Consider the following 70,504-nt stretch of genomic DNA (forward strand, 5'->3'; position numbering starts at 1 on the left):
GGTTGGAAAAAACCTGGGATAAGGGAAAGGTGTTCCCTGTCCAGGGAAGAATTTTTGGAATGTGGAATTGGGATTTGTTGGAGGTCCTTTCCCACCTGAATCATTCCATGAGGAAATAGGAGAAAACTCAGCATTGCCATGATAATAAAGCAGAGAAAAAAAATCAGCATTTCCATGGATTTCTGGGATTAAGGATCCTCCTCCCCCTGGACTCCTGGCACTGCCCCAACCCAGTCAATAATTAATAAATTGAATTATTTGCTTTACCCTGCTGCTGCTCCCCTCATTCCATTGCAATTCCTTTCCCTTCAGGGAGTGACTGAGGCAATCAACAGGGATCATTCCAATTTTTATTTTATTTTATTTTATTTTATTTTATTTTATTTTCTCTGAGTAAAAGAAGAAATAAAACTCCAAAATGACTCCTTTAAATTTAAATTTAAGTACACCAGAACCTTATGAGTCAAAGTTTCAGAGAAGCCTTGCCAGGAAGCAGGTCCTCACCACGGTGACATCATGGGCTTGGCTTGTCACCACCCAAAAAAAAAAAAGTCGTGAGGCACCAAAAAGGGACAGAGAAACTTTAAAAATAAAATCCACTTAAAAATTGGAGTTTGTCTCCTCAGCAAAATTCACAAAATAATTAAGTTTGGGAAAGATTTTTAGGATGATCCAGCCCAACCATTGGAAATGCTGGTGACAAAAATTCCTTTGAATTCTTTGCTTTTCGAAGCCTTGAAAAAGGAGAAATTCAACATTTCCTCACCAGAAGGAGCTCCCAACACTAAAATACTTGGATTTCATGGGGGCAGTGACTGAATGATCCCACAGGAGGTGGAAACTTGGATGTTCTGACTCTTGAGATGTCCCAAGAATCTCCTCACATCCCTTAGGTCGAGGCATTGTTGATTTTCCCCCATTAAAGAGCAACCAGGAACTTTTCTCTCTCAGCAAGAATTCCAGATTTTTATCTGCTAGAGGAGCTAGAAAAACCCAATAATCTGGCAAATTTGCTATGAAATTTGCTAAAAACAACTAAGTTATTTGCGATAAACAAATAAGTTACGTGCTAAAAACAACTAAATTATTTGCTATAAACAAATGTATTAAAAAATGGTGCCCTGCCCTCCAAAAAAATCACTTTTTCTTCCTCCCAACTTCATTTTCTTCACTGGGCAGCAGCACTTTGCACTAAGCAAATCCTTAGGACGGGTGAAATATCCATAAGGGCACGTTCCTGACTTATTCGGGTAATAAGTGACTCATAAATGAATTGTCCCTGTTGTCATTCCTTTCCTTTTTGGATTTGTTTGCCAAACCTTTCCTGCAGAGCTTAAACCAGAGCATTGAGACATCTCATCAATGATCAAGAATCAACCTCTCCATAAATTTATTATGGATGCAGTTTGTTGCCAAAAGAACCTGGAATTCCAAGTGGAATCCTTCCCATTGCTCAGCCAAAAGCAACCTTTGCCCCGGAGTTCAGGACAGGGTGTTCCTACAGCTTCTTGTGTAAGAGGTTGGGCAAGCCCAGATCTCCCTGTTCCCTGCCCCAGAGCCCATTGCATCATTTTGCTGTTTGAGGAGGTTTTTGGTGTTTCTGCTGAGCCTGGTGAAAGCTTAGAAACGGTCATTTGGTTTTTTGTAGCGTGTAGGGTTTGGTGTTGGGATGAGGCAACTCAGAGACATCAAAAGGGACTTTAGTGAGTCCCTTTATTGATCTCCTCAGGGACTTTCCCCTTCCTCCCAAAATTGAGCCTTCCCTCAATTCCCACAAATTTTTTCCCTGATCTCCTCAGCTTCTTTCTTTGGTTCTTCCCTCAGGGCCTTTCCTCATCATTTTTTTATCTCTTCTGGCCCAGTGTTTTTCATCAGTTTGTCATTTTGGATCTTCTCATTCCTTCTTTCCCTCACCCCTCACATCATTCCCTGAGTCCTTTCCTTCACCTCATCCTTGCTCCTTCGTGTTTTTCCTCAGCTTCTCATTTTGGATCTTCCCTCAGGGCCTTTCACTATCATTTTTTTATGTGTTTTGGCCCAGTGTTTTCCATCAGTTTCTCATTTTGGATCTTCCCTCAGCCCCTTTCTCATTCCTTCTTTCCCTCACCCCCCACATCATTCCCTGAGTCCCTTCCTTCACCTCAGTCCTTGTCCCTCCATGTTTTTCCTCAGCTTCTCATTTTGGATCTTCCTCAGGGCCTTTTCCCATCATTTTTTATCTGTTCTGGCCCAGTGTTTTTCATCAGTTTGTCATTTTGGATCTTCTCATTCCTTCTTTCCCTCACCCCCCACATCATTCCCTGAGTCCTTTCCTTCACCTCATCCTTGCTCCTTCGTGTTTTTCCTCAGCTTCTCATTTTGGATCTTCCCTCAGGGCCTTTCCTCATCATTTTTTATCTCTTCTAGCCCAGTGTTTTTCATCAGTTTCTCATTTTGGATCTTCCCTCAGCCCCTTTCTCATTCCTTCTTTCCCTCATCCCTCACATCATTCCCTGAGTCCCTTCCTTCACCTCAGTCCTTGTCCCTCCATGTTTTTCCTCAGCTTCTCATTTTGGATCTTCCTCAGGGCCTTTCCCCATCATTTTTTATCTGTTCTGGCCCAGTGTTTTTCATCAGTTTCTCATTTTGGCTCTTCCCTCATCCCCTTCCCTCAGTGCCTTTCTTCTATAATTTTTCATCTGTTTTGGCCTAGTGTTTTTCCTCAGTTTCTCATTTTGCATCTTCCCTCAATCCCCTTTCCCTCCTTCCTTCCTTCTTTCCCTCATCCCTCACATCATTCCCTCAGTTCCTTCCTCCACCTCAGTCCTTGTCCCTCAGAGCCTTCCCTCAATCTCCCCAAAATCCCTTCTCTGATCCCCTCAGGCCCTTTCTCCCATATTTTTTAATCCATTCTGTCCTCTTCCCTCACATCTTTACCCCATTATTGTGTCCCTCACCTCAGCGCTTCCCTTCAATCCTCTTTTCCCATTGTCCCCCATGGATTGGGATATCCCCAAAGTCTCTCACGGGGTCACATAAATACACAGAAATTGATGTTTAAGCAGGAGAAAAAAAAAAAAAAAAAAAAAAAAAAAAAAAAAAAAAAAAAAAAAAAAAAAAAGATAAATAATCCATTTTTTTTCTGTACCACATGGAATCTGCCCAGATCAGCAGAGAGTTTGTCCTTGAGTAGTTGTGGGAAGAGCTGGAGTCATTTATGGGGGTCAGGAAGGGGATTGAGATAAAATACTGACAGGGAAGGACTGAAATGAGGGAAAGGACTCTGGTCATGACGAGAAGTGTGAGGGGATAAGGAATTTTGGGACTGAGGAAAAGCCCAAAACAAGGAGCTGAGGGGAAAACATTGAGGGGGAAAGTCTGAAGTGAGGAAAAGGGGCTCAAGGAATGATGTGAGGGGTGAGGAAATGGGATTATGGGACTGTGGGAAGATCCAAAACAAGGAGCTGAGAGAAAACACTAAGGGGGGAAAAAATGAGGTGAAAAAAGGAGCTTTGGCCATGATGTGAGGGGACAAAGGAAGGAGTTTGGGGACTGAGGGAAAGCCCAAAACACGGCTCTGGGAAAGGCACTCAGTGAGAGCTCAGAGGAGGAGAATGAGTGAAGGGCCAGAAATCACCAAGACGATCATGGAGGGAATTCAGAGACTGAGAGAACACCCAAAAGATGGAAAACACTGAGGGGGAAGGACTGAGGAGAGAAATGGGCTCTCTCCCCACGATGTGAGTTCAGAGAGACTGAGGGAACACCCCAAAGATGGAAAACACTGAGGGGAAGGACTGAGGAGAGAAAAGGGGCTCTTTCCCCACGATGTGAGGGGATAAGGGAAGAGCTGAAGTCAGACATGGAGGAGCTGAGGCGATGGAGGAGAAAACCAGGGCAAGGCAGCGGAAATATCCCCACCAAAGGCAAACAACCACTGGCCGAGGCCATGAGGGACGTTCCCCATGAGGGACACGCCACGGAAGAGGAAAAGCCTCCAAGGCGCAGCCAAAGTGACCGCGGGAAGAGGAAAACCCGCGGGCGGCCCCTCGCTCTCTTTCCGGTTCAATTTTCACTTTCTGTTTTTTTCCCCCTCCTCTCCCCGCCTCGTCCCCTCCTTCCTTCCTTTCCCTCCCCTCCTTCTTCTTCTCCTCTCTCCTCCTCCACATCCCCCGCCCAGAGGCTCCGTCTCCCTTTCCACTTCCTGGGGCCGGGCGGATGGCGGCGGCCGCCCCGCTGAGCGCCCCATGCCGCCGGCCCGGGGAGCGGCGCCGTGCCGGCCCGGCCCTGAGGGCGGCCTGAGGGGACGGCCCCGAGCCTGCCCGCCCCGGCCATGGGCGAGAGACGGCCCGGAGAGAGCGGAGAGACGGGTACGGGTGAGAGGGGGACGGGTATAGTGAGCGGGGGCCGGGTGTGGGGTGAGGGCGGGCGGCTCCATCGCGCCCCTTCGCTGCGCTTTGGGCGGTGGTTACCGCCTCCATCCTGCCTCTGCCTTGAGGCAGGGAAGGGCTCAGTCTCGCTCTTATTTGGGAGAGGGGAAGGTGAACGGCTCAATCCCTCTTTTCTTTGGGAGAGGGGAAGGTGAACGGCTTCATCTGGGGCAGGGAGGGATTCCTGGCTCCGTCCCGCTCCTCTTTTGGAGAAAGGAAAGGCGAGCTGCTCCATGCCGCCTCTCCTTAAGGAGAAAAGGCTTTCCCGGCTCCATCCAGCTTTTCCTTAAGGAGAAAAGGTTTTCCCGGCTCCATCCAGCTTTGCCTTAAGGAGAAAAGGTTTATCCCGGCTCCATCCAGCTTTTCCTTAAGGAGAAAAGGCTTTCTCGGCTCCACGAAGCCCTTCCTTAAAGGAGAAGAAGCTTTCCCGGCTCCATCCAGCTTTTCCTTAAGGAGAAAAGGTTTATCCCGGCTCCATCCCGCTTTTCCTTAAGGAGAAGAGCTTTTCCCGGCTCCATCCAGCTTTTCCTTAAGGAGAAAAGGTTTATCCCGGCTCCATCCCGCTTTTCCTTAAGGAGAAGAGCTTTTCCCGGCTCCATCCAGCTTTTTCCTTAAGGAGAAGAGGTTTTCCCGACTCCATTAAGCCCTTCCTTAAAGGAGAAGAAGCTTTCCCCGCTCCATGCAGCTTTTCCTTAAGGAGAAAAGGCTTTCCCGGCTCCATGCTGCCTTTCCTTAAGGAGAAAAGGTTTATCCCGGCTCCATCCAGCTTTTCCTTAAGGAGAAGAGGTTTTCCATCCCGCCCTGCCCTTGGAGAAGTGTGGGCGGTTTTGGGGGAGGATTTACCGGCTCCATCCCGCCTTTCTCTGGGGAACGAAGGGCTCCATCCCTGGAGAAAAAAAAAAAAATCCGATTTACCTTCTCCATCTCGCCCTTGGCGTGGGTAAAAGAGAGTTCCCGGCTCCATGTGCCTTTCCCTGTTTTTTTTTTTCCCTATTTTCCCATTCCCATCACTGTGATGGAATCCTGGACCCCCAAGCTCCTGGAACCAGCTGGGTTTGAAATTTTCCTGCCTCACTAAGAGACTACGTTGGCTTTTAGAAGTTGGTTGATCTCCAAAAGGGCCTGAACAGCTGGAAAAATCACGGTGCTTTTATTTTATTTTATTTTATTTTATTTTATTTTATTTTATTTTATTTTTATTTTTGGAGCCAGTGCCTTTCAGGAGTGGGATCAAACCAGTGTGGATTGGTGCTGATCTCGTCCTCTTGGTCCCTTTTTATGAGCAGCTGCAGAGCTGAAATTTGGCCTTATAAAGGGAGAAAAAAAAACCAAAAACAACAACCATGTTTGTGCTCTGCTTTTGTGCAATTGGAATCCCAGATTATCCTCAAATTATCCCACCAAGGTTTGGATTTGGAGCAGAGCTTTGCCCAGCTCTAGGTCTGCACTCCTAATCCGAGACAAAATAAGCCAAAGCAGGAGGTTGGATGGCACAAAAAGAATCATAAATCACAATCTTTGCTCCGTGGAAACAAAGAGGTTTTTTAATTTAAAAATGTGCATGTTGTGCATGGAGTGCCTGTGATGTTCCAGAATGATCCAGAAGGATGAGGGAGGTGCTTTTGCTTTTTTTGGGCTAGTCGAGTCAGAACATAAAATTAAAGTGGTAAAAATGGATATTTCTTCATGTTGTTTTTTAGAAAAGTCAGGTGGGTTTGCTGTGGTCCAGCTTGGAAATTCCTGCTCTGCTCTAGAAGGGATTTTTTTTTTTTTTTTTTCTGTAAGTTCTGATGTAAATGAAGTGTCTGATTTCACAGGAATTGTTGTTTTCCGGCCAAAAAAAATATTCCTTATCAGAACATTTCAGGAACTCCTTTTCCTCTGATAAGAATTGTGACTAATTACAATTAATTTCCTCGGACCAGAGGCTGGTAGGTGGCTCTGAAATTGGTTTTATGTATAATTTGTTTTATTTATTTTTATTGTTCCTCTTAAACCTGCAGAGGCAGCTTGAATATTCCCCCATCCCCAGATTTTCACCCTCAATATTCCTTAAAATCCCACCTTGGAGTTGGCACTTCCCAAAGTGACCAATTCTTTGTTTTTTGCTTTGAATCATTCTGAGATCAGAAAGTGAAAATGTTGATTTTTAGGGGGATAAATTCTGATTTTTCTCAATATGGAATTTTTTTTGATGGTGAGATTCCACTAATTCTGATTGAAACTTTGGATTGGAGTGCTTGGCTTTGCCTGTTTTTTTTATTGAGAATTTTCAGGGTGTGATTTCCCCAGCCAGAGGATCTACAGGGAATTTGTTTGGAGGGATTCGTTTTGATTTTTTTTTTCCCCTTTTCCCAAAGGGAATTCATTCTCTGCCTCAGGGAGGTTATTTCTAACACTGCTGCTCTCTCAGATAATCTCATCTCAGTGGAAAATCACTGAACTGGCTGATTTAACAAACAAAATATTGCGCTTTTTTTGTTGTCCAAATCCCAAAATTCCTGTGCTGGTGGCTTGGGATGAGCCAGGTGCCACCTGAGCAAACCCAGAGCCCTGAGTGAGGTGAAAAAATTGAGATTTGGGGATAAAAACTCCTGAGCTAAAAGGCAGCAAGAGCTGATTTTTATGAATTAACATATAAAAACCACATTTTGAGATTTGTCAGCAGCAGGAAGGAGCAGGAAGGAGGTTGTAAAACCCCAGAAATGGCTCTTGGAAGGATTTTAGCTGGAGGATTCCCACCCTGAGGAGATTTTTTCCATCAGACTGAGGCAGATGTGGCTTTGCCCAGGCAGGGACCGAGGGAAAATTCCAATTTCTCGTCCAGCCTGAACCTCTCAAGGAAGTTTTTATTTTTTCCCCTTTATTTTTTCCATCTGCTGGTGCAGCAAGAGAGGCTCCTTTCATTTTTCCATCAGGCTGGGTGAAACATTTCCTCTGGAATTCTTTGGAATTTGGGAACAGCTGGGATTTGCTGCAATTTCTGATGACACAAAGAGGTTGGTTTGGATTTGTGGTTTGTTTTTTGTTTTGTTTTTTTTTTTTAAACCTAATGCAGGAACTTCACCTCCTTTTCCCATGAGGAAACTGATAAAATTCCCTAATTTTTCCTGCCCCATCCAATGGGATTTGGATTTTACTGTGAGATCAACTCCAAGCTTTTTTTTTTTTTGAAGGTTTGCAGAGTGCCCTGAAAAGGTGCCAGGAATTCCCTGCAGCACCTCAAAAACCAAATAAAATCCAAAATAAATCCTGGCAGCCTCCACATCCTCATTCCCAGGTTTTGTGATGCCAAAAGGGAAATGAAAATCCAATCCAGCCTCTGGGTTTGCTGAGGAAAAAAAAAAAAAAAATTAAATCCAGCAAAAGAAAATGATCCCACCCCAAAGCAAGAGATGATTTCCCAAAAGGATGAATTTAGAAACGTGGAGCTGCATCCTGAAAACTTCCTGGCAACTCCATTTCCTGAGGAAAAGGTTTGCATTTGTGGATTTTATTTTATTTTATTTTTTTTAAATTCCTCATCTGCAGCATCCTGAGGGCAAGACCTGCAGGAAACAAGTGACTCAGTTAATTCCAGAGGTTTTGTTCAGCTCCAAAATTCATCCCATTCCCAATTTTTTTTGCCTGGAAAAATCCCACTCAGGGTGAGGTTGGAGCTGTTATCCCGTGGCAGATTCAACCACCAACAAATCCAGGGTTAAAATAATTCCCTGTGTCCTGGGGTAGGGAAAACCAGGCAGGAAAAACAAAATTTCTGGATCTCAGATAGAGAAGGAAAAAAAAAAAAATCTCTGGATTTCAGATGGAGAAGGGAAAAATCTCTGGATTTCAGGTGGAGAAGGAAAAAATCTCTGGATCTCGTTTGGAGAAAGGGAAAAATCTCTGGATTTCAGGTGGAGAAGGAAAAAATCTCTGGATTTCAGTTGGAGAAGGAAAAAATCTCTGGATCTCAGATGGAGAAAGGAAAAAAAATCTCTGGATTTCAGATGGAGAAAAAAAAAACTCTGGATCTCCATTCAGAAGGAAAAAAATCTCTGGATTTCAGGTGGAGAAGGAAAAATCTGGATTTCAGTTGGAGAAGGAAAAATTTCTGGATCTTAGATGGAGAAAGGGAAAAAATTTCTGGATCTCAGATGGAAAAGGGAAGAATCTCTGGATCTCAGATGGAGAAAGGAAAAAAAATCTCTGGATTTCAGGTGGAACAAGGAAAAAAATCTCTGGATTTCAGATGGAGAAGAAAAAAAACCTCTGGGTCTCCATTCAGAAGGAAAAAAATCTCTGGATTTTAGGTGGAGAAAGGGAAAAATTTCTGGATTTCAGGTGGAGAAGGAAAAATTTCTGGATTTCAGGTGGAGAAAAGAAAAAATCTCTGGATTTCAGGTGGAGAAGGAAAAATTTCTGGATTTCAGGTGGAGAAGGGAAAAATCTCTGGATCTCAGTTGGAGAAGGAAAAAATCTCTGGATTTCAGGTGGAGAAAAGAAAAAATCTGGATCTCAGATGGAGAAAATAAAAACCTCTGGATCTCCATTCAGAAGGAAAAAATCTCTGGATTTCAGGTGGGGAAGGAAAAATCTGGATTTCAGTTGGAGAAGGAAAAATTTCTGGATCTCAGATGGAGAAAGGGAAAAAATTTCTGGATCTCAGATGGAAAAGGGAAGAATCTCTGGATCTCAGATGGAGAAAGGAAAAAAAATCTCTGGATTTCAGGTGGAGAAAGGAAAAAATCTCTGGATTTCAGTTGGAGAAGGAAAAAATCTCTGGATCTCAGTTGGAGAAGGGAAAAATCTCTGGATCTCAGATGGAGAAAGGAAAAAAAATCTCTGGATCTCAGGTGGAAAAAGGGAAAAATCTCTGGATCTCAGATGGAGAGTGGAAAAATCTCTGGATCTCAGATGGAGAGTGGAAAAATCTCTGGATCTCAGATGGAGAAAGGAGGAAAAATCTGAATCTCAGCTGGAGAATGAAAAATCTGGATCTCAGGTGGAGAAAGGAAAAATCTCTGGATCATCCAGGAGGAAATTCTGATTTTTTTCTGGGAGATCTCCCAAAGGGAAAAAAAAAAGAAATCAGGATAATAGGAGGATTTGGACTCCAAAAGAATTTGGGAAAGATGATCCTGAGGGAACCTCTGGAAAAACACAAACTGGGTTGTTTTTTTTTTTTTTTTTTTTTTTGTGATGCTCAAATCAGGATAAAAACCTCCTTGATTTACCCCAAAATGTTTGGGGTAAATCCTCAGTGGGACGTGATGGTGCCAGAGCTGATCCTGTTGGTAATTCCCAATTTTCCAGCTCATTCCAACCTTGGGATCAAGGCAGGAAAATTGCTGGATCGTGGAATTCTGAGCATTTGCCAACATCCAAATGGCTGCAGTGAATCCTACTCAAATTTTAAGGTTAAAAAATAATTTTAAAAAAGCAAATTCTGAGTTTCCAAATCCTGGAATTCTCCTCCTGGGCTGGGAAAACTCCCTTGGAAGCTGCTGAGAGTCCATTCAGAGATCCCAGAAAAATAAAAAAAAAAAAGGGATGAGCTGAAGGAAAATCCTGAATTTTGGAAGTTTGCGGCCTCAGCTGAGCCAGGAGAGCTTTGGTTTGGATTTTAGGGAATATTTCTCCATGGAAAAGGTTGGGCAGGGGTGGAGTCCCCTCATTCCTGGAGGGATTTCCCTGTGGAGGTGGCCTTGGATTCCATCCTGGAAAAGCTTTTTCCAAACAAAACCATTCCCTGGCTCCAATAATCCAATCCAGGAAAAGGAGGAATCAGAATTCCAGGGAATTCCAGCATTCCTTGGCTTGGGAACTGATCTGGGGGAGCTGCAGAAGTGCCTGGCTGAATTCCATGTGAAAATTCCATGTGGGAAGGGTGGGAATTCCCAAGGATTTCAGGGCAGGGATAAAAATCCCCTCTGGATTTTCTGATCCCATTCCTGGAGTTTGTCCCTTGGATCTGGAGCCATTCCCAAGTTCCTCATTCCTGGAGTTTCCCAATGGATCCAGTGCCATTCCCAAATTTCTCAATTTTCCTGGAGTTTCCCAATGTTTCTGGTCCCATTCCCAAGTTTCTCCCTGACTTTTCCCCATGGATCCGATGCCATTCCCAAGTTTTGCCCCACGGATCCAGTGCCATTCCCAAGCTTCTCAATTTCCCTGAGTGCCATTCCCAAGTTTCCTAATTTCCTGGAGTTTTCCCCATGGATCCAGAGCCATTCCCAAGTTTCCCATTCCCTGAATTTCCCAATGGATCTGATGCCATTCCTAAGTTTTTTCAATTTTCCTGAATTTCCCAATGGATCTGGAGCCATTCCCAAGTTTCCCATTCCCTGAATGTCCCAATGGATCTGGAGCCATTCCCAACTTTTGCCCCATAGATCCAGTGCCACTCCCAAGTTTCTCATTCCCAGGGAGCCATTCCCAAGTTTCTTGTTCCCTGAATTTTTTTTTCTGATGCCATTCCCAACTTTCTGATTCCTGGAGTTTTTCCCATGGATCCAGAGCCATTCCCAAGTTTCTCCTTCCCTGAGTTTCCCAATGGATCTGATGCCATTCCCAAGTTTCTCCCTGACTTTTCCCCATGGATCCGATGCCATTCCCAAGTTTTGCCCCACGGATCCAGTGCCATTCCCAAGCTTCTCAATTTCCCCGAATGCCATTCCCAAATTTCCTAATTTCCTGGAGTTTTCCCCATGGATCCAGAGCCATTCCCAAGTTTCCCATTCCCTGAATTTCCCAATGGATCTGATGCCATTCCTAAGTTTTTTCAATTTTCCTGAATTTCCCAATGGATCTGGAGCCATTCCCAAGTTTCCCATTCCCTGAATGTCCCAATGGATCTGGAGCCATTCCCAACTTTTGCCCCATAGATCCAGTGCCACTCCCAAGTTTCTCATTCCCAGGGAGCCATTCCCAAGTTTCTTGTTCCCTGAATTTTTTTCTGATGCCATTCCCAACTTTCTGATTCCTGGAGTTTTTCCCATGGATCCAGAGCCATTCCCAAGTTTCTCAGTTTTCCTGAGTTTGCCCCACAGATCCAGTTCCATTCCCGAGTTTCCCATTTCCAAATTTTGCCCCACAGACCTGGTGCCATTCCCAAGCTTCTCATTCCCTGAATTTTTCCCAATGCCATTCCCAAGTTTCTCAGTTTCCCTGAGTGCCATTCCCAGGTTTCTCCTTCCCAGAGTTTTCCCATGGATCCAGCTCCATTCCCAAGTTTCTCATTCCTGGAGTTTTTCCCTTGGATCCAGTGCCATTCCCAAGTTGGCCAATCCCAAGCTTCTCATTCCCAAATTTCTCATTCCTGTTTCCCATTCCCAAGTTTTCCATTCCCAAGTTTCCCATTCCCAAATTCCTCATTCCTGGAGTTTGCCGCACAGATCCAGTTCCATTCCCAACTTTATCATTCCCAAGTCTCCTATTCCCAAGTTTCCCCCACAGATCCAGTTCCATTCCCAAGTTTCCCATTCCCAAATTTCCCATTCCCAAATTCCTCATTCTCAATTTTCCCATTCCCAAATTTTCCCCCACAGATCCAGTTCCATTCCCAAGTTTCCCATTCCCAAGTTTCTCATTCCCAAATTTCCCCACAGATCCAGTTCCATTCCCAAGTTTCCCATTCCCAAATTTCTCATTCCCAAATTCCTCATTCTCAATTTTTCCATTCCCAAATTTTCACAGATCCAGTTCCATTCCCAAGTTTCCCATTCCCAAATTCCTCATTCCCAAGTTTCCCATTCCCAAATTTTCCTCACAGACCCAATTCCATTCCCAAGTTTCCCATTCTCAAATTTCTCATTCCCAAATTCCTCATTCTCAATTTTCCCATTCCCAAATTTTCCCCCACAGACCCAATTCCATTCCCAAGTTTCCCATTCCCAAATTTCCCATTCCCAAATTCCTCATTCTCAATTTTCCCATTCCCAAATTTTCCCCCACAGATCCAGTTCCATTCCCAAGTTTCCCATTCCCAAATTTCCCCCCCAGCCCCGTTTCCATCCCCAAATTCTTCACTTTCACTTTTCCTCCTGCCTCGGCCACTTTCACTTTCACCTTCCCCTCCTGCCCTGCCACGTGCCAAGATTTGGGAATTTTTCTTTTTTCCTGGGAATTTTTTTTCCCTTCCCTAAATCCAGGAGGGAATTGAGGAGCTGCAGCCACTTGGGCTCACTTTCCTCTCATTAATTAGATTAATTATTAATTATTTTTATTATTTCCCCCCCCCCCCTTTTTTTTTTTTTATTTTGAGGCTGAGTGGAGAAAAAAAAATATTGGAAAAATCACCTACGAAATTCCCAGATTTTTTTGTCGTATTCCCAAAGTTTTATTTTAACTTTTCTCCCTGAAAATATCTGTTATTTTCCAGAAAAAAAAAAATCTGGAAAAATTCTCCGGCAAAAAATTAAAAATAAATAAATAAAAGAGGGAGTTGTGTTTGATCCTTTGAGCTGAGCTGGGATTTAAAAATTCCAGGATTTTCCATGGGAAAAAAAAAAAAATCTGGATGATTCCTTAAAGATGCAGGAAGAAAAAAATGCAAAAAAAAAAAAAAGCAAAATTAACTTTTTTTCTCCTCATTGAGCCCAAAGAGCTGATGCTGAAAAAAACCTGGAAAATCCCTTTATTTCCATTTTTTTCTGCTCTTCAAAAGTTTTTTTTTTTTTTAACTTTTCCTTAAAAATAAAGATCAAACCCTCACTTTGGGATTTGGAACCTCATGAATAAAGTTAATTTATAATTAAGAATTTTTTTCCCCTTGATATTCCAAAGGTTTCCTAAAACCAGGGATTGTAAAAAGTGAATATTAAAAGGTTTAAAGCAGAAAAATATTCTTGTTTTTCTCGGATCATTTGGAGATTCTTGGATCATTTTTTTGCCTCCCTCCACATTTTTTTTCCTTTTCATCTGAATTATTTTTCCCCTTGCTCAACCTCAAAAAAAATGGAGCTAAATAACTTGAAACCAGCAAATTTTAATTTATTTTTATTATTTCTTCAGTTAATCATTTTAATTTTTTTCCTCTTGGAATAATTTAGGAATAAAAATTGACACAAGGAATGATTTGGTCTTTTCCTCTTTAATTAAATGAAAGAAAAGACAAAAATTATTCAAATTTACCTTTTAAAAAAAAAAGGAATCAAACCCTCAGTTTGGGAATATTTTTTTCCCTCCTGGAATAATTTAGGAATAAAAATCAACCCAAGGAATTATTTGAATTTTTTTCTTCTTTTTAATTAAAGGAAGGAAAAGACAAAAATCCTTCAGATTAAAAACAGGGATCAAAGGCTCAGTTTGGGATTTGGAATCTCATGCAGAAAGTTAATTTAGAAATTAAAAATGTATAAATTATTTTATTTCTGGGGCAGTTGATGTGGATTTTTTTTTTCCCTTTTCAGTTGGAAAACTGGGATGAACAGGGAGTTCGGATCCCTCTTCCCAAAGGATGTTTTAACTCCCAAAAATTTGGGATTTGATGGCAGCAAACCACACTCTCCCCCCATCCAATCCTGGATCTGGGAATTCCCAAATGGAAAATTCCCTTTTTTTTCCTCTCCAGGTTTTCCACCACCGCATCCTGGATCTGGGAATTCCCAAATGGAAAATTCCCTTTTTTTTCCTTCTCCAGGTTTTCCGCCGCCGCATCCTGGATCTGGGAATTCCCAAATGGAAAATTCCCTATTTTTTCCCTCCAGCTTTTCCTGTGGAATTCAAGGAGCCAAATTCCCTCTTGCAGAGGATGGTGTTGTTTTAACTCCCAAAAATTTGGGATTTGATGGCAGCAAACCACACTCTCCCACCATCCAATCCTGAATTTGGGAATTCCCAAATGGAATTTTCCTTATTTTTCCACTCCAGCTTTTCTCATGGACTCCCAAGGAGCCAAATTCCCTTTTACAGAGGGTGGTGTCATTTTAACTCCAGAAATTTGGGATTTGGATGGCAGTGAGCCACACTCTCCCCCCACCCCATCCTGAATTTGGGAATTCCCAAATGGAAAATTCTCTATTTTTTCCACTCCAGCTTTTCCCATTGAATCCAAAGAGCCGAATTCTCTTTTACAGAAGACGGTGTCGTTTTATGGTAACAAACCACACTGTCCCATCATCCAATCCTGAATTTGGGAATTCCCAACTGGAATTTTCCCTGTTTTTCCCTCTCCAGGTTTTCCCCTGGAGCCCGAGGAGCCGAGTTCCCTTTTGTAATGGATCTGGTGGTGTCACTTTAACTCAAAAAAAATTTGGGATTTGATGGTAACAAACCACATTCTCTCCCCACCCCATCCTGAATCTGAAATTTGGGATTTGGATGGCAGTGAGCCACACTCTCCCACCACATTATCCTAAATCTGGGAATTCCCAAATGGAATTTTCCTTATTTTTCCACTCCAGCTTTTCCTGTGGAATCCAAGGAGCCAAATTCCCTTTTACAGAGGGCGGTGTCGTTTTAATTCCCAGAAATTTGGGATTTGGATGGCAACGAGCCCCACTCCCTCCATCCAGTCCTGAATTTCAGAATTCCCAACTGGAATTTTCCCTGTTTTTCCCTCTCCAAGTTTTCCCCTGGAGGCTGAGGAGCCAAATTCCCTTTTACAGAGGGCGGTGTCATTTTAACTCCAAAAAATTTGGGATTTGATGGTAACAAACCACTCTCCCTCCATCTACTCCTGAATCTGGGAATTCCCAACTGGAGTTTTCCCTATTTTTTCCACTCCAGCTTTTCCCATGGAATCCAAAGAGCTGAATTCCCTTTTACAGAGGGTGGTGTCATTTTAACTCCAGAAATCTGGGATTTGGATGGCAGTGAGCCACACTCTCCCCCCATCCAATCCTGAATTTGGGAATTCCCAACTGGAAAATTCTCTATTTTTTCCACTCCAGCTTTTCCCATGGAATCCGAAGAGCCGAATTCCCTTTTACAGAAGGCGATGTCATTTTAACTCCCAAAATTTTGGCATTTTGATGGTAACAAACCACTCTCTCCCCATCCACTCCTCACTCTGGGAATTCCCAACTGGAGTTTTCCCTATTTTTTCCACTCCAGCTTTTCCCATGGAATCCAAAGAGCCGAATTCCCTTTTACAGAGGGCGGTGTCATTTTAACTCCAGAAATTTGGGATTTTGATGACAACAAACCACTCTCCCACTACCTACTCCTGAATTTGGGAATTCCCAGCTGGAATTTTCCCTGTTTTTCCCTGCAGGTGTTCCCCTGGAGCCCGAGGAGCCGGGCTCGCTGCTGCAGCGGGCGGTGTCGGTGCTGCAGAGCTCCTCCCTGGACTCCAGCTCCCAGCTGGGCCTCCAGTTCAGCAAAGCCATCCTGGTGGAAAATGATCTTTTCCTGAGCGAGGTGAGCTCTGGGGATCCCAGGAAATGTTTTGGGTTTTTTTTGGGAGCTGAAGAGATCTGGGAATGCTGATTTGTTGTTGGCTTTGCTTTGTAGAGCTCCTCTTGCTGTTCCTGATTTATTTTTCTCCTTTCCTTGGACTTCCATCCTAGTCAGGAGTAAAAAGATCCATGCAGCTCAAAATTCCTGGAGCCTTTGGAATTCCTAAATTCCTTTGGAATTGGGGGAATTTCCTTCCATGGGTTGCATTTGTGCTGAGTGACCTCAGGGCAGATTTTTGGGTTTCTCTCCCTTCACCTTTTTTTTTTTTTTTCTCCTTTTAAACCCTTTTTTTCCAGCTGCCCGGACTATTTTCAAAATCCTTTCATTCCCATTTTAAAAACCCCACATTCCCACTTTTAAAATCTCTTCATTCCAACTTTCAAATTATCTTCATTCCCACCTTTAAAATTCCCAAATTCCCACTTTTATAATCCTCACATTCCCATTTTCAAATTCCCTTCATTCCCACTTTCAAAATCCCTTCATTCCCACATTTCTATTTTAAAAATCCCTTCATTTCCACTTTTAAAATCCCCACATCCCCACTTTTCAAATCTCTTAATTCCCATTTTCAAATTCTCATCATTCCCACTTCTAAAGTACCTTCATCCCCCCCATTCCCACTTTTCAAATCCTTTCATTCCCACTTTTAAAATCCCCACATTCCCACTTTTAAAATCTCTTAATCCCCACATTCCCACTTCTAAAATCCCTTCGTTCCCACTTTTCCAATCCTGGGTAATCCCAATGGGAGCTGGATAAAAAATGGGAAATCAGGAATCGTTTCTTGATTTGTCTGAGAGTTCTAAAACCAAACCAAAACTAATCATGAGCTGGTTCTTTCCTCAACCCCAACCCAAAACCTTAAACCAAATCCTGACCCAGAACCAGACCCAGACCTGAACCATAACCCAGACCTGAACCATAACCCAGACCCAAACCCTGACCCAGACACAAACCCAAAACTAACCCTAATCCTTACACAAACCCTAGTCCAAACCCCAAACCAAACCTAGACCTAAAACTGATCCAAACCCCAACCCAGACCCAGACCCCAACCCCAAACTCAAATCCAGACCCCAACCCAGAAGACCCCAGCCCAAACCCTGACCCAGACACAAACCCAAACCCAAAACTAACCCAAATCCTAAGCCAGACCAAGACCCAAACCCAGACCCAAACTCAAACCCAGACCCCAACCCAAGGCCTAATCCAAATCCTGACCCAGACCCCAACCCAAATCCTGACCCAGACACAAACCCAAACCCAAAACTAACCCAAACCCTAAACCCAGACCCAAACCATAACCCCAGCCCAAACTGTGACCCAGACACAAGACTAACCCAAAACTAACCCAAACCCCAAACCTTAACCCAGACCAAGACCCAAACCTTGACCCAGACACAAACCCAAACCCAAAACTAACCCAAACCCCAAATGCAAACCCCTAACCCAGACCCCGACCCAGACCTAAACCCAAACCCAAAACTAACCCAAACCCCAAATGCAAACCCCTAACCCAGACCCCAACCCAGACCCAGACCTAAACCCAGAACCCAAACCCAGACACAATCCCAAAACTAACCCAAAACCCCAAACCCTAACCCAGACCCCAACCCAAACCCTGAGCCAGACACAAACCAAACCCAAAACTAACCCAAACCCCCAACCCAGATCCAGACCCAAACCCAAACCCAAACCCAGACACAAACCAAACCCAAAACTAATGCAAACCCCCAACCCAGATCCAGACCCAAACCCTGAAACCAAACCCAAACCCTGAAACCAAACCCAAACCCTAAAACCAAACCCAGACACAAACCCAAACCCAAACCCAAAACTAACCCAAACCTAAACCCAAACCCAAACTCAAACCCTAAACCCAGACCCCAAAACCAAACCCCAAAACCAACCCCAAAACCAACCACAAACTCATTCCTTCCTCACCCCCAAACCTCACCCAAATCCCTTCCTGCTCCAGCTTCTTTCCTTCATCCCTGAAATTTTCTGGGATCAGCTCCAGCTTCATTCCCTTTCCTGATATTTTCCCCAATCCAGCATCACCTGGGACCCAAAATTTATTTTATTTTTTATTTTATTTTTATTTTTATTTTATTTTTATTTTTATTTTTAATTTTAATTTTAATTTATTATTATTATTATTATTAATTTTTATTAATTTTTATTAATTTTTTTAATTTTAATTTTTATTTTTTTTTGCAGCTTAAAGCTTTTGCCAAAGCCAAGGAAGCTGCTGGATACAGCCAGGAGGAGCTGCAGGAGACTTTTGCATTTCTCCTTTTTGATAAGGAGGAAGAGGTAACCAGGATTTGGGATTTTTCCACTCAAATTTGGGATCAAATCCTTGAATTTGATCCTTTTTTTTAATCCCATCAAACCCCCAGGAGGTTTGGTGGTGGAATTCCCAAAGGAATTCCTGCTGGAAATAATTCTGGGAGCAGCTCCTGGAACAGATTTGATGAAAAAAAAAAGGATTTTTCCTTTAATTTTCCTTTGTGCCAGTGGAATTCTTTGGAATTAAATAGAATTTAAAAAATTTGGGGGATCACAGGATGGTTTAGGTTGGGAAAGGATCTTCAAAACATCCAATTTTAGGGATTTTAGGGCTGGATTTGAGTGGAAAAAAGGGAATTTTTCTTTGTGCCAGTGGAATTCTTTGGGATTAAATAGGATTTAAAATTTTGGGAATTCTCAGAATGGTTTAGGTGGGAAAGGATCTTCAAAACATCCAATTTTAGGGATTTTAGGGCTGGATTTGAGTGGAAAAAAATGGATTTTTCCTTTGTGCCAGTGGAATTCTTTGGGATTCTTTGGATTACATAGAAATGATGGAAATTCCCTTTAAATGATGATTTATTCTTTGGATTCTGGGAAAATTAGTGAACCCACTGGAAATTCACTTCTAATTTCATTTTAATTTTGTGAATCCACTGGGAAATTCCCTTTTAATTCAGTTTTAATTCTGTAAAAATCTGGGAATCCACTGGAAATTCCATTTTAATTTTATTTTAATCCTGTAAAAATCAGGGAATCAACTGGAATTTCCATTTTAATTCAATTTTAATTCTGTAAAAATCTGGGAATCCACTGGAAATTCCATTTTAATTTCATTTTAATCCTGTAAAAATCAGGGAATCAACTGGAATTTCCATTTTAATTCAATTTTAATTCTGTAAAAATCTGGAAATCCACTGGAAATTCCATTTTAATTTTATTTTAATTCTATAAAAATTAGGGAAACCATTGGAATTTCCATTTTAAATCAATTTTAATTCTGTAAAAATCAGGGAATCCACTGGAATTTCCATTTTAATTCAATTTTAATCCTGTAAAAATCAGGGAATCCACAGGAAATTCCCTTTTTCTCCTGCTGATTTTTCCTATTTATACCATATTTAATTTCCCTTCCACCTCAAATTTTTTGGGATTTTGGGGCTCAAACCACATCCAGATATTTTCCCACCTCGGATAGGGCGGATTTTTATTCCCTGATGCAAAAAAAAAGGTGAAAAAAGAGAATTTTTTTCTGTTTTTTTTTGCAGGCAAAGGCGGTTTGTCAGAGCGGCCTCCGGGTCAACAGCAGCTCCATCTCCACCCTGGGGGACCCTGCCAAGGGTAAAAAATGCCAAAAAAAAAAAGGGAAAAAATTCCCAAAAAATTGGGAAAAAATCCCAGAAATTTGGGAAAAAAATTCCAAAAAATTTGGGAAAATTTTCCCAGAAATTGGGTTAAAAAATCCCAAAAATTTGGGGAAAATTGCCCAAAAAATGGGGAAAAATGCCCAAAAATTGGGGGAAAATGCCCAGAAATTTGGGGAAAAATGGCAAAAAACTTGGGAAAAATTCCTACAAATTGGATTAAAAATTCCCAGAATTTTGGGGAAAAAGAGCCCAAAATTTTTGGGAAAAGTGCTCAAAATTTTGAGAAAAATGCCCAAAAATTTGGGGAAAAAATGCCCAGAAATTTGGAAAATAAAAAGCCTAGAACTTTGGAAAACAAATCCCAGAAATGTGGGGGGGAAATGGCCAAAAATTTGGGGAAATTTTGCCAAAAGTTTGGGGAAATTGCCCAAAAATTGGGGGGAAAAATGCCCAAAATTTTGGGGGAAAATGCCAAAAAAAATTGGGAAAAAATTTCCCAAAAATTTGGGGAAAAATTCCCATAAATTGGGTAAAAAATGTCCAGAAATCTGGGGAGGAAATGCCCAAAAATTGGGGTGAAAATCCCAGAAATTTGGGGAAAAAAAAGCCAAAAAAAATTGAGAAAAAATGCCCAGAAATTGGGGGAAATTTTCCCAAAAATTGGGGAAAAAAATCCCCCAAATTTGGGGAAATTTTCCCAGAAATTGGATAAAAAGTGCCCAGAAATTTGGGAAAAAATTTCCCAGAAATTTGGGAAAAAATGCCAAAAAATTTGGGGGAAAAATTTCCCAGAAATTTGGGGAAAAAATGCCAAAAAAATTGGGAAAAAATGCCCAGAAATTGAGGAAAAAATCCTCCAACACTGGGAAAAAATTCCCAGAAATTGGAAAAAAAATTTCCCAAAATTTTGGAAAAATTTCCCAGAAATTTGGGATAAATTCCCAGAAATTGGGTTAAAAATTTCCCAGAAATTTTGGTAAAAATGCCCAAAAAATTTGGGAAAAAAATTCCCAGAAATTGGGTTAAAAATTTCCCAGAAATTTTGGTAAAAATGCCCAAAAAATTTGGGAAAAAAATTCCCAGAAATTGGGTAAAAAATTCCCAGAAATTTGGGGAAAAATTCCCAGAAATTTGGGGAAAAAATCCCAGAAATTTGGGGAAAAATTGCTAGAAATCTGGGGGAAAATGGCCAAAAATTGGGGGAAAAATGCCCAGAAATTTGGAAAAAAAATCCCAGCAATTTGGGAAAAAATTCCCAAAAAATTAGGAAAGAAATGCGCTGAAATTTGGGAAAAATTTCCCAGAAATTTGGGAAAATATTCCCAGAAATCTGGGAAAAAATGCCCAAAAATTGGGGGAAAAATGCCCAGAAATCTGTGGGGAAAATGCCCAGAAATTTGGGGAGAAAATGCCAAAAAAATCGGAAAAAAATTCCCAGAAATTGGGTTAAAAAACCCAGAAACTTGGAAAACAAATCCCTGAAATTTGGGGAAAAAATGGCCAAAAATTTGTGCAAAAATGGCCAAAAATTGGGAAAAAAAAAAACAAACCAGAAAATTTGGGAAGAAAAGGCCCCAAAACTGGGGAAAAATGCCAAAAAAAAATTTGGGAAAAAAAATGCTCAAAAATTGGGTAAAAAATGCCCAGAAATTTGGAAAAAAAAATGGGAAAAATTTCCCAGAAATTGGGTTAAAAATGCCTGAAAATTTGGAAAAAAATGCCCGGAAATTTGGGAAAAAAATTCCCAGAAATTTGGGAAAAGCAGATTCCCATTCTGGGAATAAAAACTTCCTTTAAATTCCTGGGGTTTCTTCTGTAAAAAATAACTGATTTTTTGAGGAATATTTCTCATTTTTTGTGGAATATTTCCCATTTTCTGGGAATATTTCTCATTTTCTGGGAAAATTAACAACTTTTATCACCCAATAACCGATTTTTTGGGAATATTTCATATTTCTTTGACCAGATACTGACTAATTCCCTTTTTTTTTCCTCTTTTTCAGGGGTTTATATTTCCAAATATTCCGATTTCCTCCAGCCCAGGCCTTGGCACCCAGGAAAATCAGGATATATTGTCATTTGTAAACTGATCAAGGTAAAAAAAAAAAAAAAAAAACTAAATTATTTTATTGTCCAGGATGGAAAATTCAACTCCAAATTCCAGTTTTCCCTTGAATTTTCAGGAATTTGGGGATTTTTGAGGATTTTTTTCCCCCTTTTTCCTCCTCTCTGGAATCAATTCCAAACCCCAAACTCCTGACATTGGAAATTCCTCTTTAAAGAAAATTTTCCTGCCCAAAATCCAACTCCAAATTCCAAATTTTTCCTCAAATTTTCAGGAATTTTGGGGCAATTCAAAGGATTTTTTCCCCTAATTTTTCTGGGACATAAAACCCAACTCCAGACTTGAATTTTCCTTGGATTTTCAGGAATTTTGGGGCATTTTTTCCCCTTTTTTCCTTTTCTCTGGAATTAATTCCAAACCCCAAACTCCTGACACTGGAAATTCCTCTTTAAAGGAAATTTTGCTGCCCAAAAATCCAACTCCAAACTCCAAATTTTCCCTCAAATTTTCAAGAACTTTGTGGCAATTCAAAGGATTTTTCCCTCTAATTTTTCTGAGATTTAAAACCCAACTCCAGACTTGAATTTCCCTGGATTTTCAGAAATTTTGGGGAGATTTGAGGATTTTTTTCCCCTTTTTCCTCCTCTCTGGAATTAATTCCCAACCCCAAACCCCTGACATTGGAAATTCCTCTTTAAAGGAGATTTTGCTGCCCAAAAATCCAACTCCAAACTCCAATTTTTCCTTGGATTTTCAGGAATTTTGGGGCATTTTTTCCTATAATTTTTTCCTTTTCTCTGGAGTTAATTCCCAACCCCAAACTCCTGACACTGGAAATTTCCTTTTAAAGAGAATTTTCCTGCCCATAATTCTGATAATGATGAAATGGAAAATCAAACGTAAAATTCCAATTTTTCCTCAAATTTTCAAGGAGTTTTGTGGCAAATCAAAGGATTTTTTCCCCTAATTTTTCTGAGATGTAAAACCCAACTCCAAACTTGAATTTTCCTTGGATTTTCAGGAATTTTGGGGCATTTTTTTCCCCTTTTTTCCTTTTCTCTGGAATTAATTCCCAACCCCAAACTCCTGAAATTGGAAATTCCTCTTTAAAGGAGATTTTGCTGCACAAAAATCCAACTCCAAACTCCAATTTTTCCTCAGATTTTCAAGAATTTTGTGGCAATTCAAAGGACTTTTTCCCCTAATTTTTCTGGGACATAAAACCCAACTCCAGACTTGAATTCCCCTGGATTTTCAGGAATTTGGGGGAGATTTGAGGATTTTTTTCCCCTTTTTCCTCCTCTCTGGAATCAATTCCAAACCCCAAACTCCTGACATTGGAAATTCCTTTTTAAAGAAAATTTTCCTGCCCATAATTCTGATATAAAATCAGACTCCAGACTTGAATTTTCCCATGGATTTTCAGGAATTTTGGGGGAGATTTGAGGATTTTTTTTCCCCTTTTTCCTCCTCTCTGGAATTAATTCCAAACCCCAAACTCCTGAAATTGGGAATTTTTCTTTAAATGAGATTTTCCTGCCTAAAGTCCAACTCCAAACTCCAAATTTCCCTTGGATTTTCAGGAATTTTGAGGGATTTTTTCCTATAATTTTAATGGGATGAAAAATCCAACTCCAAATTCCAATTTTTCCTCAGATTTTCAGGAATTTTTGGGATTTTTGAGAGTTTTTTTTCCCCTTTTTCCTCCTCTCCCTGACATTGGAAATTCCTCTTTAAAGAAAATTTTCCTGCCCATAATTCTGATATAAAATCAGACTCCAGACTTGAATTTTCCCATGGATTTTCAGGAATTTTGGGGGAGATTTGAGGATTTTTTTCCCCCTTTTTCCTCCTCTCTGGAATTAATTCTAAACCCCAAACCCCTGACATTGGAAATTCCTCTTTAAAGGAGATTTTGCTGCACAAAAATCCAACTCCAAACTCCAATTTTTCCTTGGATTTTCAGGAATTTTGGGGCATTTTTTCCTATAATTTTTTCCTTTTCTCTGGAGTTAATTCCCAACCCCAAACTCCTGACACTGGAAATTTCCTTTTAAAGAAAATTTTCCTGCCCATAATTCTGATAATGATGAGATGGAAAATCAAATGTAAAATTCCAATTTTTCCTCAAATTTTCAAGGATTTTGTGGCAATTCAAAGGACTTTTTCCTCTAATTTTTCTGAGATGTAAAACCCAACTCCAGACTTGAATTTTCCTTGGATTTTCAGGAATTTTGGGAGATTTGAGGATTTTTTTCCCCCTTTTTCCTCCTCTCTGGAATTAATTCCAACCCCAAACTCCTGACACTGGAAATTCCTCTTTAAAGAAAATTTTCCTGCCCATAATTCTGATATAAAATCAGACTCCAGACTTGAATTTTCCCATGGATTTTCAGGAATTTTGGGGGAGATTTGAGGATTTTTTTTCCCCTTTTTCCTCCTCTCTGGAATTAATTCCAAACCCCAAACCCCTGACATTGGAAATTCCTCTTTAAAGGAGATTTTGCTGCACAAAAATACAACTCCAAACTCCAAATTTTCCCTCAAATTTTCAAGAACTTTGTGGCAATTCAAAGGACTTTTTCCCTATTTTTTCTGAGACATAAAACCCAACTCCAGACTTGAATTTCCCCTGGATTTTCAGGAATTTGGGGGAGATTTGAGGATTTTTTTCCCCTTTCTCCTGCTCTCTGGAATTAATTCCAAACCCCAAACCCCTGAGACTGGAAATTCGTCTTTAAAGAAAATTTTTGTGCCCATAATTCTGATATAAAATCAGACTCCAGACTTGATTTTTTCCTTGGATTTTCAGGAATTTTGGGGAGATTTGAAGGATTTTTTTTTCCCCTTTCTCCTCCTCTCTGGAATTAATTCCAACCCCAAACCCCTGACACTGGAAATTCCTCTTTAAAGGAGATTTTGCTGCACAAAAATCCAACTCCAAACTCCAAATTTCCCTTGGATTTTCAGGAATTTTGGGGGATTTTTTTCCCCATTTTTTTCTCCTCTCTGGAATTAATTCCAAACCCCAAACTCCTGACACTGGAAATTTCCTTTAAAAGAGAATTTTCCTGCCCATAATTCTGATAACGATGAGATGGAAAATCAAATGTAAAATTCCAATTTTCCCTCAAATTTTCAAGAATTTTGGGGCAATTCAAAGGATTTTTCCCCTGTTTTTTCTGAGACATAAAACCCAACTCCAGACTTGAATTTCCCTGGATTTTCAGGAATTTTGGGAAGATTTGAAGGATTTTTTCCTCCTCTCTGGAATTAATTCCAAACCCCAAACCCCTGAGATTGGAAATTTCCCTTTAAAGGAGATTTTGCTGCCCAAAATCCAACTCCAAACTCCAAATTTTCCCTCAAATTTTCAAGAATTTTGTGGCAATTCAAAGGACTTTTTCCCCTAATTTTTCTGAGACATAAAACCCAACTCCAGACTTGAATTTCCCTGGATTTTCAGGAATTTGGGGGAGATTTGAGGATTTTTTTCCCCCTTTTTCCTCCTCTCTGGAATTAATTCCCAACCCCAAACTCCTGACATTGGAAATTCCTTTTTAAAGAAAATTTTCCTGCCCATAATCCTGATATAAAATCAGACTCCAGACTTGAATTTTCCCATGGATTTTCAGGAATTTTGGGGGAGATTTGAGGATTTTTTCCCCCTTTTTCCTCCTTTCTGGAGCTGATTCCAAACCCAAACCCCTGACATTGGAAATTCCTCTTTAAAGGAGATTTTGCTGCACAAAAATCCAACTCCAAACTCCAATTTTCCCTTGGATTTTCAGGAATTTTGAGGGATTTTTTCCTATAATTTTAATGGGATGAAAAATCCAACTCCAAATTCCAATTTTTCCTCAGATTTTCAGGAATTTTTGGGATTTTTGAGAGTTTTTTTTCCCCTTTTTCCTCCTCTCCCTGACATTGGAAATTCCTCTTTAAAGAAAATTTTCCTGCCCATAATTCTGATATAAAATCAGACTCCAGACTTGAATTTTCCCCTGGATTTTCAGGAATTTTTGGGATTTTTGAGAGTTTTTTTTCCCCTTTTTCCTCCTCTCCCTGACGTTGGAAATTCCTCTTTAAAGAAAATTTTCCTGCTCATAATTCTGATAATGATGAAATGGAAAATCAAACGTAAAATTCCAATTTTCCCTCAAATTTTCAAGAACTTTGTGGCAATTCAAAGGATTTTTTCCCCTAATTTTTCTGAGACATAAAACCCAACTCCAGACTTGAATTTTCCCTGGATTTTCAGGAATTTGGGGGAGATTTGAGGATTTTTTTCCCCTTTCTCCTCCTCTCTGGAATTAATTCCAAACCCCAAACCCCTGACACTGGAAATTCCTCTTTAAAGGAGATTTTGCTGCCCAAAAATCCAACTCCAAACTCCAAATTTCCCTTGGATTTTCAGGAATTTTGGGGGATTTTTTTCCCCTTTTTCCTTTTCTCTGGAATCAATTCCAAACCCCAAACTCCTGACACTGGAAATTTCCTTTTAAAGAGAATTTTCCTGCCCATAATTCTGATTATGATGGGATGGAAAATCAAACGTAAAATTCCAATTTTCCCTCAAATTTTCAAGAATTTTGTGGCAATTCAAAGGACTTTTTCCCCTAATTTTTCTGAGACATAAAACCCAACTCCAGACTTGAATTTCCCTGGATTTTCAGGAATTTGGGGGAGATTTGAGGATTTTTTTCCCCCTTTTTCCTCCTCTCTGGAATTAATTCTAAACCCCAAACTCCTGAAATTGGGAATTTTTCTTTAAATGAGATTTTGCTGCCCAAAATCCAACTCCAAACTCCAAATTTCCCTTGGATTTTCAGGAATTTTGGGGCATTTTTTTCCCTTTTTCCTTTTCTCTGGAATTAATTCCAAACCCCAAACTCCTGACACTGGAAATTTCCTTTTAAAGAGAATTTTCCTGCCCATAATTCTGATAATGATGGGATGGAAAATAAAATGTAAAATTCCAATTTTCCCTCAAATTTTCAAGAACTTTGGGGAAATTCAAAGGACTTTTTCCCCTAATTTTTCTGAGATGTAAAACCCAACTCCAGACTTGAATTTCCTCTGGATTTTCAGGTATTTTGTGGGATTTTTTTCCCCTTTTTCCTTTTCTCTGGAATTAATTCCCAACCCCAAACTCCTGACACTGGAAATTCCTCTTTAAAGAGAATTTTCCTGCCCATAATTCTGATAACGATGAGATGGAAAATCAAATGTAAAATTCCAATTTTCCCTCAAATTTTCAAGAACTTTGTGGCAATTCAAAGGACTTTTTCCCCTAATTTTTCTGAGACATAAAACCCAACTCCAGACTTGAATTTTCCTTGGATTTTCAGGAATTTGGGGGAGATTTGAGGATTTTTTTCCCCTTTCTCCTGCTCTCTGGAATTAATTCCAACCCCAAACTCCTGACATTGGAAATTCCTCTTTAAAGGAGATTTTCCTGCCCATAATTCTGATATAAAATCAGACTCCAGACTTGAATTTTCCCATGGATTTTCAGGAATTTTGGGGAGATTTGAGGATTTTTTTCCCCTTTCTCCTCCTCTCTGGAATTAATTCCAACCCCAAACCCCTGACATTGGAAATTCCTCTTTAAAGGAGATTTTGCTGCCCAAAATCCAACTCCAAATTCCAAATTTTTCCTCAAATTTTCAAGAATTTTGGGGCGATTCAAAGGACTTTTCCCCCTAATTTTTCTGAGACATAAAACCCAACTCCAGACTTGAATTTCCCCTGGATTTTCAGGAATTTTGGGGAGATTTGAAGGATTTTTTTCCCCCTTTCTCCTCCTCTCTGGAATCAATTCCAAACCCCAAACCCCTGACATTGGAAATTCCTCTTTAAAGGAGATTTTGCTGCCCAAAATCCAACTCCAAACTCCAAATTTCCCTTGGATTTTCAGGAATTTTGGGGCATTTTTTCCCCCTTTTTTCCTTTTCTCTGGAATTAATTCCCAACCCCAAACCCCTGACATTGGAAATTCCTCTTTAAATGAGATTTTGCTGCACAAAAATCCAACTCCAAACTCCAAATTTTCCCTCAAATTTTCAAGAACTTTGTGGCAATTCAAAGGACTTTTTCCCTAATTTTTCTGAGACATAAAACCCAACTCCAGACTTGAATTTTCCCCTGGATTTTCAGGAATTTGGGGGAGATTTGAGGATTTTTTTCCCCCTTTTTCCTCCTCTCTGGAATTAATTCCAACCCCAAACTCCTGACACTGGAAATTCCTCTTTAAAGAAAATTTTCCTGCCCATAATTCTGATATAAAATCAGACTCCAGACTTGAATTTTCCCATGGATTTTCAGGAATTTTGGGGGAGATTTGAGGATTTTTTTTCCCCTTTTTCCTCCTCTCTGGAATTAATTCCAAACCCCAAACTCCTGAAATTGGGAATTTTTCTTTAAAGGAGATTTTGCTGCCCAAAATCCAACTCCAAACTCCAAATTTTCCTTGGATTTTCAGGAATTTTGGGGCATTTTTTTCCCCTTTTTTCCTTTTCTCTGGAATTAATTCCCAACCCCAAACCCCTGATATTGTAAATTCCTCTTTAAAGAGAATTTTCCTGCCCGTAATTCTGATAATGATGAAATGGAAAATCAAACGTAAAATTCCAATTTTCCCTCAAATTTTCAAGGATTTTGTGGCAATTCAAAGGACTTTTTCCCCTAATTTTTCTGAGACATAAAACCCAACTCCAGACTTGAATTTCCCTGGATTTTCAGGAATTTTGTGGGATTTTTTTCCCCTTTTTTCCTTTTCTCTGGAATTAATTCCAAACCCCAAACCCCTGAGATTGGAAATTTCCCTTTAAAGGAGATTTTGCTGCCCAAAATCCAACTCCAAACTCCAAATTTTTCCTCAAATTTTCAAGAATTTTGTGGCAATTCAAAGGACTTTTCCCCCTAATTTTTCTGAGACATAAAACCCAACTCCAGACTTGAATTTCCCTGGATTTTCAGGAATTTTGTGGGATTTTTTTCCCCTTTTTTCCTTTTCTCTGGAATTAATTCCAAACCCCAAACCCCTGAGATTGGAAATTTCCCTTTAAAGGAGATTTTGCTGCCCAAAATCCAACTCCAAACTCCAAATTTTTCCTCAAATTTTCAAGAATTTTGTGGCAATTCAAAGGACTTTTCCCCCTAATTTTTCTGAGACATAAAACCCAACTCCAGACTTGAATTTCCCCTGGATTTTCAGGAATTTGGGGGAGATTTGAGGATTTTTTTCCCCCTTTTTCCTCCTCTCTGGAATTAATTCCCAACCCCAAACTCCTGACATTGGAAATTCCTCTTTAAAGAGAATTTTCCTGCCCGTAATTCTGATAATGATGAGATGGAAAATCAAACGTAAAATTCCAATTTTCCCTCAAATTTTCAAGAACTTTGGGGCAATTCAAAGGACTTTTTCCCTAATTTTTCTGAGACATAAAACCCAACTCCAGACTTGAATTTCCCTGGATTTTCAGGAATTTGGGGGAGATTTGAGGATTTTTTTCCCCCTTTTTCCTCCTCTCTGGAATTAATTCCAACCCCAAACCCCTGAGACTGGAAATTCCTCTTTAAAGAAAATTTTTGTGCCCATAATTCTGATATAAAATCAGACTCCAGACTTGATTTTTTCCTTGGATTTTCAGGCATTTTGTGGGATTTTTTTCCCATTTTTTCTCCTCTCTGGAATTAATTCCAAACCCCAAACTCCTGAGACTGGAAATTCCTCTTTAAAGAAATTTCTGATTATGATGGGATGGAAAATCAAACGTAAAATTCCAATTTTCCCTCAAATTTTCAAGAACTTTGGGGAAATTCAAAGGACTTTTTCCCTATTTTTTCTGAGACATAAAACCCAACTCCAGACTTGAATTTCCCTGGATTTTCAGGAATTTTGGGGGGTTTTTGGATGTTTTTTTGGCTGCAGGGCAAGGTCAGAGCCATCGCAGAAAACCCCACGAGCACCTTCACCGTCCCCTCCCCGGGCTACGACTGCCACGAGTCCTGCACCAGCAGGAGCAGCCAGGTAACCCCAGAAATAAAATAAAAATACAAATTTATACATTTATAAATCCGTAAATTTATAAATTAATATATTAGTAAATTTGTAAGGTCGTAAATGGTAAAAATTCGTAAGTTCGTAAATGGCTAAAAGTGAATTGATGTCGTTTAAAAGTGAATTATTGTTGGTTTGAAATTAAGAAAAATGAATTATTACAGTTTAAAACTGAATTCTTATCGTTTTGAAATTCGTAATACTGAATTATTATAATTTAAAACTGGATTATTACAGTTTAAAACTGAATTCTTATAGTTTTGAAATTAATAAAACTATTATATTATCATTTTGAAATGAAGGAGGTTCTCAGGCAAAGAAATGGGAATAGGAATAACAGTTGTTTACTAGGAAAATTAAAATAAAATTGAACTACTACAAAAAAAAACCCAAAGAAATAAAAATAAACCCCTGAGAGAGTCAGAGCACAGTCCTGTTGGTTCAGGGTGTTGGGAGCAGCACAAATAAATCCTCCTGCAGGGACAGATTGGAAAATGGAGAATGTAAACCCCCTCCCTCCAAATTATTATAATTTTGAAATTAAAGGGGCTTTCAGCTAAAGATAGGGGAATAGGAGTAACAGGTCTTTAGTAGGAATATTAAAAATAAAAATGCAGTTGTACAAAAAGCCAAACAAAAAATAAAACATTGACAGAGTCAGAACAAAACCTGACCCCTGTTGGTTCAGGGTGTTGGGAGCAGCACAAATAAATCCTCTTACAATGACAAATTGGAGAATGGAGAATGTAAAGCCCCTCCCTCTGAATTACTATAATTTTGAAATTCAGGGGCTCTCAGGTAAAGAAATGGGAATAGGAATAACAGTTCTTTACTAGGAAAATTAAAATAAAAATGCAATAGTGCAAAAAACCCTGCCAGAGTCAGAGCACAGCCCTGTTGGTTCAGGGTGTTGGTGTCAGCCCAAATAAATCCTCCTGCAGTGACAGATTGGAGAATGGAGAATGTAAATCCCCTCCCTCCAAATTATTATCATTTTGAAATACAGAGGTTCTCAGGTAAAGATATGGGAATAGGAATAACAGTTCTTTACTGGGAAAATTAAAATAAAAATGCAGTAGGACAAAAAATAAAACATTAACAGAGTCAGAACACAACCCTGTTGGTTCAGGGTGTTGTGCCAGCCCAGCCCAGCCCAGCCCAGCCCAGCCCAGCCCAGCCCAGCCCAGCCCAGCCCAGCCCAGCCCAGCCCTCCTGCAGGGCCAGCTGTGGTTCTGGTGGAGCAATGATCCTGCAGGAGGGTGAAGTTTCCCTCTGAAGCTCCAGTGGGGCTGAGCTGGCTCTGCTTTTCCTCTGGGAATCCAGTGCAGACAGGCTGTGCTGGTGTCCCAAATCTCAGCTTTTCTCCAGCTGGGAATGCTGGGCTCCTCCCCCTGGGTGGAGCATCTCCCCATGGGATGGTGGAATTGGATCAGCCCTGCAGTGAGCCTGGATGGGCCTGGGCAGGAGATTCCCCTGCAGGGAGATGTGGGGTGGAAGGGATAAATAAACACTTTTCCAGCTGGTTCTGAGCACATTCCCTGGTTTTCCTTCCCCAGTACTACGTGTACGAGGTGAGCGGGGGCAGCACGGCCGAGCGGCCCCGGCAGGTGTGTCCCTACATCTTCCTGGCCTGCCAGTACAGGGAGCCCAAGGAGATGCCTGTGCTGGCCTCACAGAGCCTGTGAGTGAATCCCCAAATGATCCTTTCCTTTCCTTTCCTTTCCTTTCCTTTCCTTTCCTTTCCTTTCCTTTCCTTTCCTTTCCTTTCCTTTCCTTTCCTTTCCTTTCCTTTCCTTTCCTTTCCTTTCCTTTCCTTTCCTTTCCTTTCCTTTCCTTTCCTTTCCTTTCCTTTCCTTTCCTTCCCTTCCCTTCCCTTCCCTTCCCTTCCCTTCCCTTCCCTTCCCTTCCCTTCCCTTCCCTTCCCTTCCCTTCCCTTCCCTTCCCTTCCCTTCCCTTCCCTTCCCTTCCCTTCCCTTCCCTTCCCTTCCCTTCCCTTCCCTTCCCTTCCCTTCCCTTCCCTTCCCTTCCCTTCCCTTCCCTTCCCTTCCCTTCCCTTCCCTTCCCTTCCCTTCCCTTCCCTTCCCTTCCCTCCCCTCCCCTCCCCTCCCCTCCCCTCCCCTCCCCTCCCCTCCCCTCCCCTCCCCTCCCCTCCCCTCCCCTCCCCTCCCCTCCCCTCCCCTCCCCTGTTTTTGTTACTTTTCCAATCTCTCAATATTTGCTTTTTTATTTCTCTTTTTTTTTTTTCCTCCAGAGCGGAGCAGAACCACCAAGGTAAGAACAGCTGAGATTTGATTTTGGGGTTGGCTTAATCCATGGATATATATTTTTTTTTTTTTGCTCTCTTTTCTCCCTTCTCCTGCTTTTTTAATGTTATTTTTTTTTTTCCTGCAGGGCTGTACTGCCCATGGCGGGGCCAGCTCTCCATCCAGGGCCGGCTGCTCTGCACCATCGCCCTGAGGAACCGCTACAGCCCCACCATCCCAGCCCAGCTGTGAGTTTACTCCTTTTTTAACTCTTCCTGGGTGAATTTTGGGCTGTTGGTTTCTCAAACTGAATTTGGTTTCTTAACCCAAGCTTGGTTTCTTAACCCAAGCCTGGTTTCTCAAACTGCGTCTACTTTCTCAACCAAATCCTTGTTTCTTAACCCAAACGTAGTTTCTCAACCAAATCCTGGTTTTCTCAGCCAAATCCTGGATTCTTAAACTGAACCTGGTTTTTCTACCTGATCCTGGTTTCTTAACCCAAACTTGGTTTCTCAACCAAATCCTGGATTTCCTGGATTCTTCACCTAATCCTGGTTTCTCAAACTGGACCTGGTTTCTTAAACTAGACTTGGTATCTCAACAAATCCTGTATTGTTAACCCAAACCTGGTTTTTAACAAAATCTTGGTTTCTTAACCCAAATTTGGTTTCTCAACCAAATCCTGATTTATTAAACTAAACCTGGTTTCTCAAACTAAACCTGGTTTCTCAAACTAAACCTGTTTTTTTAACTAAACCTGGTTTCTCACACTGAACCTGGTTCTGTCTTTTCCTCCCTCATTCCTTTTCTGCTGGAATTTGGGACCATCAGGAAGGAGCTGTTGGTGACGAGATAAAATCCTGGAGCTTGAAAATAATAATTTAATTCTGACACATTTCCCCCTAAATCACTGCTCCAAAACTGGCTTTAAACATCCCCAGGGACTGAGATTTGAAGATTTTCAGGATTTATAAACAGGATCCTTTAATTATCCAAGTGCTGAGGAAGCTGCAATTTTTCCAGAGCTTTTATTTTTTTGCTTCCATGAACTCCCAGCTCTCCTTAATCCTGAAATTTTTGGTGTTTTATCCCCTCAGGCCTCCCAACCTGGACATCAACCACGTCATGGGCTTGGCTGACTTGAAGAAAAAGCTGCCAGAAGCTGCATTTGGGAAAAAAAATTACACTGGGCACGAAGGTGGGTGTGAAATATTCCAATTTCCATTTCGTCTTTTTGGGGCCAGAATTCCTGGATTTCAGAATTCCCACACCAAATCCTTATTTATTTATTTTTATTTCCTGCAGTCTGTTTTCAGGGGATTTACTCCAGTCTCTACGAGGTGGAAATATCCAATAAGGATCAATCCAAAATGGATCAGCTGCTGGAAAAGCTGAAGGAAAACGACTTGGTGAGTGTTTTTTTTTCTGGGAGAAATTAAAATTTTGGTGACATTATCCACAACTAATACAAAATGGAATTAATTTCTCTTGTTTAAATGTGATTTTTCCTACTTTGTGGCTCTCAAACATTTATTTTGTTTATCACCTGAGGATTAACTCCGCAAGCTGCAGAGTTTTCCTTGGGATCTATTTTTTATATTCTGTTTTTTCCAGAATCCATTCCTGCTGGGCTTTGGCCTCTGCCTTTGCTCCTCCTGCTTTTTTCTTCCCATTTGGTTTTTTCCTGTAAATTCAGGGATGGAAATGCAGAGTTGGGATCATCCTCCCCTCACTCTGAGCTGGAATTTTCATTTCCAACCCCAGATCAAGGTCTGGAAGCCACAGGAGGCTGGAAAACCACTCAGAGAAACTCCCAATCATCAATACAAGGATGATACAGCCACCAAAAAAAAAAAAAAAAAAAAAGGAGGAATGACCATATGACCATTAGAGGAATTAATTTGGGAATTTCAGCACTTTCAGCTGGAGGGAGGAGGTGTCTGATGGGATTGAGGCTCAAAAATCCTCCCAGGGAAGTTTGGTTTTCCAGGAGAGAAATTCCTGCCCCTCCAGGGGAGAAATCCCTGCCCCTCCAGGAGAGAAATCCCTGCCCCTCCAGGAGAGAAATCTCTGCCCCTCCAGGAGAGAAATCCCTGCCCCTCCAGGAGAGAAATCCCTGCCCCTCCGGGAGAGAAATTCCTGCCCCTGCAGGGGAGAAATCCCTGCCCCTCCAGGGGAGAAATCCCTGCCCCTCCAAGGGCAGCAGCTGAACTTTGTCCCTTGGTCCCTCAGCCGAGGGGGAAATGCAGTTAATAATTCCCAGGAAAAGTGAGGAATATTGGGATATTGGCATGGAAAAGTTCCCTTCAGTCCTCACAGCCCAGAGTGGGATTTCCTGCTCCTCCTCCTCCTCCTCACTGTCAGCCCCAGGAGGGGCAGAGGGAAGGCTGGGATGGGGAATGTTCCCTGGAGAGGAGGAGGGAAGGCTGGGATGGGGAATGTTCCCTGGAGAGGAGGAGGGAAGGCTGGGATGGGGAATGTTCCCTGGAGGGGCAGGGGGAAGGCTGGGATGGGGAATGTTCCCTGGAGGGGCAGAGGGAAGGCTGGGATGGGGAATGTTCCCTGGAGAGGAGGGAAGGCTGGGATGGGGAATGTTCCCTGGAGGGGCAGAGGGAAGGCTGGGATGGGGAATGTTCCCTGGAGAGGAGGAGGCTCCAGGGGGGCTCCTGGGGCTGCTGTGCCCAGGACAGATCCGGGCACGTCCCTCCCTCCTTCCCTCCTTCCTTTTGGGGCTGGGGCTGTGCCTGGGCTGGGCTGTGTCCCCTTTGGGACTCCCCATGCCCCTCTGTCCCCCCTTTGGGGCTGTGCCTGGGCTGCCCCTGCCCCTGTGTCCCCTGTGTCCCCTCTGGGGCTGGGGCTGTGCCCCAAATTCCCTGGATTTCCTTTTTCTTTTTGTGCTGAGGCAAATTTCCCTGGATTTCCTTTTCTTTTCTGAGGCAAAATTCCCTGGATTCCCTTTCTGCGCTGAGGCAAAACTCCCTGGATTTCATTTTCATCCTGAGGCAAAACTCCCTGGATTCCATTTTCATCCTGAGGCTAAATTCCCTGGATTTCCTTTTTGAGGCAAAATTCCCTGGATTTCATTTTCATCCTCAGGCAAAATTCCCTGGATTTCCTTTCTGTGCTGATGCAAAATTCCCTGGATTTCCTTTTTGAGGCAAAATTCCTCGGATTTCCTTTCCCTTTCTATGTTGCTGTAGGCTGGGAAACCCCTTCCCCTTTGATCTGCAATTCCTGGCAGGGATGGATTAACAATCTCCATTAATTCCAGGCAGTTTGATGAGGAATTTTCTTTATTTCAAGGAATTTTTGGCTGGAACAAGGAACATCTTCAATCCCCAATCCCAGCTGGCAGCAGTTGGGGTGGAAGGAGCAGAATTTGATTTGGTTTTTCTCTCTGTTTTTTCCAGGCAATCATCAAATATTTACGGGATCAGGGAGTTCTCATCCTGCTCACGTCCTCAGCCCTGGCACGAGAGGAGGGTGAGGATGGGCTGGGCTTAATTCCTGTGTCTCTGGGGGTTTAGAGACCTGAACTGAACTTGATTTCTCAAATTAAACCTGGTTTTTGAATCATAATCTGAGTTCTCAAACTGAATCTGGTTTATGAATCAACCTGGTTTCTCAAACTAAACCTGGTTTTTGAATCATAATCCAGTTTCTTCAATTAAACCTGGTTTCTTAAACTAAATCTTGCTTCTCAACACAAATCTGGCTTCTCAAACTAAACCTGCTTTTCTTAACCCAAACCTGGTTTTTGAACCCAAACCTGGGTTCTTAAACTAAACCTGGTTTCTTAATCTTAATCTAAACCCAAACCTTATTTCTGAACTCAAACCTGGTTTCACAAACTAAACCTGTTTTCTTAACCCAGACCTGGTTTCTTAATCTAAACCTGGTTTTTGAACCAAAATCTGGTTTCTTAACCAAAACCTCATTTCTCAAACTAAACCTGGTTTATCAAACTAAACCTGGTTTCTAAACCCAGACCTGGTTTCTTATCCTAAACCTTGTTCCTTAACCTAAACCTGGTTTTTCAACCCCAAGCATGGTTTCTTTAACCTGGTTTTTGAACCATAATTTGGTTTCTCAAACTAAACCTGGTTTCTTAAATTAAAACTTGGTTTCTTATCCTAAACCTTGTTCCTTGACCTAAACCTGGTTTCACGAACTGAACCTGATTTCTGAACCTAAACCTGGGGTTTTGAACCCAGACTTGATTTCTGAACCCAAATTTGGTTTCTGAGCCCAGCCCTGGTTTCTGAAACTCAACCTGGTTTTTGAACCAAACCCTGGTTTCTTAAACTAAACCTGGTTTCTGAACCTAAACATGGTTTTTGAACCAAAATCTGGTTTCTTAACCAAAACCTCATTTCTCAACCTAAACCTGGTTTCTCAAATTAAACTGGGTTTCTTAACCCAAACCTGATTTCTGAACCTAAACTTGGTTTTTGAACCCAAATGTGATTTCTCAGCTCTAAACCTGGTTTCTTAACCCAAACCTTGTTCCTTAAACTAAAATCTGGTTTCACAAACTAAACCTGGTGTCTGAACCCAAAGCTGGTTTTTGAACCTAAACCTGTTTTATCAAACTAAACCAGGTTTTTGAACCCAAACCTGGCTTTTTAATCTAAACCTTGTTCATTAAACTAAACCTGGTTTCTGAACCTAAACTGGTTTCTGAACCAAGACCTGATTTCTGAACCCAAATCTGGTTTCTCAACCTAAATCTAAACCTGATTTCTGACCCCAGACCTGTTTCGTGACCCCAAAGCTGGTTTTATTTCTAGGTCTGGATGCCAAGGAGCCCGTGACTCTGCTGGCCCTGTTCCTGTTCCCATCCCCACGGGCCCTCAGCCCCCCAGGTAGGAGCTGCCCTTCCTGACAATACAGATTTTTGTCACACAAATACAGATTTTTGTCACAGAAATATAGATTTATGTCACAGAAATACATCTTTTTTCATATAAATACATATTTTTCTTTTCTTTTCTTTTCTTTTCTTTTCTTTTCTTTTCTTTTCTTTTCTTTTCTTTTCTTTTCTTTTCTTTTCTTTTCTTTTCTTTTCTTTTCTTTTCCTCTTCTCTCTTTCCTTTTCCTTTTCCTTTCCTTTCCTTTCCTTTCCTTTCCCTTTCCTTTCCTTTCCTTTCCTTTCCTTTCCTTTCCTTTCCTTTCCTTTTCCTTTTCCTTTTCCTTTTCCTTTTCCTTTTCCTTTTCCTTTTCCTTTTCCTTTTCCTTTTCCTTTTCCTTTTCCTTTTCCTTTTCCTTTTCCTTTTCCCTTTCATTTTCCCTTTCCTTTTTCCTTTCCCTTTCCCTTTCCCTTTCCCTTTCCCTTTTCCTTTCCTTTTCCCAGCTGCAAAGCAGGATCCAAAAGATGTGAAGGGAACCAACACCAAGAATTCCACCTCTTCAAGAAAGGAACACCATTCCAGGAATTCCATCCCCTTAAAGATCACCTCGGTGCTCCCCGGGCTCCGCTACGCCTTGAGGAGAGCGGCCGACTCCTCCTCCAGCACCACCTCAGCCATCAAAGGACACCTCCAGGAATATTCCAAACTCCGGGGAAACTCTGCTGGCAAAAAAATCCCAGTCCCTCCTGCGTGGGAAGATGATGAAGGTGTCGATCCTCCTCGTTCCCAAAAGCTCTCGGCGCGTTCCCTGGCTCAGCTGCGCCGTTACCTGCGCGACCCCGAGAGCTACACCTTGGCCGTCTCAGCAGCCCTGGGCTGCCTCAGCAGGGCTGGCAGGAGCTCAGGAGCTCATCCCCACCCTTCCTCGTCCTCCTCAGCGCTGCCCAAGCTCTCCTCTCCTCCCCGTGGGGTTCCCACCCCTTTCCTGGATGATTTTTCCAAGAGCGTCACCTCTCCCACCAAACCTTGGGGCAGGAAGAGCAGGAGGAAATCCAGCAAGACCCCGGGGAAAAACCCAGCCCCCCAAAAGGCACAGGCAAATCCTGAGGGTGGTGGCAGCAAGAGCAAAGGGACAGCCAAGAAAAAAACCCCTTTGGCTGCTTCTTCTTCTTCTTCTTGTCCCAAAAATTCCGGAGGTTCCGGCGAGCCCATGTTGAAATTGGCCAACCTGAGGCTGCCCCATGGAAGGAAAAGAGGTGAGGGCTGCAAAAATGGGGTTGGGTTTGGTCTTTTTGTTGGTCTGGGGGGGGTTCAGGGGGCTCTGGGAAACACACAGGGACTTTCCAAACCCATATTTAGATTTATTTATCCAAATAAACTTCAGGAATTATCTCAGGGAAGTTGGAATTTGGTGCAGTGCCTTGAGATTCCAGGAGTATTCCAGAAATAAAATCATCAAAACTCCTTCTCTTTTCCCCGGGAACCATCCAGGAACTTTCCAAATTCACATTTATATTTATTTATCTGAATAAATGTCAGGAATCACCCCAGGGAAACTGGAATTTGGTCCAGTTCCCTTCGTTCCAGGTCAGAAAATGAATTTGTTCCCATTTAAATCAGAATAATGAGAAGTAAAATCATCAAAACTCCTTCCCTTCCCTCTGGGAAACACCCAGGGACTTTCCAATTCCATATTTGGGTTTATTTATCTAAATAAATCACAGGAATTATCTCAGGGAAATTGAAGTTGGGTGCATTTCCTGAGCTTCCAGGTCAGAAAATTAATTTATTTCCAGTTAAATCATCAAAACTCCTTCTCTCCTCTCTGGGAAACACCCAGGAACTTCCCAAATCCATATTTAGATTTATTTATCCAAATAAACCTCAGGAATGATCCCAAATTTCAGAAACTTGATGCAGTTCCAGGTCAGAAAATGAATTTATTCCCATTTAAATCACAACAACGAGAAATAAAATCACAAAAAAACTCTTTCCCATCTTTCCCCCTTCCCAGTTTTTTACCCAAATAATCCCCAAATTAAACCAAACTCCTCTTTTTTTTGCAGGTGCCGAGGTTCTGGCTGCAGAAATCGTGCACAAACCTCAGTGTGAAGGTGAAGACAAAGAAAGTTCAGCTGCTCCCAATGGAGGGGAAGCAAAAAAGCCAAAAACTCTGGAAAATTCAGACACAGAGAAAATTCCTGGGGCTGAGAGCGGCCCCAAGGCAGGGAAAAATAAACTGCAGAAAAAGGAGGAGAATAAAGCAGCAAAAAGTCCAGAGAAGCTGCAGGAGCAGAGTGGGGAGAGAGGTAAATAATCATTAAATCAGTGAAAGTTAGTTGGTTTTTTATTCCCTTGGGGAGAAATTGCTTTAAGAGTTAAATTCCTTGAAAGAATTCCTTTAAAAATTTAATTTAAAAGCTTTAAGAGCTGAATTCCTTGAAAGAATTCCTTTAAAAAATTCTTTTGAAAGCTTAATTCCTTGAAAGAATTCTTTTTTAAAAGTCCTTTAAATACTGAATTCCTTTTTCATTTCTTTTTTTCCCTTTTCCATTTTTTTCCCTCCTTCATTTTTTTCCCTTTTTATTTTTTTCCCTTTTTCATTTTTTCCCCTTCATTTTTTTGCCCTTTTTCTTTTTTTTCCCTTTTTAATTTTTTCCCCTTTTTATTTTTTCCCTTTTTATTTTTTCCCTTTTTCATTTTTTTCCCCTTCATTTTTTTTTGCCCTTTTTCTTTTTTTTTTCCCTTTTTAATTTTTTTCTCTTTTTCATTTTTTCCCTTTTATATTTTTTCCCTTTTCCATTTTTTCCCTTTTTTATTTTTCTCCCTTTTTAATTTTTTCCCTTCATTTTTTTGCCCTTTTTAATTTTTTTTGCCCTTTTTCATTTTTTTCCCTTTTTTATTTTTTCCCCTTTTTCATTTTTTTTCCCTCCTTCATTTTTTCCTTTTTCATTTTTTCCCCCTCTTTTTTTTTCCCTTTTCCTTATTTTTCCTTTTTTCATTCCTTTCCCCCCTCTTTAATTCCCTTTCTCATTTTTTCCCCTTTTTTTCTCCCCTCAGGATTGAAGGAGCCTCTCCCTGACCTCCCAAACAAATCCTCATCCCAATCCCAATCCCAGGGAGCTGCAACCCCGAGGAATGAGATCAATTCCCTGACAAATCCAGGGGTCCAGAGGAGTGAAATGAATTCCCTGACAATTCCTGGAGTGCAGAAGACTGAGATGAATTCCCAGACAAATCCAGGAATCCAAAGGACTGAGATGAATTCCCTGAAAATTCCAGGAGTTCAGAGGACTGAGATGAATTCCCTGACAATTCCAGCAATCCCAAGGACTGAAATGAATTCCCTGACAATTCCTGGAGTCCAGAGGAGTGAAATGAATTCCCTGACAATTCCAGGGGTCCAGAGGACTGAGATCAATTCCCTGACAATTCCTGGAGTCCCAAGAAGTGAGATTTATTCCCTGACAATTCCAGCCATCCAAAGGAGTGAGATAAATTCCCTGACAATTCCAGGAACCCCAAGGAAGGAGATTATTCCCTTGGCCATCCCAGGAATCACAATAAATCCCCTGACAATTCCTGCAATCCCAAGGAATCCCCTGACGATTCCAGGAATTTCAGGGAATTCCCTGACAATTCCAGGAGTCTCAGGGAATTCCCTGACAATTCCAGGAATCCAGAGGAATGAGAGTAATCCCCTGACAATTCCAGGAGTCTCAGGGAATTCCCTGACAATTCCAGGAATCCAGAGGGATGAGAGTAATCCCCTGACAATTCCAGGAATCCAAAGGAGTGAGAGCAATTCCCTGACAATTCCTGGACTCCAGAGAACTGAAATAAATCCCCTGACAATTCCAGGAATTCAAAGGAGTGAGAGCAACCCCCTGACAGTTCCAGCAATCTCAGGGAATTCCCTGACAATTCCAGGAATCCAAAGGACTGAGATCAATTCCCTGACAATTCCTGGACTCCAGAGAACTGAAATAAATTCCCTGACGATTCCAGGAGTTCAAAGGAGTGAGAGCAACCCCCTGACAATTCCAGGAGCCCCAGGGAATTCCCTGACGATTCCAGGAGCCCCAGGGAATTCCCTGACAATTCCAGGAGCCCCAGGGAATTCCCTGACAATTCCAGGAGCCCCAGGGAATTCCCTGACGATTCCAGGAGCCCCAGGGAATTCCCTGACAATTCCAGGAGCCCCAGGGAATTCCCTGACGATTCCAGGAGCCCCAGGGAATTCCCTGACAATTCCAGGAGCCCCAGGGAATTCCGTGACAATTCCAGGAGCCCCAGGGAATTCCGTGACAATTCCAGGAGCCCCAGGGAATTCCGTGACAATTCCAGGAGCCCCAGGGAATTCCCTGACAATTCCCAGCCTTGGCTTTTCCCAGCAGGGCCCCAACTCCGAATCCCACGCCTTGAACCTTTTGGCTGACCTGGCTTTGGGCTCTTGTATCCCACCATTTATTCCCAAAGATTCCGAGCTCATCCTGCTGGAATCCAGGGATTCCACCCCTCAATCCCTGCCCGTGGCTTCTGACCACAAATACCACAAGGCAGACAAGGAGGAAAACCAGAAAAAACCCACCTCGAGCGGCAACAAAACGTCCCAAAACCAGCAAAACCCTGAAAAAACCGACCCCAAGGACGATAAAAATTCAGGAATTGTGAGCTCCAATCCCATCCCTGCAACATCAGAGCTCCAGGTGTTTTCTCCTCGGGAATGTGCTGATGTCAACAAACACTCCATCATCTCTGACGAGCACTCCTACGCCTCCCCCATGCCTGAGGATCCCAAAAACCCCTCAGATCCCAAAGAAAATCCCAATCCTGGTTTAACCCCTCCCAAAAGCAGCTCCAGGAATGTCCCAGGAGCTCCTTTGGTGGGGAAAGTGCTGCCGTTCCGACACCACCACAGCAATTCCTCAGAGTCAGCCCAGAGCAGGGGCTGGGGCAGGAAAAAAGAGGAATTTTCCAAAAGGCACACGGTGACAGTCTGTGGGAATTCCCTGAGCGTCACCTGTGCTTGGGAGGAGGAATATCTGTTCCACCTGGACAGCAGGTACACCAACGATTCCCTGGAGAAAACTGTCATCAGGGCTTTGCATGGGTGAGTCAAACCTTTGGGGATTTGGGAATTCTGGAGGGATTTGGGGATGGGGGTTTGTTTTTTGGAAGGGTTGGGGTTTGTTCCTCAGTTTTCTTGGGGGAAAAAAGGGGTTTGGGGGTGGATGTGAAACCCAGCTTGGTGTGCTGGAGGCAAAAAAAATCCGTCTTGGGTTGAAAAGTGGGAATTCTGCATCTCAGGGTGTGGGGAGAAGGAAAAGTGGGAATTCTGCATCCCAGGGGTGTGGGGAGAGAAGGAAAAGTGGGAATTCTGCATCTCAGGGTGTGGGGAGAAGGAAAAGTGGGAATTCTGCATCTCAGGGTGTGGAGAGAAGGAAAAGTGGGAATTCTGTATCCCAGGGTGTGGGGAGAAGGAAAAGTGGGAATTCTGCATCCCAGGGGTGTGGGGAGAGAAGGAAAAGTGGGAATTCTGCATCCCAGGGGTGTGGGGAGAAGGAAAAGTGGGAATTCTGCATCCCAGGGTGTGGGGAGAGAAGGAAAAGTGGGAATTCTGCATCCCAGGGTGTGGGGAGAAGGAAAAGTGGGAATTCTGCATCCCAGGGGTGTGGGGAGAAGGAAAAGTGGGAATTCTGCATCCCAGGGGTGTGGGGAGAGAAGGAAAAGTGGGAATTCTGCATCCCAGGGTGTGGGGAGAGAAGGAAAAGTGGGAATTCTGCATCCCAGGGTGTGGGGAGAGAAGGAAAAGTGGGAATTCTGTATCCCAGGGTGTGGGGAGAAGGAAAAGTGGGAATTCTGTATCCCAGGGTGTGGAGAGAAGGAAAAGTGGGAATTCTGCATCTCAGGGTGTGGAGAGAAGGAAAAGTGGGAATTCTGCATCCCAGGGTGTGGGGAGAGAAGGAAAAGTGGGAATTCTGCATCCCAGGGTGTGGGGAGAAGGAAAAGTGGGAATTCTGCATCTCAGAGTGTGGAGAGAAGGAAAAGTGGGAATTTTGTCCCACCTGTCCCTCCCTGGGACACAGCAGCAGGAGCTGGAGCAAATCCAGAGGAATCCATGGAATTGTTCTCAGGGCTGAACCCCTCTGCTCTGGGAGAGCTGGGAATGTTCCCCTGGAGAAGGGAAGGATCCAGGGAGAGCTTCCAGAACATTCCAGGGCCCAAAGGGGCTCCAGGAGAAGCTGGAATTTGGAAAAGGAATGGAGGGACAGGACACAGGGAATGGCTTCCCACTGCCACAGGGCAGGGCTGGATGGGAGATTGGGAACTGGGAATTCCTGCCTGGGCTGGAATTGCCAGAGAATCCCTGGAATGTCCCAGGAAGGATTGGAGCCCCCTGGGACAGTGTAGGGTGTCTCTGCCCATGGCAGAGGGATGGAAAAAGATTATTTTAATATCCCTTCCCACCCAAACCATTCCATGATCCCACAATTCCCATGTCTCTGCAGCTGGAATTGGCACCTAAAGCCACAATTCCAAATCCTCCATCCCTTCTTTGGAGCTTGGATTTCCTCTCTTTTTATTTTTTCCTAAACAAAGCTGGAATCTGCATCAAGCCCAGATCTGTGTCCCCTCTGCCTGGGGGCTGAGCCCTGCAGGGAGCCTGGGATGAATTCCAGGGGTGAATTCTCTGGGATGAACTCCAGGGATGAATTTCCAAGGGTGAATTCCTGGAGTGAATTTCCTGAGGTGAATTTCCTGGGATTAATTCCCTCAGATTAATTCTCAGGGATGAACTCTGGGGATGAATTCCCTGGGATGAATTCTCAGGGATGAATTCTCAGGGATGAATTCCCAGGGATGAATTTCCAGGGATGAATTCCCTCAGATGTTCTCCAGGGATGAATTTCCTCAGATGAATTCCAGGGGTGAATTTCCTCAGATGAATTCCAGGAATGAATTCCCTCAGATGATTTTCAGGGATGAATTCCCTGGGGATGAACTCCAGGAATTAATTCCTTCAGATGAATTCCAGAGATTAATTCCCTCAGATGATTTCCAGAGATGAATTCCCTGGGATGAACTTCAGGGATTAATTCCCTCAGATTAATTCCCAGGGCTGAATTCCCAGGGATGAATTCCCAGGGATGAATTCCCAGGGCTGAATTCCCAGGGATGAATTCCCAGGGACAAATCCCAGGGCTGAATTCTCAGGGATGAACTCCAGGGCTGAATTCTCAGGGCTGAATTCCCAGAGATGAGTTTCCAGGGATGAATTCCCAGGGCTGAATTCCCAGGGATGAATTCCAGGGATGAATTCCAGGGATGAATTCTCGGGGCTGAATTCCCAGGGATGAATTCCCAGGGATGAATTCCCAGGGATGAATTCCCAGGGATGAACTCCAGGGATGAATTCTCAGGGCTGAATTCCCAGAGATGAGTTTCCAGGGATGAATTCCCAGGGCTGAATTCCCAGGGATGAATTCCAGGGATGAATTCCAGGGCTGAATTCTCAGGGCTGAATTCCCAGAGATGAGTTTCCAGGGATGAATTCCCAGGGCTGAATTCCCAGGGATGAATTCCAGGGATGAATTCCAGGGCTGAATTCTCAGGGCTGAATTCTCAGGGATGAATCCCAGAGATGAGTTTCCAGGGCTGAATTCTCAGGGCTGAATTCTCAGGGCTGAATTCTCAGGGATAAATTCTCAGGGCTGAATTCTCAGGGCTGAATTCCCAGGGATAAATTCTCAGGGATGAATTTCCAGGGATGAATTCTCAGGGATGGGATGGGATGGGATGGGATGGGACGGGATGGGATGGGATGGGATTGGGATGGGATGGGATTGGGATGGGATGGGATTGGGATGGGATGGGGATGGGATGGGATGGGATGGGGTGGGATGGGGTGGGATGGGGATGGGATGGGATGGGATGGGGTGGGATGGGATTGGGATGGGATGGGATTGGGATGGGATGGGATTGGGATGGGATGGGATTGGGATGGGATGGGATGGGATTGGGATGGGATGGGATGGGATGGGATGGGATGGGATGGGATGGGATGGGATTGGGATGGGATGGGATGGGATGGGATGGGATGGGATGGGGTGGGATTGGGATGGGATGGGATGGGGTGGGATGGGATGGGATGGGATGGGGATGGGATGGGATGGGGTGGGATTGGGATGGGATGGGATGGGATGGGATGGGATGGGATGGGGTGGGGTGGGATGGGATGGGGTGGGATGGGATTGAGATTGGGATGGGATGGGACGGGATGGGATGGGGTGGGATGGGATGGGATGGGATGGGACGGGACGGGACGGGACGGGATGGGATGGGATGGGATGGGGTGGGATGGGATGGGGATGGGATTGGAATGGGATGAATCCCTGGAGCTCCATGTGGGACAATGAGGACATTTCTCACTCCCTTCCCTCCCCCTGCAGGCCCTGGGATCCCAAGCTCCCCGACGACGTGGAAGGGATGAAGCTGATCCTGCACATGTGGGTGGCTCTGTTCTACAGGAAGCCCAGCAAGCTCCTGAGCACCTCCAGGAAAGTGGTGGAGCACATCAATCCCAAAAAATTCGTCTCCATCAACAGCTCCGGAGCTTTCCTGGAGCTCAGCGACGACAGCCAGGACTGTTTTGGCTTGGAGACGTGTCCTGCAGACTCAGCCTGGGATCCTGACCAGACTCCCAGCAGCTCCCTGGATCCCAGCCCTCCTTCCCAAGGCTCCCTGGATCCCAGCCCTCCTTCCCAAGGCTCCCTGGATCCCAGCCCTCCTCCCAGCAGCTCCCTGGATCCCAGTTCTCCATCCCAAGGCTCTTCCCAGGCGGACAAGGAACATTCCCAGGCGTTCCCCGCCGATTCCCAGACGGATGTGGACGGGACTCCTGGGGACAGCACGGTGTCCTCGTCCTCAGGGGAGCTGCCCTGTGGGGAGGAGGAGGAGCCTTCCTCCACCAGCTGTGCTGAGGGGGTTTCCCTGCAGGATCATTCCAGGGAAAAGCTGGAGGTGGAACACAGGGAGCCCCAGGTGGTTCCTCGGGAGAGCGGCGTCTGCAGCGGCTCCGCGGTGAGTGCGGCCTCGGGGGCTCTAAGGGATAATTCTCCTGTTGAAAGAGTGGGAATTCCTCTTAGAAAAGCAGGATTTTCCTCTTAAAACAGCAGGATTTTTCCTCTTTAAACAGCAGGATTTTCCTCTTAGAGGAACAGGAATTTCCCCTTAAAAGAGCAGGAGTTTCCTCTTAAAACAGCAGGAATTTCCTCTTAAAACAGTAGGATTTTCCTCTTGGAGGAACAGGAATTTCCTGTTAAAACAGCAGGGTTTTCCTGTTAAAACAGCAGGATTTTCCTCTCAAAACAGCGGGAATTTCCTCTTAAAAACAGGATTTTCCTCTCGGAGCAGCAGGATTTTCCTGCTAAAACAGTAGGAATTTCCTCTGAAAAGAGCAGGAATTTCCTCGTAAAGCAGCAGGATTTTCTTGGTGAAAGAGGAGAATTTTCCTGTTAGAACAGCAGGATTTTCCTGTTAGAACAGCAGGAGTTTCCTGTTAGAACAGCAGGAGTTTCCTCTCAAAACAGTGGGAATTTCCTCTTAAAACAAAAGGATTTTTCTCTTGGAGTAGCAGAATTTTGCTCTTAGAGGAGCAGGATCTTCCTCTCACAGGAGCAGGATTTTCCTCTTAAAACAGCAGGATTTTCCTCTTAGAAGAGCAGGAATTTCCTGTTAAAAGAGCAGGACTTTCCTCTTAAAACCCCAGGATTTCCCCTTACAGGAGCAGGATTTTCCTCTTAGAGGAACAGGATTTTCCTGCTGAAACAGCAGGATTATCCTGGTAAAAGAGCAGGGTTTTCCTGTTAAAAGAACAGGATTTTCCTCTTAAAAGAGCAGGATTTTCCTCTTGGAGTAGCAGGATTTTCCTCTTAAAAGAGTGGGATTTTCCTGTTAGAGGAGGAGGATTTTCCTCTCAGAGTAGCAGAGTTTTGCTCTTAGAGGAACAGGATTTTCCTCTCAAAGCAGCAGGATTTTCCTCTTAGAAGAACAGGAATTTCCTGTTAAAACAGCAGGATTTTCCTCTTAAAACCTCAGGACTTTCCCCTTACAGGAGCAGGATTTTCCTCTTAAAAGAGCAGGATTTTCCTCTTAAAACAGCGGGATTTTCCTCTTAAAAGAGCAGGATTTTCCTCTTAAAACAGTGGGAATTTCCTGTTAAAACAGCAGGATTTTCCTCTCAGAGGAGCAGGATTTTCCTCTTGGAGTAGCAGGATGTTCCTGTTAAAAGAGCAGGATTTTCCTCTGAAAAGAGCAGCATTTTCCTTCTGGAGTAGCAGGATTTTCCAGAGGGATGGAGCAGATGCTTTTGGGCTCTCCAGGGAAGCAGAGATGCTCTCCAAAGGAGAGAAATCCCAAATTAAAATAATTAAACTGTCAAACTGAGCTCCTGTTCCTGATTTAAATTCCAAATTTTTGTGTCCTCAACTGAGGGAACCTCCAGCATCCCAGAGAATTCCAGATCCAGCTCAGCCATTCCCATGTGGATTTGGAAAGTTGGGATTTGTTGCCTTGGGAATTTTTTCCCCCACACAGGGGAAATTTCCCTCATTCCTCTGGTGAAATCCATGAAAATCCCAATCTGGATAAAGCTTGAAATTAATTTTTTTCACTTCCTCCAGCGCTCAGGAGTGGAGTAAACATAAAACATGAGATATTCCCAAGCCTTGAATCCTTGAATTAAAACAATTCCTTTAAAACTTGGGACAAAGGAGCAGCTTCCATAGGGCTGGAATTGCTTTGAGAGAAGGAAAAAAAAAAAAAATCCAATGAAGTATTTCATAAAAATATTATAAAATATATAATATTTATATCATACAATATAAAAATATTCCTTGCATTTTTCTCTGAGGATAAACCTCTGGATTGTGTTCCAGGAGGAGTCAGAATTTTTTTTTTTTCCTGCATTTTTCTCTGAGGATAAACCTCTGGATTATGTTCCAGAGTTTTTTTTTTCTAAATCTTCTCTGAGGAAAATTCATATCTGGATTGTGTTCCAGGGTTTTTCCCTGAATTTCCTCTGAGGAAAATTCACATCTGGATTGTGTTCCAGGTTTTTTTTTCCTGAATTTCCTCTGAGGAAAATTCATATCTGGATTGTGTTCCAGGGTTTTTTTCCCTGAATTTCCTCTGAGGAAAATTCACATCTGGATTGTGTTTGACGGTTTTTTCCCTGAATTTCCTCTGAGGAAAATTCACATCTGGATTATGTTCCAGGGTTCTTTCCCTGAATTTCCTCGAGGAAAATTAACCTCTGGATTGTGTTTGAGGGTTTTTTCCTGAATTTCCTCTGAGGAAAATTAACCTCTGGATTGTGTTCCAGGGTTTTTTTTTTCCTGAATTTCCTCTGAAGATAAACCTCTGGATTGTGTTTGAGGGTTTTTTCCTGAATTTCCTCTGAGGATAAACCCGTGGATTGTGTTCCAGGAGGAACCAGGATTTTTTTTTCCCCTGAATTTCCTCGAGGAAAATTAACCTCTGGATTGTGTTCCAGGTTTTTTTTCCCTGCATTTTCCTCTGAGAAAAATTAACCTGTGGATTGTTTTCCAGGAGGAGCCAGACAAGGAGGAGCTGCTGGAGGCCAGGACCCCCCCCAGCCTTTCCCAGGACACACCAAACACAGAAAACCCCGGGAGCCAAAGCCCCAATTCCAGCACAGCTCCACGGACAGAACCCCAGGAAAAGGAGGAGCAGCAGGAAAAGCAGCAGGAAGGGGACTCAGGGAGTGGCCCAGGCCCTCCTGAGGATGAGGAAGGACCAGGAGACTCTGGACGTGCCCTGGAAGTTGAGGATGATGCTGATCCACAGGCCGCCCATCATTCCACGCCCTCGGAAGCAAATCCTGGGAATGCAGAGCCTGGGGGAGCCACTGAGGAAGGGGAGGGATCCCAGGAGCCCTCTGAGCACTCAGAAAAAGAGAAGGAGGTGGAGGAGGAGGAGAATGAGGAGTTTGAGGATGAAGGCTCCTTCCAGAGCCCCGTGGATTTGGTGCTGTCGGAGAGCAGCGACGCCGAGATGGAATGCGAGCAGAACCCCGGGAATTCCGCCTCTCCCGAGGAGTTTGGTGCCCCTGAGGAGGAGCCAGCAGCCAGCCCCACCTCCCTGCCATCCCCCTGTCCCCAGAGATCCCCCCCAGGGCCGTCAGCTGGGGCTGGGAATGACCCCGGAGATGATCCCCAGGAGGTGTCACCGCGCCGGGAGCAGCTCCCGGATCCCAGCGGGGCCGAGGTGGGCTCACCCCACAGCCCCAGTGGGGAGCTGCAGTTCCCCCCTGAGCCCAGCCCTGCCCGTGGGGCACAGCCTGACAGCAGGATGGACAGCCCAGCACCCCCTGGGGACACCCTGGGCTGCTCTGAGCAGGAAAACCAGGATCAGGCTCCCTCTGGAGAAAGGTGGGAACGCGCTGGGAGCACAGAGTCCCCCTGTGGGCAGGGAATGAGCCTGGCCCTGTCCCCTGACTCCAGTTCTGCCTGTCTGACCTCTCCTGATGGATCCCTGGATCCCTGGGCTGCTCCAGAGGATCAGCCCATGGACAGCATCCAGTCACCGGCCCAGAGTGAGCTGGGGAGGAGCAGCTGCTTGTCCCAGCTGGGCGGGGATGAGGCCGGTCCCCACCTGAATTCCCTGGACAATGAGGAGTCAAACCAAGGTGGGAACGAGGTTTTGGGGGAGGAGGAGCAGGGAAGCCCCTGTGCCAAGGGCATGGAGGAGCTGGATGATCCCATGGGAGCAGGAGATGACCTGGAGGACTCTCCCTTGGACTACCCAGCCCCAGGAGATGAATGCAGAGCCGAGGAGAGGGAGGAGGATGAGTTCCCCGAGGCAGAGAATTCCCCTGGGAACGACACCACCAACATGGAGCTGGAGCCCGAGATCCCTCTCCCGGAGCCAGAACCCTCCTCCTCCAGCAGGGAGGGAATCTCAGCCATCCAGGAGCTCCCCAGGCAGGAGCAGAACTTCCCAAACATCCCTGGGGAGCCCAGCCCCGGCGTTCCCGGGCGGAGGGAGTCGGTGCTGTGCCGCCTCTGGAAGCCGTGCAGGGAAGGGGGAGCTGCCCAGCTCAGCATCCCTGCCTGGAGCCTGGATTCCTCCCTCCAGCCCAGCTGCTCCCAGGAGCTGATCCCAGCTCCCTGCTCCTCCCCCGGGGATGAGCTGGGGCCAGCAGAGCTGGGGTCTGCTCCTCCATCCCCGTGTGACCCGTGGGATGAGGATGAGGAGCCGCTCCCTGAGGTGTTTCCTCCCAGCCCCGACAGCGCCCGCTGGTCCCGGAGCTGTGACAGCCCCAGGAATTCCAGAGGGAGCCCTGAGGAGGAGGAGGAGGATCTGGGAGCAGGCAGAACTCCCAGTCCTGCACCTTTCCCAAGCTGGGAGTGCACCCTGTGCGAGCCTTGGGATGAGTGTGAGCACAACCCCGAGGGGTCCCAGCCCTTCCCTGATCCCGAGTTTGCTGACCCCGAGGTGGGAGAGGGGGAAATTCCCGATTCTCCCATCCCAGCATCGCCCTGGGACGAGCATGGAGATCTCCCTGGAGAACCCCTGGAGTTCAGCGATGCTGAGGAGATCCCAGAGCAGCTCCCAAGCCAAGACACCCACGAGGGTTTGGCCTTCGAGGATCCATCAGAGGTGGATTCCTTTGGTGACTCAGAGCAGGAATATTTCGAGGGGAATTCTCACTCCCCTCTTCCCAGCAGGAATTCCTGCATCATGAGATCCATGGATGCTGCAGGGGCAAGGACTAGCAGGGACAGCTCCTCCAGGAGCTCCCTGCACACGGAGGAGCACGGGGAGGACTGGGACTGGGACTGGGACATCCCCAGGGATCCCAGGAGCTCCGTGCCCGGCAGGCAGTGCCAGGAGAGGATGGACAATTCCCAACTCCCCAGGAGGCGCCACCGCCGCTCCCGGGAATCCCACCTGGCCCGCTCCTTGATGGGAACCTGGAGGAGCTTCGAGGAGCTCACCCAGAACACTCTGGACATGGAATGCCTCCGTTTCCACTATAAGCTAAAAGAAACCCTACGGAACGGCCAACCCGCCTTCCCTTCTACCTCCAGAAGCCTCTTCCCTCCCCGCTCCGCGCCCATCCCGCCCTCCCCTCGCAGCAGGAGCCCCTTGCAGGTGACAATTCCCCCCTCGGACACGTGGCCCCACAGGGACACCTGGCCCAGCAGATCCCGAGGCAGATCCCGGGATCCCGGAGCTCCTCTCCACCTGGGGAAGCTCCGGTACCACCGCGAGCCGCCGGAGCCGCGTGGGGACATCGGCCACATCCTGGACGAGTATTCCCACTTCCAGAGGGTGGTGCTGGGCAGGGCCCCCCGCGCCGGGAGGGATCCCCCGGGGCCGTTCCGGGCCGGGAATGGGCTGGATGGGCTGGAGCCGTTCCGGGGGATGATGGAGGAGCTGCGGGGAGCCCTGCGGTCGCAGCTGCGCCGCGTGGCCGCCGCCGCACAGCCCGGAATGTTCTTCCTGCTGGAGACCGGCCAGGAGCCCCTCTTCGACACGGTCAAGGTGGGACAGGGGCCTGGGAGGGAGGGATCGGGGTGGGTTGGGTGGGTTGGGGTGGATTGGGATGGGTGGGGATGGATTGGGAAGGATTGGGATGGATTGGTATGGGTTGCAGTGGATAGGGATGGGTTAGGGTGAATTGGGATGGATCAGGGTAGATTGGGATGGATCAGAGTGGGTCAGGATGGGTTGGGAAGGATCAGGTTGGATTGGGATGGATCAGGATGGATAGGCATGGATCAGGATGGGTTGGGATGCATCGGGATAGGTCAGGGCAGATTGGGATGGATCAGGGTGGATCGGGATGGATTGGGATGGATTGGGATGGATCACGACAATTTGGGATGGGTTGGGATGGGTTGGGATGGATCAGGATGGGTGGGATGGGTCAGGGTGGATTGGGATAGATGGGGATGGATTGGCATGGGTCAGGATGGATTAGGGTGAATTGGGATGCATTGGGATGGATCAGAGTTCGTAAGGATGGATCGGGATGGATTGGGGTGGGTCAGGGTGGATCAAGGTGGATTGGGGTGGGTCGGGATGGATCAGGATGCACTGGGATGGATCAGGGTGGGTTGGGATGAGTTGGAATGGATCAGGATGGATAGAAATAGATCAGGATGGATCATGGTGGGTTGGGATGGGTTGGGATGGATCAGGATGCATTGGGATGGATCAGGTTGGGTTGGGATGGATTAGGAGGGGTTGGGATGGGTCAGGATGGGTTGGGATGGATTAGGAGGGGTTGGGATGGGTCAGGATGGGTTGGGATGGATTAGGAGGGGTTGGGATGGGTCAGGATGGGTTGGGATGGATTAGGAGGGGTTGGGATGGGTCAGGATGGGTTGGGATGGGTCAGGATGCATTGGGATGGATCAGGATGGGTTGGGATGGATTAGGATGGGTTGAGATGGGTCAGGATGGGTTGGGATGGATTAGGAGGGGTTGGGATGGGTCAGGATGGGTTGGGATGGGTCAGGATGCGTTGGGATGGATCAAGCTGGGCGGCTCCAGGGAGAGCTGAGGGTGGCAGGACCAGGGGCACTTGGGCAGGGCTGGTTTGGGGGGCAGGATCCACCTCAGCTCCCAGCAGCAGGAATTGGAATCTCGGGCTGAGGTGGGACAGGAGCCTTGGGATTGAGTCAGCGGAAAATCATGGAATGGTTTGGGTGGGAAGGACCTTAAGCATCATCCATTTCCGCCTCCCACTATCCCAGAGTGCTCCAGCCTGGCCTTGGACATTCCAGGGATCCAGGGGCAGCCACAGCTGCTCTGGCAATTCCAGCCTTCCCATTATCCAAAACTGTTCTGGTTTAGTCTGAAGTCCCTCCATCCCCAAGCACCACCTCCCCATGGCTTTGTGCTGGGGGCTCCCCACTGCCCTGGGCAGCCCAGAGTTCATTCCCTGTGTCCCAGGAGAACAATCCCTGCTGTGTGTGTTGCAGGCCCTGCTGCAGGCTCGGGGCTTTGTCAGGACAGACCCCGCGGGTTTCCTCGGGGCGCGGCGCCGGCGCGGGGAGCGGCTGCTGGTCATCGTCAGGAGCGAGGACGTGTCCTCCCACATCCACACCGTGAGCCCCAGCCCCTCCTGCCCTGCTCCTGGACCTGCTCCTCCTGTCCTGCTCCCATCCCTGCCCCTCCTGTCCTGCCCCTCCTGCCCTGCTCCTCCTGCCCTGCTCCCGTGTCCCAAAATACAGTTAAAATTGTTGGAGTGAGGTTGGGCTGCCCCTTGTCCAGCCCTTACCTGAGTCGGCAGTTCCTGGGAATGTTTCAGCCCATGTTGGGGTGGGATCCATGGGATGGGGTGGGATCTATGGGATCCATGGGGTGGGATCCATGTATGAGATGGGATCTATGGGATCCCTGGGATGGGATCTCTGGGATGGGATCTATGGCATCCATGGGATCCCTGGGGTGGGATCTATGGCATCCATGGGATGGGATCCCTGTGATGGGATCCATTAGATGAGATGGGGATGGGATGGATCCCTGGGATGGGATCCCTGGGATGGGATCCATTAGATGAGATGGGGATGGGATGGGATCCCTGGGATGGGATGGGATCCATTGGGTGGGCTGGGATCCATTGGATGGGATCCATGGGGTGGGAAGGGATGATTCCCTGGCTGTGGGAGCTGTTCCAGCCCTGTCCCCGGGCAGGTGCCGTCCCTGCTGGAGCTGAAGCGCTGTCCCAGCGTGGTGTTTGCCGGCGTGGACGATCCCGAGGAGCTCACGGGGGACACGTTCCAGGAGCTCTTCCAGGCCGGAGGGTTCGTGGTGTCTGATGAGGAGCTGCTGGAAAGGGTCACCCTGGGTGAGTCTGACACATTCCCAGATCTTTCCAGTGGGGAATCCCTGCCCTCTCTGTGACTCCTGCATCCCATGGGGATGGAGCTCAGGGATCCCCAGAACATCCCAGAGCAGGGCAGGGCTCAGCTGGAGACTCCTGGAATGGTTTGGGTTGGAAGAAACCTTCAGGATCATCCAATCCCATGGGCAGGGACACCTCCCACTGTCCCTGAGTGCTCCAATCCTTCCTTGGACATTCCAGGGATCCAGAGATTCTCTGGCAATTCCAGCACAGGCAGGAATTCCCAATTCCCAATCTCCCATCCAGCCCTGCCCTGTGGCAGTGGGAAGCCATTCCCTGTGTCCTGTCCCTGTCCCCAGTCCCTCTGCAGCTCTCCTGGAGCCCCTTTGGGCTCTGGAAGCAGCTCCAAGGTTTCCCTGGATCCTTCTCTTGTCCCACTTTCCTTGGACATTCCAGGGGCAGCCAGAGCTGCTCTGGGAATTCCAGCCCAGGCAGGAATTCCCTCCCAGGAAAAAGGAGGAGAACTTGCTGCTGCTGCTGCCTTCAGCTGCTCAGTGGGAAGTGCCAGAGGAAACTGAGGCAGCTTTTCTGGGAGATGCCCAGAGGGGACAGGGACAAGCTGCTCATCCTTTCACATATCAGGGAACAAATTCCCACCAGGACACACAATCCCAGATCCCACCCTGTGCACTTTGAGTCTCCATCCCTGGAGGGCTCAGAGCTCCCCTGGCCAAAGCCCTGAGCACCCTGAGGTGGCCCCATTGGGGTCAGAGCCCCCCAGGTGCCCATTCCCATTTTTCCCTGCCCTGTGTCCCCCAGCCCAGCTGCAGGAGGTGCTGAAGGTGCTGGAGAGGCTGAACAGGAACGGGAGGTGGAAGTGGCTCCTGCACCACAGGGAGAGCAGGAAGCTCCGAGGAGACCTCAGGTAACAGCCCTGCCTGGGGAACTGGGCATTTGGGAGATCCCAAAAATTGGATTTGGGATCTGGAGAGCATCAGCTCGTCTGGAAGGCTGTGCTGGGTGTGATCCTGGATGAGGCAGAGCTCTCCCTGCTGTGTTTCCAGAAGGTTCTTCCCTGTCTCCTGGGCAGAGATTCCCTCAGGAGTGTCCCAGGCTCCTGGAGAGGCGCAGAGATTTCCCCTGAGGAGCTGCACATTCCCAAAACTCCAAACCAAACTTCCTTCTCTTCTCAGCAGCTCATCCCAGCTCCTGACACAGCCCAGGAGCTCAGGGCTCCCTCTGGGGCTTTTCCTGCCTCAGCACAGCTGGGATTTGGGGAGGGATGAGGAGCCCTGGGCTGGGGACACACAGGAGGAATTTCCAGCTCCAATTCCCACCAGGAATGGTTGAAGGTGGAGCTGCTCTGGCCTGGGCTCGTCCCTGGGATGGGTGAAGTGAGAAAACTCCTGGCTTGGGATAAAAACAGGTTTAACAGGGGAAGGAAAAACTGGGAAAACTAATTAATTCCAGGCCATCCCCAGCAAAGCCAGGCTCCATCATCACCACCTCTCCCAACTTCTCCTCCCTTCCTTCTCCTCCTCCCAGCTCTGTATCCTGGGTGTGGTTCCAGGTCAGGAATATCCCTTGGGACAGTGACAGGCAGCCACTCCTTAACATCTTAAAATCTTAATTTCTGTGCCCGGACCCTGGTGGGCTGAGCGAGGAGCAACCTTGGCTTTTCCAAACAAACAACAAAACCTCCCTGAGCGCCCCACAAACCCCAAAACAAACCCCCTGAGACAAAAACGAACCAAAACCAGCACAGGCAATCCTGGAGCAAAACGGGGGGAAAAAATTTGGTCACTTCTCAAATCCGGAGCAGCAAAACCCCCCCGAAAGAGCAAATCCCATCCTCCTGCTCATCCCCTGGGGAATTACGAAGCCCCTGAGCCCTCCCTGTGCCCCTCAGGGACGATGCCCAGAAGAAGCAGCTGCTGCTGAGGCGCTGCCAAGGGGAGGAGCTGCTGGAGCTGCTGCCCTTCCACGCCTGTGACTCGGCCCCCGCCGGCCCCCGGCGCGTCCCCTGCCTGCTGGAGCTGCAGGTGCAGCACGTCCACGCCAGGTTCGCCGTGTATCTCACAGGTAAAGCCATCCCAAACCCCCTCAAGCTCCTCAATTACCTCAGGAAGGGATGGAGGAGGGATTAAACAATCCCCAGTTTTGCTGCTGTTCCTGTAGGAATCACTCGTTCGAGGCGCGGTGAAAATTATTTTCCCCAAAGGGATTTTTTTTCCCCAAAAAGGGATTTTTGGAGGTTGATAAATTCCAGCTGTTTTTAGGAGCCCTGTGGGTGGCTGAGGTTGTTGGGAAAACACCAGAGCAACCACGGTGGGATTTAGGGGTATTTCCCAGCTTGTTTGTTTGAATTAATGGAGCTGCTGCTCCTCCCCTTGCAGAAAATCCCGGGAGCAGCAGGGAGATCCTGGAAAGCAAAGGAATCCTCGTGGCTGACATCAACACCTTCCTGGGGACCGTGCAGGAAATGGCTGCTCCCTTTAGAAGAAGCTACTGGTGAGAGGGGAAAACTTGGGATTGATTGATTCCCCAAAAAAAAAATGGGAGCAGCTTTTTGTTGTTGTGTTTGGAGTGGGCAGCAGGGATCCTATAGCAGAGCAGGATCTGGGATCCAGGAGAGCCACGCTTGGCACTGCTGGAGAATGGGGGAAACTGCAGGCCTGGCCCTGGGGAGGCCCTGCAGGAGGCACAGGGAGCTGGGATGGGATGGGATGGATCCATGGGATGGGATGGATCCATGGGATGGGATGGGATGGATCCATGGGATGGGATGGGATGGGATGGATCCATGGGATGGGATGGATCCATGGGATGGGATGGGATGGATCCGTGGGATGGGATGGGATGGATCCGTGGGATGGGAAGGGGATGGGGATGACCTGGGCCACGTCTCTGTTCCAGGTGACAAAGTGAAGCCACGAGCACACGGCTCCTCCCCAGGCCCTGGGACACCAGTCTGGGCATCCCAGTGCTGTGGGGACATCCCCCCACCAATCCCAGAGAATCCCCACTATTGGTCCCAGTGGATCCCCAGGAATCCATCCCAAAGAATCCCCACATCCATCCCAGTGCTGTGGGGACATCCCCACCACCCATCCCAGTGAATCCCGATTATCCATCCCAGTGGATCCCCAGGAATCCATCCCAGAGAATCCACAGGAATCCATCCCAGTGGATCCCTGCTATCAATTCCACTGGATTCCCCCACCATCTATCCTAGTGGATCCCAACCATCCATCCCAGAGAAGCCCCCACATCCATCCCAGTGGATCCCATTGATCTATCCCAGTGGATCCCCACTATCAATTCCACTGGATCTGCCACCAACCATCCCAGAGGATCCCATTGATCCATCCCAGTGAATCCCAACCATCAATCCCAGTGGATCCCCCCAACCATCCCAGTGCATGCCAACCATACCAACAACATCCATCCCATTGGATCCCCACCATCCCAGTGGATCCCCACCATCCCATTGGATCCCCACCATCCCATTGGATCCCCATCCATCCCATTGGATCCCCATCCATCCCATTGGATCCCCACCATCCCAGTGGATCCCATCTCTTGGTGGGAGTGTCACTCGTAGCTCTGTACATAAACTTTATTTAAAGGCGGGGAATGCAGATCCCCCTGGATTCATTCCCTGCCCTCCAGTCTCACATAGGAAAGGCTTTTCTCACGGTACAGGTGTGAATCGTCCCCCTGGGTTCCAGTCCTGGCTCAGCAGACAAATAATGGATTTCCCAGGGGTGACTCGAAGGGTGGGAAGGGGAAGAAATCCCTTCTCAACGAGGCTGGTGTTCTCCAGGCCCACACTACAGTTCAGCTCAGCCCAGCCCGTGGAATCCTTGTAAATATGGGGGAGCCGGGATGAGGGACACAGGAAGCTCTTTATTTATGGGGGAAACGCCACGTCCCGGCCCCGTTCCCCATCCAGGGGCCTCCCTGGAGTTCCCTTTTTAAATCCAAGACTTGCGAGGCCGTTCTGTACAGGATGACTTTGTAAATTAGAGTTTGGTTAATAAAACCTCCAAAAGAAAGAAGTTTCACACAGCTCTGCTTGTTCAGCGTCCAGCAGGGAAAGGGAGGGAGGGCGGGGGGGTTTTCCATTTAGGAATCAGCAAGGAGGGATGAAGCCAAAGAAGAATGGAATAACCAAGAGGAATAAGCAGGTTATTAACAACAGGTGAGATAATGGGATCTGGGTCTGGCTTGGTTTGTGGGCGCTGCGTGGGGGGAACTTCCACAGCCTCACTCCTGGTGGGAATTGTTTCTGAAGTGACACCTCAGGAATTGCTCCTGGAAGTGACACCTGGGGAATTGCTCCTGGAAGTGACACCTTGGGAATTGCTCCTGAAGTGGCACCTCGGGAATTATCCTGGAAGTGGCAACTTGGGAATTGTTCCTGAAGTGACACCTCAGGAATTGCTCCTGGAAGTGACACCTCGGGAATTATCCTGGAAGTGGCAACTCGGGAATTGTTCCTGAAGTGACACCTCGGGAATTATCCTGGAAGTGGCAACTCGGGAATTGCTCCTGGAAGTGACACCTCGGGAATTGTTCCTGAAGTGACACCTCGGGAATTGTTCCTGAAGTGACACCTCGGGAATTATCCTGGAGGTGACACCTCGGGAATTGTTCCTGAAGTGGCACCTCGGGAATTGTTCCTGAAGTGACACCTCGGGAATTATCCTGGAAGTGACACCTCGGGAATTATCCTGGAAGTGACACCTCGGGAATTGTTCCAGAAGTGACACCTCGGGAATTGTTCCAGAAGTGACACCTCGGGAATTGTTCCTGAAGTGACACCTCGGGAATTGTTCCTGAAGTGGCACCTCGGGAATTGTTCCTGGAGTGACACCTCGGGAATTGTTCCTGAAGTGACACCTTGGGAATTGTTCCTGAAGTGACACCTCGGGAATTGTTCCTGAAGTGACACCTCGGGAATTATCCTGGAAGTGACACCTTGGGAATTGTTCCTGAAGTGACACCTGGGGAATTGTTCCTGAAGTGACACCTCGGGAATTGTTCCTGAAGTGACACCTCGGGAATTGTTCCAGAAGTGACACCTCGGGAATTGTTCCTGAAGTGACACCTGGGGAATTGTTCCTGGAAGTGACACCTCGGGAATTGTTCCAGAAGTGACACCTGGGGAATTGTTCCTGAAGTGACACCTGGGGAATTGTTCCTGGAAGTGACACCTCGGGAATTGTTCCTGGAGGTGACACCTCGGGAATTGTTCCAGAAGTGACACCTCGGGAATTGCTCCTGGAAGTGACACCTCAGGAATTGTTCCTGAAGTGACACCTCGGGAATTGTTCCTGAAGTGACACCTCGGGAATTATCCTGGAAGTGACACCTTGGGAATTGTTCCTGAAGTGACACCTCGGGAATTATCCTGGAAGTGGCAACTTGGGAATTGTTCCTGAAGTGACACCTCGGGAATTGCTCCTGAAGTGGCACCTGGGGAATTATCCTGGAAGTGACACCTCGGGAATTGTTCCTGAAGTGGCGCCTCAGGAGGAGGAAGCGCCAAAAGCCCCGGCTGGGAGGAAGGAGAGGGGAAGCCCCAGGTGGGCTCGGCTCAGCTTTGGGACCGTGATGGGATCAAAGCCCAGTCCCTGTGTGGGATCAGCAGGGGCTGAGGGAAGTCCCTGCAGAGCTGCTCCTCCCCCAGCTCTCCTGGCACTCAGCATCGCTCTCTGCCCAATGCCAGGCAGGAATCAGGATGGATCACTCCAGATTGGAACATCTCAGGTTCAGGATGGAGAGGAGGAGCCCAAAGCAGGAATTATTTATTCCAATTTATTCCAGCTGTGGCACCGGGGTGGCTGCAGGGACCACACCTGCCCTGCCTGCAAAGAACCACAGAAAGCAGGAAACATTCCCTGCTCCCATCTCAGCCCTGGCAGGCAGAGATCCTGCAGCAGTGAATCAGACCAGAGGCCAGGACTGGTTTCCAGAATTTGGCTTTACTTCGCAGTACAGAAATCATTTGGAGCCTTGAGGAGACACGAGAAGCACAGGCTCTGTCATGCCGATACCGCAGCGCCGTTTGGTCCATCCGGAGGAGCCACCGGGGGGGACAGAAAAATACTCCCACATCTTGCCTGCTCTGTAATTTGTTCTCTCAATTTTATTAAGATTAAAACACAAAGGAGCCTTAGGCACAGCTGTGTCCCAACCGATGTAAACGGGTTTAGAAGCTTAAGGTGGAGGTTAAGTTCTGTGCCCAGAACGAAGCCAACATTTGCTGCTACAATAGGTGTGGGCTTTTGTCCATGATACAACTTTGCCACAGAGTTAAAGATCGATGGGAGAGACTTTTTAGGGATGCTGTCCACAATAATGGAGTGCTCAGTTTCTATTTTCCTTGATACCAGGTTTGAGGTGACGGCAGCGTCACATCTACGAGCTCACCAGAAGCACAGGGTTGTGAAGGATGTTTTTACAAATGATTAAAAAGACAAGGTAAGACACAGCTGTCAATGAGTTATTTCGAATCTGCACCCACGTTTTCTACGTCTGCAAAAAATAATAATAATAATTATAATAATAATAAGTTCAGTCTTGCCTTTCGCTTACGAGGTTAGTCAGGGATCGAGTCAGGAAATCTGCCAGATTCTGGACAGCAGCCCTACCTAGAATGAAATAATTAACACATGATATCCAAAAAGGGAACATTACCAGTGCAGTACTCTTCAATCTCTCAGAGATGGGATTACAAAAGCAGGCCTTACAATATTGAATTTCATACAGTGTTCATTAAGTTCCTTATATATTCATATTAGCCGATTTAAACTTCTCCTAATTAGAGACTCTCATTACTGCTGCTCCTCCTCCCCGTAGATGTCGTTCTTCTTGCGTTTCATCTCCTCAAAGTCGAACTCTGAGCCCATCATCCTCTTGTAAATATCTTTGATGTCGTCACACGTCGTCTCAAAGTGGGTGGTGGCGTCGTAGGTGCGCGAGATGAAGATCTGGAAGCAGAAGCAGCCTTGGAGCCCCCAGCTGGAGCCTGAAATCCCCTCCCAGAGCTGAGAGAACTCAGCCCTCACTCACCTGGCTCTCAGTGCCCAGGTCGGTGGGTGCAAACAGGTCGCTGATGCTCACGAACCTGGGGAGGGAAAGGAAAGGCTCAGGGTGGTTTTTAGGGCAGGAATGGTTTGGTTGGACAGCTCCTGGCAGGCAGATGGCTCAGATCTCCCTCTCTGAGCCCCCTGGGGACTCACTTCTGCTCGATGGGCTCCAGGAGGTCCAAGGCTGGCTTGATCTCCTTCTCGGGGTCGGCGGTCTCCACGGTGGTGCTGGCGATGGCGATGTACTTGCCCTGCGCCGCCACGTTGTGGGCGGAGGAGATCATGCACACGTAGATGTCTGTGGGGACAGGGACAGCTGCAGCCCCACAGCTCCTCCTGCTCCACCCTAAAGCTCCTCAGCTTCAGCCTAAACCTCCTCAGCATCATCCCAGTACCTCCTCCAGCTTCAGCCTAAACCTCCTCAGCTTCATCCCAAAACCTCCTCCAGCTTCACCTAAACCTCCTCAGCATCATCCTAAACCTCCTCAGCATCATCACAAAACCTCCTCCAGCATCACCCTAAACCTCCAGCTTCTCCCTAAACCTCCCCAGCATCATCCTAAACCTCCTCCTGCTTCACCCTAAACCCCCTCAGCATCATCACAAAACCTCCTCCAGCCTCATCCCAAAAACTTCTTCAGCCTCATCCCAAAACCTCGTCAACATCATCACAAAACCTCCTCAGCCTCATCCCAAAAACTTTCTCCATGGTCATCATAAAACCTCCTCAGCAACATCCCAAAACCTGCTCAGCTTCATCCCAAAAACCTCCTCCAGCCTCATCCCAAACCGTTTCTGTGTCTCTTCCTGCTGCCCTGGCACCTGGCACTCCCTGCACTATTCAGAGAACCTGGAATGAGTCCCATCCTTGCCCTACGAGCTCTCACCTCCTGCCTGACCAGCCTGGACATGGAGACCCCCCAAACTGAGTTTCCCCTGCTGGCTGCTGATACCCAGTGGGATCCCCAGGGCTGTGTGCACACACCCCTCTCCCACTCTGCTGCACCTTCCCCACGAGCTTTTCCAACCACAGCCTCCTCCCCTGAGAGCTCTGAACTAAAGCTCAGCCTTGCTGGGATCTAAAACCTGGAGCAGACCTTGAGTTCTCCATTTCCCTGTGTGCTGAACTTCACTCAGAGAGAAGAGGGAGCAGAGCCCCAGGACTGTGCACACACCTGATTTCCGGTTGACCTGGTTCTGTGGAATGATGATCTGGCAGGAGTTGGCGTCGTTTGTGTTCTTGATGGGGTGGCTGAGGATGCAGATGACCCTGATCACCTGGCCCACCTTGGTCACCCGCTCTGACACGTAGCTGGGGTCGCAGATGAGCTGTTTGCAGCGAGCCACCTGGGCACCAACGTGGAAACATCACCCAGGTCATGTCAAAAATACCAAAATAACTGAATATTTGAACAATTGCACAGTTTGGTCTGTGGTGTGGATTGTCACCTCTGCTCCCAGCCAGGAGGAATCATTCCCACCCCCAAGGGACTGAACTGTGCTGGCAGTGCCACCTCCAATCAGGAGCACACTGAGAGCTCCCAAGGAAGCTGCAACATTCCCAGTTTTATGGGAAAACTGCAGGGTTTCCTTCAGGAAGGAAGGCCAGGGGCCTGCTGTCAGAGCAGCTCCACTGGCTCCAGCTTAGACACAAGGAACAGCTGAATTATTCACTGCCAGCCCAGGGAGAGCTCATCCCAACTCCTGCAGGGAGCCTGGAGGGGCTTTGGGGATGAAGGTAGAGGACATTTTGGGATGAGGCTGAAGAGGTTTGGGGATGAGGCTGGAGGAGGTTTTGAGATAAGCATGAAGGAGGTTTTGAGATGAGGCTGAAGACCTTTTGGGATGAAGGTGGAAGAGGTTTGGGATGAGGCTGAAGACGTTTTGGGATGAAGGTAAATGAGGTTTAGGGATGAGGCTGAAGAAAACCCTCCTGCACGGGGGTTTACAAACTGCATGAAAGCTTTGCAATGGTTTGGGTGGAAAGGACTGCAGCCATCAGGACATTTTGTCACACAGAAACAACAGCCCCAGCCCAGCACGTTTGGCCCTTGAGCTTAAGAAAGTTTTTTCTGTGTATTTGCTGTGCACAAAGCCAAAGGATCCGAGCTGTGAGGGGCAGATGTGGGGAGCAGGGAAGGGGAAGGGTCTGTACCTCCCCCTCAGACTTGACCCCGACCACTTTTCCGTTCTCGATGACGATCTCCTCGATGGGCTTGTTGAGCATGTAGGTGCCTCCATAGATTGCACTGAGCCTGCAACAGGAAAATCCCCTCAGCACCTGCAGGGCTGGGCTGGAACAGCCCTTCCAGCCCCCGGGATATCCACCTGGATAAACCCCACCTCACACTTAAACCTCCCCAAAATCCTCTGCTTAAACACAAGCAGCATCTCTGAGCAAATCCAGAGGTGAAGCCCAGAGAGAAAGAATCTCATGTGGAGGAACCACCTCTTAATTAAGTGACAGAACCATCAAGCACTGACTCCACACCTCCACCTGCACACCCCACTGAAGGAAACCCAAGTGCTCACCTTGCAAATCCCTGGGGCAGCTCTCCAAGGCCATACAGGGGGTACAGGTAAGGGCTTTTCCCATATCGAGCCAGTGACTCGCTGTACAACTTAATCCTGTTGATTGTTTCTTGGCAGGGTTGATCTAGATAGCTGGGAAAGGACAATTCCACCATTTGGGATGTTTCCCAAACCAGCAAAACACTGATTTTTCCCTCCCCACCCTCCAGCTGCTCCTGGGAGTTCCCTTTTAGGAGCACAAATTTTACTCAGGAACGCTCAAAATTTAAAATACTCAAATCCCATCATAATAACCCCAAATTTTGGGATTTGGGATGAGCTCCACTTACTCATCAGTCCTGTAGAGAGCCAGGGCGTGGCCTGTGAAGTCAATGACATCCTGGCCCAGGTCAAACTTCTTGTAGACGTCCCTCATGGTGGTTTTCTTGGGGTCCACGCCCTCGAAGGTCCGCGGGTCGTTCTCGTCAAAGTTGGCCACGTAAACCAGGAACTTCCTGAACCGGCGCTTCTCAAACAGACCCATCAAACCTGGGAGAAAGGTGGGGAGAATTCAGAAACAGGGTTTTGTGGGAATTCAGCAGAATTAGGGGGTCGTCAGGATTCAGCAGGATTGGGGTTGGGGAAGATTCAGAACCAGCATTTTGTGAGAATTCAGCAGGATTGGGGTTTGGTGAGAATTCAGTAGGATTGGGGTTTGGTGAGAATTCAGTAGCATTGGGGTTTGTGAGGATTCAGCAGGATTGGGGGTTTGGGAGGATTCAGCAGGATTGGGGGTTTGGGAGGATTCAGAACCAGGGTTTTGTGGGAATTCAGCAGGATTGGGGTTTGGTGAGAATTCAGTAGCATTGGGGTTTGTGAGGATTCAGCAGGACTGGGGTTTGTGAGGATTCAGCAGGATTGGGGTTTGTGAGGATTCAGCAGGATTGGGGGTTTGGGAGGATTCAGAACCAGGGTTTTGTGGGAATTCAGAACCAGAGTTTGTGAGAATTCAGCAGAATTAGGTGTTTGTGAGAATTCAGTAGGATTGGGGGTCTAGGGAGAATTCAGGACTGGGGTTTTGTGAGGATTCAGCAGGATTGGGGTTTGAGGAGAATTCAGTAGGACTGGGGTTTGGTGACAATTCAGCAGGACTGGGGTTTGGGGAGAATTCAGCACCAGGATTTGGTGAGAATTCAGCAGAATCAGGGTTTGGTGAGAATCCAGCAGAACCAGGGTGAGAATTTAGAATCAGGGTTTTGTGAAAATTCAGTAGGACCACGCTTTTGTGAGAATCCAGCAGAATTGGGGTTTTGGGGGAATTCAGCAGAACCAGGGTTCTGTGAAAATCCAGCAGAATTGGGGTTTTGGCAGAACTCAGATCTTCAGTGATTTTTGTGCCTTTTCCATGATCAGCAGTGGGTAAGAACCACTGAGTGTCCAAACAAGGAATGGTTTGGGGTGGAAGGGACCTTAAAGGTCCTCAGTGCCACCCCTGCCATGGGCAGGGACACCTCCCACTGTCCCAGGCTGCTCCAATCCTTCCTTGGACATTCCAGGGATCCAGGGGCAGCCACAGCTGCTCTGGGAACCCCAAAATCCCATCAATCCCTGCCTTCCTTCAGCCTAAAGCCATTGCCCTTTGTCCTGTCCCTCAAACCCCAAACACAAAGCTGGACAAGGAATTCAGGATTATCTGCCATGAGGAAGGTTCCAGAGCCCTCCAGATGAACTGCAAGGAGTCACCTCATCAGATTCCTCACATCCCACACCAGGAGCTCCTGGAATGACCTCCAGATCCTAAAGGATTTCACCACAGTGTTATTAGTTTTATTTGAGGAGTGAAATTTAAGCAGGCAACAATCAAGGTTTGAGGTGCCACACGTCAGAATTAGTCATTCCAATTTGCCTGCAATGTTTTTGCACACACACAACAAGGACATGGCATCAAATATTTATGGCAGAGCTGGCAGCACAAACCCCAAATGGAACCTCTTGAGGAAGGGAAACAATGCCAGGCTCTCAGCAGAATCTCACTGAACAGGCAGCTTGGAAGAAAATAAGAGCTCAGCAAACCCAAGGCTCACATTGTAAGGGGTGTTTGAAGTCAAAGAGGTGCAGGAGAAGCCTGAAGATGCTCCTTAACATCAAGAATATCCCAAGGGATGGGTTTAGGGGATTCAGAGGGAACAGAGAAGGTGCAGCTACTCACTGGAGGCCAAAGCTTCTGCCTCGGTGGAAGGAACTTTGTAGATCTTTCCTCCCTTGTAGACGAAGCTGCCTTCAATCACCTTGAAGTCCAAGTAACGAGTGACTTCTGTGTAGAGCAGCATCTTTACCAACTGACCTGCAGGGGGAACATCAAACAGGGACACAGCAGCTCCCAGAGCAGCTCCTCCAACACCACAAACCCTTCCCAGGCTCAATCCCCACAGCAGGCTGAGGACAAACTGGGACTAAAGCCTTGGCTGGGATCTCTCATCTGGAACCTGCATTGCCAGGGGTTTGGTTTGGATCACAGGGATCTCAGGAAGGAATGACAGTCCCAGCAGCAGCCCAAGGAACACCTCACTCACCATTAGCCATAAGGAATTTTGGGATGAGGTCCACGTTCCAGTCTCTGCCCCGCCCCATGGACTCTGGTGGAGCTCCCGGGAGATTAAACCTTTTGTAGAGCTTTGGAGGAGAGAATACAGAACTTGTTATAGCCCAGGAAATGTGTCTGGGTGTCAATGCTCCCACACATGGACACACTTTCCACCCCCACAGCTCCAGGCTGAACACAAGCTCCTCACAGGCAGCTCCTGGCTGCAGCTCCAGCTCCACTTGGAGTTTGGAACACAAACTCAATTTTTACAGTCAATTGTTACAGTGAGAAGCAGGCAGTGTGACTCTGCTCATCCAGGATTTTGGAATTTATCAACCTGATGAACTGTTTGACATGACATACTTTAGCCTAATTTACAATTTAGCTGAAGAGTTTTAACATCCAGCTGTAACAGCTCTGGAATGCTCAGATTTGCTCAAATTCCAACTGGGAATTCCAGGAAATACAATCTATCAACTCCAAACACCCCACACTGGTGTTTTCCCCACTGCCACCTGCTGAGGAAGTGCCAGGAAAACTTCCTGGCTCAAAGGAAACCCTCAGAGTCATTAATTGGGAATAAATGCCCTTTATGATGGGGCTCTATCCACACTTACATCTTCCAGGGGTGTGATGGATGCACTCTCCCCTCCGTAGTAAGAATTCCGATCCATGTGAAGGACTTTCTTTCCATTCACTGACATGATCCCGGAGAGGATGCATTCCTGCAGGGGGGAAAGGATGCAAGGGACAGGTCAGCTGCACTGGAGCCTCCCAATTCCCATTTTCCCTAAGGAAAAAGTGTGTTCAGACAGCTCCAGTGCAGCTTTACCTCTGGAAACAGGCACAGCAGTTGCCTCAGTGCAGAGTTCAGGCAGTTCTTAGAGGCAGATGAACCTCTTCATGAATTTATTGTCTGTTCTGGGCAAGCCAAGAAAGGGGTTAGAGCTACACAACCACCTATCAGAGGGAATTTTTGGGAATTCCATGCATTGGAGCCTGAGGAAAATCTGTCCTCTAAAGCCATCAGTTTAAGGATGTCCAGAGAGAGGCAAAGGAACATGAAATCTTACCTGGATTTCAATCAATCTCCTGAGAACCTCAGTTATTAATATTTGCCACACTGAGGATAACCAAGAGCTTCTCTCAGAGAGCAGCATAAAGAATAAATGAAAGCATTTGGGTGCTTTATCTTTACACAACCATCACCTATCAGAGGGAATTTTTGGGAATTCCATGCATTGGAGCCACAGGAAAATCTGTTCTCTAAGGCTACCAGTTTAAGGATGTCCACAGAGAGGCAAAGGAACATGAAATCTTACCTGATTTCAATCAGTTCCCTCAGAACTTCAATTATTAATATTTGCCACACTGAGGACAACCAAGAGCTTCTCTCAGGGAGCAGCATAAAGAATAAATGAAAGCATTTGGGTGCTTTATCTTTACACAACCATCACCTATCAGAGGGAATTTTTGGGAATTCCATGCATTGGAGCCTGAGGAAAATCTGTCCTCTAAAGCCATCAGTTTAAGGATGTCCAGAGAGAGGCAAAGGAACATGAAATCTTACCTGGATTTCAATCAATCTCCTGAGAACCTCAGTTATTAATATTTGCCACACTGAGGACAACCAAGAGCTTCTCTCAGAGAGCAGCATAAGAATAAATGAAAGCATTTGGGTGCTTTACCCTTACACAACCACCTATCAGAGGGAATTTTTGGGAATTCCATGCATTTGAGACAAAGGAAAATCTGTTCTCTAAGGCTACCAGTTTAAGGATGTCCAGAGAGAGGCAGCAGGAACATGAAATTTTACCTGATTTCAATCAGTTCCCTCAGAACTTCAATTATTAATATTTGCCACACTGAGGATAACCAAGAGCTTCTCTCAGAGAGCAGTATAAGAATAAATGAAAGCATTTGGTGCTTTATCTTTATACAACCATCATCTATCAGAGAAAATTTTTGGGAATTCCATGCATTTGAGCCAAAGGAAAATCTGTTCTCTAAAGCCATCAGTTTAAGGATGTCCAGAGAGAGGCAAAGGAACATGAAATCTTACCTGGATTTCAATCAATCTCCTGAGAACCTCAGTTATTAATATTTGCCACACTGAGGACAACCAAGAGCTTCTCTCAGAGAGCAGCATAAAGAACAAATGAAGGCATTTGGCTGACTGCAGCCCCAGGAGGCTGAGCCTCACACAGAGCACACACAGCCTGCAGAACCAGCCCAGGCCTTGCACAACTAAATCCCCATTAAAACACGACTTTGCACCAGCTCTGGCATTCCCCAGCCAAAAGAGCTTAACGCAAACTTGAATGTTTGCGTGCTCAGGTCAGCTTATCTTGGGGGTTTGGCTGATCCTGCTGTGCCTCAGCTCCCTCCAGCAGCACAATTCTCAATTCTGAGCTCTCCTTTGCCTTCACCATCTCACTGGTAGGTCCTGGTCATTTCTCACACGATGGGTGAGGCTTGGGGAAACCTGTGGAAGGTGTCTCAAGGTCCTTCCCACCCTCAAATCATTCCAAAGCTTTGATTCAGTTTGTGAAGCCCCATCCAGCAGTGCACATCTGGCAGAATTCCTCCCTGCAGAGACCTGAGTCTCCAGGAGATCCTTCCTGTTTATTCCACGAGCACCTCGGCCAGGATTCTCCTCCTGTGTCATTTCCCCCTCCCTGGAGGGCAGGAGGTTCATTTCCAGCTCCACTCTGAGCAGGGCAGGTGTCAGTCAGGAAAAGCACCGACACACCAGGAGCTTCCCGCTGGGGATTGTTTGTAAATCCTCACTCCAGTCAATGTTTGGTGAAAAGGAAGCTGTAAAATCAACTTCCCCACCCCCCCAGCAGCTCTCAGGGGTTGTTTTGAGCTGAAGGTCAGACAGCTGGAGGTGCAGGGATGAGGATTTGCTGTGCTGGTGCTCCCAGAGGGAAATGGAAAAACCTTCTCCGTTGGGACAGTTGTCACCAAACTCCAGCCAAGGACACTCTGAATTCAGTCCCTGAAGACATGAAAGGTTTCCAGCATGAAAGGTGCCCACAAGGCTTTATGATCACCACGGCACTGGGAGTAGTGAAGCCACAGTGCTGCCCACAAAAGCTCTCCTTGATCCATCAGCTGCTCCTTCCAAGGATCCTACAAAGTTCCTCCTTTTTCCCCACAGCAGAGAGACCCTCCCACAAAAGCTCTCCTTGATCCATCAGCTGCTCTTTCCAAGGATCCTACAAAGTTCCTCCTTTTTTCCCCACAACAGAGAGACCCTCCCAGCAGATACAGCTGCACCAAACCCCCTGTGGGAAGTCGCTACTCAAGGCCTACAACGCTGAGTAACCACAGGAGTAAAAGTGTTAATGATTAACCACACCCAAGGCAGGGCTGTCACACCAAAGGCACCATCAGCGAGTTAAACTCACAGATCTCTGTGGCTGGACTGTGATTTTTTCCCCCCTGGAACATCTCCCAGAGCCCTGGCAGATGGTGGCACAGGAGTGTCCACGCTGGAGCTGAGCCACAAGGAAGCCAAGCAGGTTTTCACAGCTCACTAAGTACCAAAAGGAGAGTTGGAGCTGTACAAGTTACATCCACTGGTCACTCACTTAACCCCAAAGCATTCCTTGCTCTGTTTTCCCAGAAGAGGAAGTGCATCCCTTCTCCAGGTCTCAGTTCCAGCATTCCTTGGAGCCAATCTGGGCACCAGCAGAGGAGATGAGAGGCTGTAAGGAGCTCCTCACGCCCATCAGACACTGCTGTGCAAGGCACTGAAATGCTGCCCAGCCCTTTCTTTCAGGCCACTTCCCTCTGCTGGCCCACAGAGCCCGGGGCTGCACAATGGATTCATCCTCCCAGCTCAGCAATTCCTCTGGATGCCGTGCTGGCTGCAGGAGCAGGAATCTCTTCATGTGTGACACTGTGCTGTGGGTCAGGCAGCCAGGAAAACAAACTGTGCTGATAAGGGGAGGGCTGGGGAGAGTTTGGAGCGCAAAGCAAAAAAAGGGGAAGCGTCAGAGTTCAAATCTGTGCGTTTTTTTTTAAATAAATGTTGTCACCACCCAAGAGGAAGAGGGGGGCAGGACACAGCAGGGAGAGCTCAGGGTATCCAGACCCAACAGAATCCTGATGCAAATTGCAGTTCTGCTGCCACTACAATGCACTGCCTCAGGCAGCTCAGGTTACCGGGCTCCAGGAGCTCACTGTGCTGCTGAATGAAGCACCGAGTGTGTCTGCAGCAAAGCTCAGCCACTGCAAAGGGCTGGGGGAGAAACCAGCGCTGGGAATGTGAATCCATGGACATAAAAATAAGGTAAATTGGTGTTTCCTTGCTTGCTCAGGACCATCAGCTGTTCCCTGGAGTGCAGGAGCTGGTGGTGAGCAGGCAGAGGGATGGAGGAATGGAGGGAATGAGGAGGTTCCCGTGGATTTTCTCCAAGTAGGGCGGCAGTTCAGAAAGGCTCAGACCGATGGAAACGGGAGCCAGCGCTGAGGGGAGGATTGGGCAGAGCACTGAGTAAAATCAAATCCCTTCAGCTCTGGGAGCGGGCTCTGGCACTGCCAGGCTCTTTCCTGGAAAGGCAGGGCCCTGCTGTGGCCACAGAGTCACACTGTGGCTGGAGATGTTTGGTCCAAACATCACCTGGAGGAGGTGACAATTCCACGGGCAATTCCACCTCACACCCAAAGCTCTGCTCATCCCACAGGCTGCACAAACAACTCACTCCTCACTGCACTGAACAATCCCCTCCACACGGTGCTCA

At 46.2% G+C, this 70,504-nt stretch overlaps 2 protein-coding genes across 2 annotated transcripts in view; one reads left to right on the forward strand and one right to left on the reverse strand.

Annotated features, from left to right (window-relative positions):
* Positions 1-9,661: 9,661 nt before the first annotated feature.
* TASOR2 (transcription activation suppressor family member 2) lies at positions 9,662-56,622 on the forward strand (the record flags this gene model as incomplete). The annotated part of the gene is made up of 24 exons (XM_083860637.1): positions 9,662-9,685; positions 14,468-14,486; positions 15,607-15,752; positions 18,015-18,110; positions 19,355-19,427; positions 21,457-21,548; positions 29,455-29,553; positions 31,140-31,264; positions 31,913-32,074; positions 32,924-33,024; positions 33,132-33,235; positions 35,237-35,309; positions 36,617-36,691; positions 37,180-37,641; positions 38,743-38,790; positions 40,934-41,789; positions 45,130-45,760; positions 48,290-51,250; positions 52,696-52,821; positions 53,411-53,564; positions 54,381-54,486; positions 55,471-55,643; positions 55,958-56,072; positions 56,478-56,622. 24 exons carry the CDS (start codon positions 9,662-9,664, stop codon positions 56,479-56,481), a joined length of 6,825 nt encoding a protein of 2,274 aa, XP_083716763.1. The 3' UTR covers positions 56,482-56,622.
* A 3,073-nt stretch (positions 56,623-59,695) lies between these two features.
* Positions 59,696-70,504, reverse strand: part of GDI2 (GDP dissociation inhibitor 2) — a 14,371-nt gene continuing 3,562 nt past the window's right edge. The window contains exons 2-11 of the mRNA XM_083859183.1: positions 66,371-66,478; positions 65,743-65,842; positions 65,379-65,513; positions 63,520-63,718; positions 63,191-63,322; positions 62,814-62,913; positions 61,834-62,005; positions 60,812-60,956; positions 60,642-60,696; positions 59,696-60,559 (exon numbers count right to left, since the gene is read on the reverse strand). Coding sequence (XP_083715309.1) covers positions 60,404-60,559; positions 60,642-60,696; positions 60,812-60,956; positions 61,834-62,005; positions 62,814-62,913; positions 63,191-63,322; positions 63,520-63,718; positions 65,379-65,513; positions 65,743-65,842; positions 66,371-66,478 — 1,302 coding nt within the window. The 3' untranslated portion in view covers positions 59,696-60,403. The remainder of the gene's footprint in view (positions 60,560-60,641; positions 60,697-60,811; positions 60,957-61,833; positions 62,006-62,813; positions 62,914-63,190; positions 63,323-63,519; positions 63,719-65,378; positions 65,514-65,742; positions 65,843-66,370; positions 66,479-70,504) is intronic.

This window comes from Zosterops lateralis (genome assembly GCF_965231275.1).
Source record: "Zosterops lateralis genome assembly, chromosome: 4".
Taxonomy (NCBI): Eukaryota; Metazoa; Chordata; class Aves; order Passeriformes; family Zosteropidae; genus Zosterops; species Zosterops lateralis.